Raw genomic sequence first — 70,951 nt, 5'->3', positions numbered from 1 at the left:
ATCGTGATCGTTCGATAGAGGGGGAGGGTGAATATCGATTATGAAAATTTCGATGAGAGTAAGCGCAACGGAAAAATAAAACAATGCTAACACATAACCTTTTTACTTGGTTCGGAGCCTGTGTCGACTCCTACTCCAAGGTCCATACTCGTTGAGTACTTTTGTTGGGCAATCACTATCAGTTCAAAAAATGGAATTACAAATTTAGTACAAGAATTGATAGAAAAGAAAAATACCGACAAAATGAAAAGAATTAAATGGAAGAGAGGCTTTGTCGGAGTGGCCTCGCGGCGTTTGCAGGAGCACAAGAGAGTAGTTCTTCAGTTATGAGTTGTTGTTTTGAGCTCCGCCTTTGACCCTCCTTATATAGGAGGCTCGGGGCGCCCCGGATCCCTTCTGGGCGCCCTGGTGTGACGTGGCAAACCCAACCAGTGAGCTCCACGTGTCTAAGCCACGATCTGGATAATATTTGCCTCCGGGCGCCCAGATCCCTTCCGGGCGCCCGAACCTCCTTTCTCTAGAAAATCCTTCTCCTGCAAGATAAGGTTAGTCCGAGACAAATATATAATGTGTAACCTGCAAAACAGAGTGTTAGCACAGTTTATAAGTTTAACATAAAGAGTATGACTTAGATTCCATCTTTCCGAGACCGGAATCTAGTCACGATCTCGACTTAGATATCCGAAATGGATCTAAGCCGGATCAACGCCTAATGTTCCCTTCCCAGGAACGCGTCCTCACAGTCACTCCCTTCTAGTGACTTACCTTTACTCACCTGCCAGACGTCCGGTCAGCCCTTCGACCCATCTGGACTTCTTGCTAGCTATCCGGTCAGTCTGTCGACCTAGCTGGACTTCGTGCCAAGCGTCTGGTCAGCCCGTCGACCCAGTTGGACTTCGTGCCAAATGTCCGATCAACTCGTCGACCCATTTGGACTTCGTGCCAAGCGTCCGGTCAGCCCGTCGACCCGCTTGGACTTCGTGCCAGACATCCGTTCAGCCCGTCGACCTGTCTAGACTTCGCCTGCACACTCGGTCAGAGTGTTAGATAACGACCAACCTAACTTAACCCAATTTGTCATTCATCGAAACCTGAGTTAGACCGTTAGTGCTAACCGCACTAACAATCTCCCCCTTTTTGATGGAATGACAACCTGGTTAAGTTAGTGAAAAAATATGCAAGTAAAACAAGCATTTAAAGGGTTTTAAAGTTAGTTTGTATTTTCAATTTTTGGTTTAGCTAACTTAACCACCTAACCCTCCCCCTTTGACATTCATCAAATACAATCATGGATCAAGTAATCATAAATACATAAGAAATTTAAAAGATACAAGCATGAGTCAGATTAACTTGCGGGAGTTTGAATGATTAAAAGTTTTTAAAGATATTCTGAACCTTTTCAAAATGGCTAAGTTATAAAAAAATGGCTAATTTTGTAAAATAGCTAAGTTTTGAGAAATAACAAATTTAGCATCATAATTTAGTATATTTTGAGTAATTTTTTAAAGATAGTTTTGAAAAATTAAATAAATTTGCAAACTCAAAGAGAGTTTTTAAAGCTAATATTCAAACATGAGTTTTTAAGTTCCAAATTTCAAGAGATTAAATTTTCAAAATAAGTTTCAACTTGGAACGCTTTACAAACATGAGTTTTTCAAAATTAAAGTATCAAGATCAAGGTGTAGACTTTTCAAAATAAGTTTCAACTTTGAAACGCTTTTCAAATCTGAGTTTTCAAAACCAAAATTTCAAACTTCAAGGTTTAAAATTTCAAAATAAGTTTCAAAAATAAAAAAAAAATCAATATTAAGTTTGAAAAATCTACTTTTCAAAACCAATTAAAACTAAGTTTGCAAAAGATTCAATTTTTTTTTTAAACCTAGTTTATAAAATCCAATGTAAACCCTTAGTTTTGTAAAAGCTAGTTTTTAAAACTAGAGTTAAAAAAAATTCAAACATAAGTTTTTAAAAAATTTCCAACACTAAGTTTGAAAAAATCTACTTTTCAAAACTGATTAGTTTGTAAAAGCTTCAATTTTCAAGACCTTACTGACTATCAAAAGATAACAGCTTTCACTTGGTTAGTCAAGTTAAGTGCATTGTAATCAGTTAGTGTTTGACTACACTGAATAACTTAACTTGATCAATGTCTGTTTTGTATTTAACGCCCAGACTTATGTCGATGCACTGATATAAGCATCTTAAGTCCAGGCAACTGGCCTATGCATCTCACCCCTTTCTATGTTTGTCAATCACAAGCAAGGTGAACCTAGGGTGTTGGTGAGATGCTCAAATGCTAATCCTAGGGGAACATGATTTCTAAGGGACTGGCCTAGTCTAAGGCTAAAAACCTTTTTGAAATTCTACAAATAGCAAAGTTTAAAAAAATAAAACAATTTTAACCTAGGATTTAAAACAATCATTTTTTAAAATAGTTTTGAATTTTGGAAATCCTAATCTATTAAACACATCTCTAATTTTCTACGTAGATTGCTAAATTCACTTTCAGAGAGTGGTTTTATGAATATGTTAGCTAAATTTGACTTGGACTCAATGTATTTGAGTTCAATGTCACATTTAGTGACATGATCCATGATAAAGTGATGCCTAATTTCAATGTGTTTAGTTCGGGAATGATGCACTGGATTTTTTGTTAGGTTAATTGAACTAATATTATCAATTAAAACTTTTACATTTGTAAGGTTTAAGTTAAAATCTTTTAGGGTGTGCATCATCCATAATAATTGTGCAACGCACTCTCTTATAGCTATATATTCTGACTCGGTTGTTGATAGAGCAACACAGTGTTGCTTTCTACTAAACCAGCTGGCAAGTGATGGACCCAGTAGTTGACACCCACCACTTGTACTTTTACGGTCTAATTTGCACCCGGCATAATCAGAGTCAGAATATCCTAACAGTTCAAAGTTATTGATTCTGGGATACCAAATTCCTACATTTGTTGTTCCTTTAAGGTATCTAAAGATTCTTTTGACTTGAGTCAAATGAGATTCTTTAGCACGGGTTTGGTATCTAGCACACATACTAACTGCAAATAATATATATAGTCGACTTGCAGTTAAGTATAGTAGGCTACCTATGGCACTCCTATAGTATTTTAAATCAATTGGTTTTCCATTGGGGTCATCATTCAAGATTGTGTTCACTGCCATATGTGTTTTTATCTCTTTAGTGTTTTCCATTCCAAATTTCTTAAGTAATTCCTTAATGTATTTTTGTTGAAAAATGTAATTTCCTTCATTTGTTTGTTTGATTTGTAATTCTAAAAAATAGGTTAATTTACCTACTAGACTCATTTCAAACTCGTGTTCCATTAGGCTTGTAAATTCATCTAAAAATTTTGAATTTGTTCCACCAAAGATTATATCATCTACGTAGATTTGGGTTATAAAAATGTCTTCTTTTATTAACTTGACAAATAAGGTGGGGTCAATTTGACCTTGGTTGAACCCTTTAGAGATTAGGTAAGAAGTTAGTCTTTCATACCAAGCCCTAGGTGTCTGTTTGAGTCCATATAAAGCCTTTTTTAATTTGTAAACATAGTCAGGGTGTTCTAAATTCTCAAACCCAGGTGGTTGTCCTACGTAGACTTCTTCTTTTATTAGTTCATTTAGGAACGTAGATTTAACGTCCATCTGATATAATCTAAACCCTTTGTGGGCTGCATAGCTAAGTAACATTCTAATGGACTCTAATCTGGCTACCGGGGCATAAGTCTCATCATAGTCAAGTCCTTCTACTTGACTAAACCCTTTAGCAACTAGTCTGGCTTTATTTCTAGTGATTTCCCCAGTTTCACTTAGTTTGTTTCTAAATACCCATTTTGTTTCTATTACTTTCTTGTTTTTGGGTGGTGGTACCAAGTCTCAAACTTCATTACGCTCAAATTGAGCTAGTTCTTCTTGCATAGCTATGACCCAGTCTGGGTCAAGTAGGGATTCAGCTATGGTTTTGGGTTCAATTTTTGAGATTAATGATATTTGGCTTAGATTTCTAAAGGATGACCTAGTTTGAACCCTTAGATCTGGGTCACCAATTATTTGATCAGTTAGATGATTAGGGTTGACTCTTATAGTTCTAGGATATTAATTCTCTTGAGGTTGATTTTCGTATTCATGGTTTAGGGGTTGGTTGGTTCCTTCAGAATTGTTTTCTTGAATAAATTCAATTGGTTGTAGTTGAGTTTGTTCTAGGTTTTCATTGGATTCTTCGAATTTCACATTGGTAGTCTCCTCAATCCTTAGGGTAACCTTATTATAAACTCTGTAGCCCCTACTATTTAGGGAGTAACTTACAAAAATTCCATTTTCTACTTTTGAAGTGAATTTTCCTAAATGGTCTCTTGTGTTTAGGATGAAAACTGGGCACCCAAATACTCTAAAATATTTTATATTAGGTTGTTTGTTATAGTAAATTTCAAAAAGAGTTTTATTGTGTGTTTTATTCAGTGTTGTTCTATTTTGCACATAGCAGGCTGTGCTAACAGCTTCTGCCCAAAAGTATTTAGGTAGATTATATTCATTTAGCATAGTTCTGGAGGCTTCAAGTAGGGTTCTATTTTTCCTTTCTACAATTCCATTTTGTTGGGGGATTTTCGGACACGAAAATTCATGATGATATCCATTTTCGAGACAAAGTTTACTAAAATTGTGGTTTTTAAATTCTCCCCCATTGTCGCTTCTAATTCTTTTAATCTAGATATCTTTTTCATTTTCAATTTATTTACAGAAATTTATAAATATTTCAAAGGTTTCATTTTTATTTTTTAAGAATTTTACCCAAGTAAACCTAGAATAGTCATCTATTATTACTAGACAGTATAAGCTTCAATTTATTGATTTGACTCCATGGGAGTCAAATAGGTCTAAGTGTAACAGTTCTAAGATTGAGTTGGTTTGTGACTGATTAGTTGGTTTGTGGGTAGATTTTGTCTATTTACCTTGTTGACAGGCATTACATATGGTTGAATCTAAGTTAGGTAATTTTGGTAGACCTCTAACTAATCCATTTAGTCTACTTATATTTCTAAAATTTGTGTGTGACATTCTTCTATGTCATAACCAGGTTTCTTCTTTTTGTGTTAAGTAATACTTAATTGAAGAAGTGGTTAAGTTAATTGCATAGATGTTGTCTTTTCTAAACCCTTTTAGGCTTATGTTAGGGTTGTCTAAGTGTTTGATTAAGCATTCTGTAGATAAAAACCTAACCTTATACCTAGTATCACACAATTGACTGATACTCAAAAGATTATACTTGAAATTTTCAACAAGTAAAACATTTGTAATAATAAAGTCAATTTTTAGTTTGATATTACCTATACCAAATACCTTGAGTTTGTCGTTGTTTCCAAAGGCAACCATTCCTAGGCTTTTGTAGGTGAGTTGAGTGAATTTTGTGTGATCTCCAGTTATATGTTTGGAGCACCCACTGTCTAAAATCCACTTAGTGTCCTACAATGGGTAGGAATTGGGGTTAGTCTAAATTTTGGACTTATAGTCATTCTTTAGATTTGATGAAAGTAAGTTGAATAAGATTTAATTTTTAAGTAAAAAATTTAAGTTTTTTTTAATTTAAGTTTAGTTTTAAAAAAAAAATTAAGTTTGATTTTGAAAATCAATTTTTAAGTTTAAACAAAATTTAAGTATTAATTTTAAAAAAATATTTAAGTTTTAATTTAAAAAAAAAAATTAAGTTAAAAAATATTTAAGTTTAATTTTTAAAATAAATTTTTAAGTTAAAAAAATATTTAAGTTTAATTTTAAAAAAAAATTAAGTGAAAAAAAAATTAAGTTTAATTTAATTTAATTTAATTTAATTTAATTTAATTTAATTTAATTTAATTTAATTTTGATTTAATTTTAATTTAATTTAATTTTAATTTAATTTAATTTAATTTAATTTTGATTTAATTTAATTTTAATTTAATTTAATTTTAATTTAATTTAAAGTTAAGTCCTTAGTCATCTCACCCGATCTATGTTTTCAATCAAGGAATCATATAATTTTGTGAGATGAATTAGGTTCAATTTTAGGGTTCGTTTTTAACTTGTGTTAGATTCAGGTTTAGCTTTAGGTTCAACAAATAGGCGTTCTCTGGATAAACTTTTAGGCTATGGTGAGTCACTTGGACATCATTAGAGTAACCATGCCTTCGAAGTTTTCCAAATAGTCCTATCCATTGGACTTAGTACAAAACCTTGGTCTAACTGGTTAGGATCCATAAAGGATAGCTTCGGTCAGTTCCACTTAGCCAAATGCACCAGGTCGAAGTCATATCTTCCTAGACATGCATAGACTAAGCTTCCCTAACGTACTATCATCCAAAACTTCACCAGTACCATTTTTCAAGTTAAACTTGAACCCTTTTTAACTAGTCCTAATTGTCCTGTCGGGTAGGTTGGTTAGGGTTACCCTGCCGGGTAGGTTAGTTTTGGAGGTGCCAGCTATTCTGGAGCCTCCCCCTGAATTAATGGCCATTAATTTAATTTTTAGTTCTAGGTTTATGTCTATTTCTTTTATAATTATATTTTACTTGGTGATAGTTTAAATTTTGGTGAGTTCTAATATATTTAGATTTTAAATTTTTTTGTTTAGGTTTGTGTTCTGGTTTTTGATTTGGTTTATTTGACTTTACGTAATATATTTTATCTTTAGGGATATAATATTGGTTAGGTCCTATTTGCGTGGTTAAACACGCTTTCGGAACCCAGGCTTTATTCGTTGGTTTGAATTGGGTTATTAATGATTTAAAAGTTTTATTTGAGTTCGACTTATATCCGAGTCCGATTTTATTATAACATGCTTTTTGATTATTTAGGATTAAGTCTAAATTTTTTGATCTGGTAGTAAATTTTTCTAACATATTTTTTAAATTATTAATTTCCAATTTTAATGATGAATTCTCCTCCTCAAGTGTTAGATCTTGAGTAGGTTTGTTATTTACAACTTGTTCCTTGAGGATTTGATTTTCCTCGAGGAGCAATTTGTTTTCAGTTTCTAATTTAACTAACTTATTATTTAAGCAAGAAATAATTTTAAAAAACTTTCGGTTTAAGGTTAGGAATACCTCTTCGGAACCTTCGGAAACGAGTACGGACTCGTGGCTCGATTCGGGTTTGGACCCGTCTTCCGATTCATCTTCCGACTCTGCTTTGCAGGCCATCAATGCGAGGTGGCTCTGGTGCTTCTGATCTTCTGCTTCTGATTCGTTCGAGGCGGAGTCGTCCCACGTCGCTTTGAGGGCCTTCTTTTTGGTCGGCTTCGGTTTGTCGATCTTCAGTCTTGGGCACTCGTTCTTATAGTGCCCCTTTTTGTTGCATCTGAAGCATGTCACGTTCCTTGAATTGGCTGGCGAACTGATCTTCTGTCAATCCTTCTTGTTGAAGCTTCTCTTCCTCCTGGTGAACATCTTCCTTACAAGGTTCACCAGGTGTTCTTCATCTTCAGAGCTCTGGTTAGAGTCTTCTTCAGGTTCAGCCTTGTTCTTCTTGGAGGAACCTGCATATAAGACAATACCTTTCTCGGCCCCAGTGTTAGTCTGCTCATGTAATTCCAATTCACAAAACAGTTCATCTAATTTAAGATTAGTTAAATTCTTAGAAATTTTGTAGGCATCCACTATGGATGCCCACAAACTGTTACGTGGAAATGCATTTAACGCATACCTGATTAAGTCTCTATTGTCCATCTGGTGGCCTATTGCGTGGAGCCCGTTGAGGATATCCTTGATCCTCGTGTGCAGATGACTTGCTGTTTCTCCTTCCTGTATTTTTATATTAAATATTTTATTTAATAATAAATCCCTTTTTGTTACCTTAGCGTCGCTAGTTCCTTCGTGCAGCTCGATCAGTTTGTCCCACAGTTCTTTAGCGTTCTGGTGCGGTCCTACCTGGTTCAGTTCTTCCCTTGTTAGTCTGCATTGCAAAGTGTTGATTGCTTTGTTCTCCGTCGATACCTTTTTCTTTATGTCCGGAGTCCACTGTTCCAGATCTAGTGGATTCCCGGAGTTGTCAACTGGAGGTCTGTAGGTTTTTGTGACGGTTAGCCATTGGTCGAAGTCAGTCTTGAGGTACACCTCCATTCACTTTTTTCAGTATGGGAAATCATCCCCGTTGAAAAGAGGAGGTCGCACTGTGCTGAAGCCCTCGATCTGCGACATTTTAATCTGCACACAAGAAAAAAAGCAAATAGAGAGATTCCAAGACTTGGTCTTGGATTAGTAGTGCGGGAAGAATTAAATAAAAATAACTAAATTGGTGTTGCACTAATTTAGATTTAATTACGACGGAAGGAGATTTCCAAAAAGGTAATAATACCAGTTTGGAATTAAACGAAAAATTGAAATCCGAAAGCAAGAAAAAAATCTAAAAAATAGATCACCCCCTTGTCTGATTGGCGATTGCACCAAATCAAAATGGTACCTACTCTGGTACCACTTGTTGGATCGTGATCGTTCGATAGAGGGGGGTGAATATCGATTATGAAAATTTCGATGAGAGTAAGCGCAGCGGAAAAATAAAGTAATGCTAACACAGAACCTTTTTACTTGGTTCAAAGCCTGTGTCGACTCCTACTCTAAGGCCCGTACTCGTTGAGTACTTTCATTGAGCAATCACTATCAGTTCGAAAAATGGAATTACAAATTTAGTACAAGAATTGATAGAAAAGAAAAATACCGACAAAATGAAAAGAATTAAATGGAAGAGACTAGAGAGTGCTTTGTCGGAGTGGCCTCGCGGCGTTTGCAGGAGCACAAGAGAGCAGTTCTTCAGTTCTGAGTTGTTGTTTTGAGCTCCGCCTTTAACACTCCTTATATAGGAGCCTCGGGGCGCTCCGGATCCCTTTCGGGCGCCCTGGTGCGACGTGGCAGACCCAACCAGTGAGCTCCACGTGTCTAAGCCGCGATCTGGATAATATTTGCCTCCGGGCGCTCGGACCTCCTTTCTCCAGAAAATCCTTCTCCTGCAAGACAAGGTTAGTCCGATGCAAATATATAATGTGTAACCTGCAAAACAGAGTGTTAGCACAGTTTATAAGTTTAACATAAAGAGTATGACTTAGATTCCGTCTTTCCGAGATCGGAATCTAGTCACGATCTCAACTTAGATATCCGAAATGGATCTAAGCCGGATCGACGCCTAATGTTCCCTTCCCGGGAATGCGTCCTCACAGTCACTCCCTTCCAGTGACTTACCTTTACTCACCTGCCAGACGTCCGGTCAGCCCTTCGACCCGTCTAGACTTCTCGCCAGCTATCTGGTCAGCCCGTCGACCTAGCTGGACTTCGTGCCAAGCGTCCGGTCAACTCGTCGACTCGCTTGGACTTCGTGTCAAATGTCCGGTCAGTCCGTCGACCCATTTGGACTTCGTGCCAAGCGTCCGGTCAGCCCGTCGATCCGCTTGGACTTCGTGCCAGACATCCGGTCAGCCCGTCGACCTGTCTGGACTTCGCCTGGACACTCGGTCAGAGTGTTAGATAATGACAAACCTAACTTAACCTAATTTGTCATTCATCAAAACCTGAGTTAGACCTTTAGTGTTAACCACACCCACAGACAACCCTAACATAAACTTAAACGGGTTTTGGAAGGACAACATCTATGTAATTAACCTAACCATCTCTTCACTTAAGTGTCACTTGACACAGAAAGAAGAAACTTGGTTATGAAATAGAAGAATGTCCCACATAAACTTGAGAAACCAAACAAAATTAAATAGCTTATCTAGAGGCTCACCAAAATTATCTAATTTAGATTCAACAATCTGTAATGCTTATCTGTAACGCCCGAAAATTCTCAAAATAATTATTAGAAATATCCTAGTATTTTTCTGAAATTTTAGGACATATTTATGAAATTTTTAGAGTAGCGGAAGTAGCAAAAATAAAGGGAGTCGTAAAATAGCCTACGCGGGAATTGAACCCGAGACCTATTGGGTCCTACGACTTATAGCGGACTCTAGTAACCGAGTGAACCCAGCAGGGCCGTGCTGAAAGGAAAGGGAAACAATTAAATTTATATTCAAGTTGGGCCGGAATTACCACTTAATATAAATAGGAAATTATTAAGTGGGGTTTTATTTTTGGATCGGGATTTCTTCTCGTCAAACCCTCACCGACGCCACCTCTCCCTTTTCTTCTTCTCTCGGCGCCAACCACAAGGAAGCTAGGGTTTCATTCCAAGGGACCATAGGAGCACCTTCCGCCGATGACTCCAGCACGAGAACGTTTCCCTCCGCAAGAGGAACACGTAGACGCAAGGAGATCGTCGAAGGGATCTTCTCCACCGGGAAACTAGCGATTAGAATCGTAAGACAATTAGCACAGGAGGTAAGAAACCCCTCACCTGCAGTATAAGTAGTTATTCGTGTGATTTTTATGCATTAGTTTATTCGTATGCAAATTTTAGCACATAGGGTGTGCACTAGCGTACACCAAGTGCTCGGTAGAATGTTTAGCACAGTCAAAATGCAATTTAGGCATTTTATTAGCTTAGGCGAATGCCATAGAAGCATTTTTACAGCTTATATAGTCTTGCTACAGCTTTTATGGACTAGACGTCCAATGGGTGGGCTCCCACAGTCGCCTCTAGGTTCGGACAACCTAGTTCTGGGTTTAGACAACCTAGTAAAAGCAAGACAAGAATTATTAGCTTATGTTCAGTATTTTACTTTCTCAGTGGCACTGTACTGGATTAGATATCCATTGGGTTGGGCTCCCATAGTCGTCCCTAGGTTTAGATAACCTAGTAAACCCTACTAAATTCGGGACTTGCAAACCCAGGTCTAGTCAGGGATGCGCGCATAGCAAGTACAGTTGCCGTGCTCAAACAGCAGATTGATTATTATTTTAATCTACTTATGAATATAGTTTTCAAACATCACAAAATAGTTATGTGAATCAATACAGCTTTAGTATCAATTTAGTATTAGCTTAGCTCAGCTTTTGTATCAGTTTAGTTTCAATTGATACAACATGATAGATTATGATTAGCATTTATTGCCATGATCAGTTTCGATTTCCATGTGTTGTATGCCATGCCATGTTTAGCATATTCAGTATGTTCTTTTCAAATAGCATGTTTTCAAAGCATAAATAGCATTGTATGCATGTTTTTGTGAGGTAGATGGTTTCTTACTAAGCTCTCAAGCTTACAGATACTATTTTCCTTATACTGCAGATAAAGGTAAAGGGAAGATGGACTAGTGGAGGCTGGAGGTCAATGCAGTGATGAAGATGTGTGTGGATGGAACTTGGAACAAAGATCTTAGGTATTTTAGCAAATTTAACTATTAGAACTTTGTTATTTTAGTTTTTGCCGTTCAGTTTGCTTAAATGTTATGAATTAGTGGATTATGCACCATGACATGTGTAGAATGCTAGATAATTGATGTTAGGAAGCATTTCATTTAGTTTGGAATTGATATGATTTTGGCACGAAACAGTGCTGAAATCGGGCTTCTGGTGTCAAATCAGAAACCCCAATCGATCGGCCGATCGATTGGGGCTTCTCAATCGATCAACCGATCGATCAAGAAGTTCGTACCGCGAACAGTAAGCTCCTGAGTCGATCAGCCGATCGATCCGGATGCCTTCTGTCGCGAACAAAAAGCCCTGGGATCGATCACTGGATCGATCGATCCAGAATATTGCCCGGAGCACAGTAGCATGCTGAATCGATCACTGGATCGATCCAACCTAAGTTCCGTATACAGTAGCCACCTGGATCGATCAATGGATCGATCCGCCATTCCCATCGATCCGTGGATCGATTGGAAGGCCTGATATCAGCAAGAAAGTCTTAGTTAAGTTCCTTGACCATTGGGGGATGTAATATATGTCATGAATAGTTTAGATTACATCCCTTAGCACATATAGAACCAGGAAATGATAATAGTTTAGCAAAATTTTAATTAGTACAGCTTCCGCACCTAGATTTGATGATGGTCTTGGAATAGTTAGCACAACATAATGTGACGATCAGTCTTACAGCTTAGTTAGTAGAAGGCGGGTCGTTACAGAGTGGTATCAGAGCAGTTTCCATACTTCCTACACGCACATCAGCATTGAACCTGCAGCTTCCAAGTAAGAACGTCTCTCACTTTCTCTATGTTTCTTGTTTCCATGTTCAGATATAACTAAAGCATGCTTGTTTATGATAGTAGTTAATATGATAACAGTAGTTACTCTATTAAGATTATATTAGTCATATATGCCTCTATGTCTCTAGGATGGCACGAGGACGCCCAGCTAGAAGGGCACCAGCTACTGAGCCCCAGCATGAGGCAGGCAGTTCAGTGCCTACCCCAGACCTTACAGCATTAGTGGCTCAGTTACAGCAGCAGCTAGCTGAACAGCAGCAGGAAATAGCCACCTTAAAGGCTAATCAGCAGAATACTCCCACAGTTACCCCGGAACCAAACTTAGCGACACCAGTAGTCTTAGAGGTTCCACGATCCACTGCGGCACCGTAGCTCGGGAACACGAGAGAAGCCTATCGATCCGGTGGCGAGAGTCAAGCGAGAATTTCTCGGCACCAACGAACCATGGGATGCTCAAGCCTGGTTCAAAAACTGGAAAGTACGATGGAGCTCTGGGTGGCGAGTGTGAAAAGGTGAAGTCGCCTCTTTACGCTTGGGGATGCACGATGGTGGGAGAGAATTAGGCGGCGCCCGATGAAACCGGATGACATGGGCGGACTTGAGAAGGAGTTCCTTGAGGAATTCTTTCACATGCGGGTCATGATACGACGAGTTCACCGAGTTTCGTCGGGGCAACCTATCAGTTGAGGAAGCCGTGAAGAAATTCAACAGTTGGCTCGTTTATGCCCTGAACTAGTCAATACGAAAAAAGAACGAGTTCGGTTGATGCTCAAGATGCTGAGGACGGAAATAGCAATGAACGTGGTGGCGGCATTCTTAGGCCGCAAATCTGAAGAACTAGTTAGCGGTACGATCAGAGCATTACGAGAATAGTATCAGCGTGACAAGTTCTCTCGAATCTAAAGGTCAAGGAGGCTCGGGCACTCGAAACACCGGGCCACGGCTCCGGCTCTAACTAGAAAGGAACTCCGGCAACAAGCGCAAACCAGGGAGCTACCCAAAGGAGGACCAGCTAGCAGCCTAGTTACCCAAAGTGTGCTACTTGTGGGAAATTCCATCGAGTTTGTCGTAAGGGCACATGAGGATGCTTGAATGCGGACGGGAAGGGCATATGGCCAAGCGGTGTCCGAATAAGGCCGCCTTCCTCCACCACAGCCGATCCAGTACCACAGTTGCATCAGATGCAAGCTACTTTAGATGGTCCACACATCAATTAGAAGCCCCTCCAGCTACGACCAATGCGAGGATCTATTCACCGACCGAGAGGGCGTAGCAAATGCCTCGGCGGTTATTACAGTCGATTAGTATTTCTGACAAAGTACAAGCTGTCTTATTCGATCTTGGGCAACCCATTCTTATATATCCGGGGCATTTCTGAGAAGTTAGCAAGACCTCCAGAGGTACTCAGTAGTCGGTTTCGCGACCTTACCTTCAGGAGAAATTATGGCATCCACGCGCTCGAGCGGTGCCGGTCATTATAGCAAATAGAGAGCTCTTTTGCGATCCGATAGTGCTAAATATGACCGACTACGACGTCATATTTGGGATGGACTTCTTGATCAAATACGGTGCCTCAATAGAAAGTTGTATTCCAACCCGAAGCGAAGCACGATTCGAGTTCGTCGGAGAACCAAAGAAAGCCCAAGAAATTTCTCTCAGCTATGAAGGCACAGAGATTAATGGATTCGGGATGTACGGGATTTTTAGCAGTCAATGTCAGTCGGGACGAGGACCAACAGCTAGCAGAGGGTCGAGTCGTATGTGACTACCAGCAGTCTTCCCTGAAGAGTTACGAGCTTAGCACCGAGGAGAGCGGGTCGAGATAGAACTCATTCCCGGTACAAATCCTATCTCCAAAGCGCCTTACCGCATGGCTCCAGCAGAACTGAAGGAACTTCATGAGCAACTACAGGAGCTGCTTGACAAGGGCTTCATACGCCCTAGTCACTCACCATGGGGAGCGCCTGTATTGTTCATGAAGAAGAAGGACGGGAGCATGCGCCTGTGTATAGATTACCGGGCACTAAACCAAGTCACGATCAAGAACAGATATCCTCTTCCCAGAATAGATGACCTGTTCGATCAGCTAAAGGGAGCAGCAGTGTTATCTAAGATAGACCTCAGATTAGGTTATCATCAGGTGAAAGTTAAAGAAGGGGATATACCCAAGACAGCATTCAGGACCAGATACGGACATTACGAGTTCGTAGTCATGCCCTTTGGTGTGGCAAATGCCCCAGCTACTTTCATGGACCTCATGAACAGGATATTCAGAGAATACTTAGATAAGTTCGTTATCGTATTCATCGATGACATTCTTATCTATTCAGGAACTCAGGAAGAACACGCAGAGCACCTGAAAATAGTACTGCAGACCCTTCAGCAGAACCAGTTGTATGCCAAGTTCACAAAATGTAAATTTTGGTTAGATCAGGTGTCCTTCCTGGGTCACATCATCTCAAAGGATGGTATTATGGTAGACCCCAGTAAGATAGAAGCTGTGAGTAACTGGAAAAGACCTAAGAACGCTAGCGAGATCAGAAGCTTTCTGGGACTAGCAAGTTATTACAGAAAGTTTGTAGAGGACTTCTCCAGAATAGCCTCCCCACTGACAGCTCTTACCAGGAAGAACAGGAAATTTCAGTGGACAGAGGACTGTGAGAATATCTTCAGCGAGTTAAAAAGAAGATTGACCAGTGCACCTATTCTAGCTCTACCCGAGAACACAGACAGCTTTGATATTTATAGTGATGCCTCTAAGTTGGGACTAGGAGCAGTGCTGATGCAAGACGGCAAGGTAATCGCCTACGCCTCCAGACAACTCAAGGATTATGAGAAGAACTATCCTACTCATGACCTTGAGCTTGCAGCAGTGGTGTTCGCTCTCAAAATTTGGAGACATTACTTGTATGGAGCTCAGTGCAGAGTGTATACAGATCATCAGAGTCTGAAGTACTTCTTCACTCAGAAGGATTTGAATATGCGACAGTGCAGATGGCTAGAGCTGGTCAAGGACTACGATATAGACATCCTCTACCACCCAGGAAAGGCAAATAGGGTAGCAGATGCACTTAGCAGAAAGTCCAGTGCTGCCCTATTATCTCTAGCAGCCATGTCACAGCCCCTACAGAAAGAGATCACAGACTTCGGTCTTGAACTCATAGTTGGACAGCTCTCTACTATGACGTTAGAGTCTACCTTGCTTGGTGATCTTCAGACAGCTCAGGAACAGGATCCTGAAATTCAGAAGATCAAGCAAGGATCAGCAGAATCAGACAGTGGAGAATTCAGAGTATCTGATAGTGGGGTATTGTACTTTGGTGACAGATTATGTGTTCCAGATCAGGAGGAACTACGCAAGAAGATTCTAGATGAGGCTCACAAGACTCCTTATGCGATGCATCCTGGCTCCACCAAGATGTACCAGGACTTGAAGAAACATTTTTGGTGACCCGGGATGAAAAGAGACATCGCTAGATACGTTAGTACCTGTCTGACTTGCCAGAGAGTCAAGGCAGAACATCAGAGACCAGGAGGAGGTCTGCAGCCTATCCAGATTCCAGAGTGGAAGTGGGAAGACATTTCTATGGATTTCATAGTGGGACTATCCAGAACCATGAATGGTTTTAATACCATCTGGGTAATAGTCGACAGGTTGACTAAATCAGCCCACTTCTTAGCTATCAGGATATCCTACTCCATGGAACATCTAGCACAGTTGTATCTCAAGGAGATCGTTAGACTACATGGAGTCCCACGAACCATTATATCAAACAGAGACAGCAGATTCACCTCTCACTTCTGGGAGTGTGTACAGACAGCATTGGGCACTAAGTTAAAGTTCAGCACAGCTTTCCATCCTCAGACAGATGGTCAGGCAGAGCGAGTAAATCAGGTACTCGAAGATATGCTCCGAGCATGTGCCCTAGAATTCAGGGGAAGTTGGTGCAAATATCTGAGCTTAGCAGAATTTTCATACAACAACAGCTATCAGGCCACCATCGGCATGACACCTTACGAGGCTCTCTATGGGCGGAGGTGTAGATCTCCAATCTGCTGGTATGAGAGTGGCGAACAGAAAGAACTAGAGCTTTAGACAGATCTAGTAGCAGATACCACAGCAGCTATACAGCAGATCCGCCAGAGGATAGAGACAGCTCAGAGTCGCCAGAAAAGCTATGCTGATACACGGCGCAGACCCTTAGAGTTCTCAATTGGGGATTCAGTGTTCCTCAGAGTAGCTCCCATGAAGGGAGTAATGCGTTTTGGGAAGTAGGGCAAACTAAGTCCCAGATATGTGAGACCATACCTTATCAGCAGGAGAGTTGACAAGGTAGCATATGAGCTAGAGCTACCACAGGAGATGTCAGTCATCCATAATGTATTTCATGTCTCTATGCTGAAGAAGCATATCCCAGATGTCACCTAGGTGATTGAGCCCCAGTCGGTGCAAGTCCGCGAAGACCTCAGCTATGACAGTCGACCTATTCAGATAATAGACCGAGCAGTTAAGAAATTACGGAACAAGGAAGTACCATTAGTGAAAGTAATTTGGCAAAGTCACACAGCAGAAGAGACAACCTGGGAGACAGAAACCAGTATGAGACAGAAGTACCCAGAGTTATTCTAAGTTCGAGGATGAACTTTTTATAAGGTATGGGGGATTGTAACGCCCGAAAATTCTCAAAATAATTATTAGAAATATCCTAGTATTTTTCTGGAATTTTAGGACATTTTTATGGAATTTTTAGAGTAGCGGAAGTAGCAAAAATAAAGGGAGTCGTAAAATAGCCTACGCGGGAATTGAACTCGAGACCTATTGGGTCCTACGACTTATAGCGGACTCTAGTAACCGAGTGAACCCAGCAGGGCCGTGCTGAAAGGAAAGGGAAACAATTAAATTTATATTCAAGTTGGGTCGGAATTACCACTTAATATAAATAGGAAATTATTAAGTGGAGTTTTATTTTTGGATCGGGATTTCTTCTCCTCAAACCCTCACCGACGCCACCTCTCCCTTTTCTTCTTCTCTCGGCGCCAACCACAAGGAAGCTAGGGTTTCGTTCCAAGGGACCATAGGAGCACCTTCCGGCGACGACTCCAGCACGAGAATGTTTCCCTCCGCAAGAGGAACACGTAGACGCAAGGAGATCGTCGAAGGGATCTTCTCCACCGGGAAACTAGCGATTAGAATCGTAAGACAATTAGCACACGAGATAAGAAACCCCTCACCTGCAGTATAAGTAGCTATTCGTGTGATTTTTATGCATTAGTTTATTCGTATGCAAATTTTAGCACATAGGGTGTGCACTAGCATACACCAAGTGCTCGGTAGAATGTTTAGCACAGTCAAAATGCAATTTAGGCATTTTATTAGCTTAGACGAATGCCATAGAAGCATTTTTACAGCTTATATAGTCTTGCTACAGCTTTTATGGACTAGACGTCCAATGGGTGGGCTCCCACAGTCGCCTCTAGGTTCAGACAACCTAGTTCTGGGTTTAGACAACCTAGTAAAAGCAAGACAAGAATTATTAGCTTATGTTCAGTATTTTACTTTCTCAGTGGCACTGTACTGGATTAGATATCCATTGGGTTGGGCTCCCATAGTCGTCCCTAGGTTTAGATAACCTAGTAAACCCTACTAAATTCGGGACTTGCAAACCCAGGTCTAGTCAAGGATGCGCGCATAGCAAGTACAGTTGCCGGGCCCAAACAGCAGCTTGATTATTATTTAATCTACTTATGAATATAGTTTTCAAACATCACAAAATAGTTATGTGAATCAATACAGCTTTAGTATCAATTTAGTATTAGCTTAGCTCAGCTTTTGTATCAGTTTAGTTTCAATTGATACAACATGATAGATTATGATTAGCATTTATTGCCATGATCAGTTTCGATTTCCATGTGTTATATGTCATGCCATGTTTAGCATATTCAGTATGTTCTTTTCAAATAGCATGTTTTCAAAGCATAAATAGCATCGTATGCATGTTTTTGTGAGGTAGATGGTTTCTTACTAAGCTCTCAAGCTTACAGATACTATTTTCTTTATACTGCAGATAAAGGTAAAGGGAAGATGGACTAGTAGAGGCTGGAGGTCAATGCAGTGATGAAGATGTGTGTGGATGGAACTTGGAACAAAGATCTTAGGGATTTTAGCAAATTTAACTATTAGAACTTTGTTATTTTAGTTTTTGCCGTTCAGTTTGCTTAAATGTTATGAATTAGTGGATTATGCACCATGACATGTGTAGAATGCTAGATAATTGATGTTAGGAGGCATTTCATTTAGTTTGGAATTGATATGATTTTGGCACGAAACAGTGCTGAAATCGGGCTTCTCGTGTCAAATCAGAAACCTCAATCGATCGGCCGATCGATTGGGGCTTCTCAATCGATCAACCGATCGATCAAGAAGTTCGTACCGCGAACAGTAAGCTCCTGGATCGATCAGCCGATCGATCCAGATGCCTTCTATCGCGAACAGAAAGCCCTGGGATCGATCACTGGATCGATCAGCCGATCGATCCAGAATATTGCCCGGAGCACAGTAGCATGCTGAATCGATCACTAGATCGATCCAACCTAAGTTCCGTATACAGTAGCCACCTGGATCGATCCGGCCATTCCAATCGATCCGTGGATCGATTGGGAGGCCTGATATCAGCAAGAAACTCTTAGTTAAGTTCCTTGACCATTGGGGGATGTAATATATGTCATGAATAGTTTAGATTACACCCCTTAGCACATGTAGAACCAGGAAATGATAATAATTTAGCAAAATTTTAATTAGTACAGCTTCCGCACCTAGATTTGATGATGGTCTTGGAATAGTTAGCACAATATAATGTGACGATCAGTCTTACAGCTTAGTTAGTAGAAGGCAGGTCGTTACATTATCAATAAGGAAAGTAAATCAAATCAACTCACAAATCAACAAATCATACTCAAACAAATTCTATACTAGAATTGTTGCACCTAGACCTATTTGACTCCTATAAAATCAAATCAATAAATGGGAGTCTCTATTGTCTAGTAATAATAGATGATTACTCAAAATTCACCAAGGTGAAATTCTTTAAAAATAAAGATGAAATATTTGAAGTCTTCAGTAATTATTGCAAACAAATTGAAAATGAAAAGGACCAAAAAATTAAATAAATCAGAAGTGATAATGGAGATGAATTTAAGAATCATAATTTTAATATATTTTGCCTAGAAAATGGCTATATCATCATGATTTCTCATGTTATAAAACACTCTAACAAAATAGAATAGTTGAAAGAAAGAATAGAACCTTACTTGAAGCCTCCAGGACAATGCTGAATGAATATCAACTTCCAAAATATTTTTGGGCAGAAGTTGTTAGTACAACATGCTATATACAAAATAGAACTATAATAAATAAAAAGTATAATAAGACTTCATTTGAACTCTATTATGATAAAATATCTAATATCAAATACTTTAAAGTATTTGGATGCCCAGTTTATATATTGAATATAAGAGAATACTTAGGAAAATTTACCTCAAAAGTAGAAAATGAATTTTTGTAGGCTATTCATTAAATAGTAGAGGTTACAGAGTATATAATAAAAACACACTTAGAATCGAAGAAACTATAAATGTAAAATTTGAAGAATCTAACCATAACTTAGATTCAAATAATTGATTTTGTTAGAGGAAGCACTAGTCAAGAAGGAGCAAGTGAAAACCTAAGTCAAGAACATGAAGAAGAACTTCAACCATAAGAAAATGAACAAACTAAAACTATAAGGGTTAACCCAAACCATCCACTTGAACAAATAATTGGTGACCCAGAGCTAAGAGTCCAAACTAGATCAGCTTTTAGAAACCTAAGCCAAATAGCTTTAATCTCTAACATCGAACCAAAAATAATAGAAGACTCATTAAGTGACCCAGATTGGATCTTAGCCATGCAAGAAGAACTGGCCTAATTTGAAGAAATGAAGTGTGGGATCTAGTTCCATTATCAGAACATAAAAAATTAATAGAAACAAAATGGATTTTTAGAAATAAACTAAATGAAAAGAGGGAAGTTGTTAAAAACAAGGCCAAATTAGTAGCAAAAGAATTTAGCCAAATTGAGGTACTTGACTATGATAAAACCTATGCCCTTATCGCCAGACTCAAATCAATTAGAATGTTGTTGAGCTATGCAACCCATAAGGGCTTCAAATTATACCAAATGGACGTAAAGTTGTCCTTTCTCAACCGATTAATTAAAGAAGAGGTATATGTAGATTAAACCCCAGGATTTGAGAACTTAGAATATCCTAACCATGTGTTTAAATTAAAGAAATCCTTTATGGTTTTAAATAGGCTCCTAGAGCTTGGTATGAAAGGTTGATCACATACTTAATATTAAAAAGCTTCAAACAAGGTCAAGTAGACCCAACCCTCTTCATAAAAACAATTGATCAAGATTTCTTTATAGCTCAAGTCTATGTAGATGATATAATATTTGGGTCAACTAATTCAAAACTTCTATAAGAATTTACAACATTGATGGAACAAGAATTTAAATGAGTCTAGTAGGTCAACTAACATTCTTCTTAGGTCTCCAAATCAATCAAACAAATGAAGGAAACTATGTTTATCAACAAAAATATACACTTGAATTACTCAAGAAATTTGGAATGGAAAACTTCAATGGCCACCAATGTAACCCTAGACAATGATCTAAATGGAAAACCTATAAACCTCAAATATTACAGAAGTACCATTGGAAGCCTGTTATACCTAACTGGCAGCCGACCTGATATTTTATTTACAGTTAGTATGTGTGCTAGGTACCAAACTTGCGCCAAGGAATCACACTTGGCTAGTGTTAAAAGAATCTTTAGATACCTAAAAGGCATGCCCAACGTAGGAATGTGGTGCCCTAAAACAGTTAATTTTAAACTTATAGGGTTCTCTGACTCAGATTATGCTGGCTGTAAACTAGACAGGAAAAGTATAAGTGTTGGCTGTCAACTACTTAGATCATCACTTGTTAGCTGGTTTAGTAGAAAGCAATATTGTGTCTCTTTATCTACTACTGAAACAAAATATATAACAATAGGAGAATGCATTGCACAACTACTTCAATCTACACTTTAAAAATATAATAGTATTAATTGATAATATTATTTCAATCAACTTTACAAAAAATATAGTGCATCATTCAAGAACTAAACACATCAAAGTTAAGCATCACTTTATCAGGGATCATCTAACTAAAGGAGATATTGAACTCAATTACATTGAGTCCAAGTCAAACTTAGCTGACATATTTACTAAACCACTTCCTGAAAGTGAATTTAGTAATTTACGTCGACAATTAGGAATGTGTTTCATAGACTATGACCACTATTTTTAAAATATTTTCTTAAAAATGATTTGTAACTTCTAGGAAAAATCTTTACTTATATTTTTCTAAAAATTTCCATTTACTTAGAATTTCAAAATTGATTTTGACCTTAGATTAGAACAAATCCATAGAAAGCATGTTCTTATAGATATAGGGTTTGAGCATCTCACAAACATATTAGGTCTACCTTAATTGTGTATCTAAAAATTTAGAACAACATGAGATGTATATGCCTATTGTCTGGACTTAAGATACTTATATCAGTGCATCACCATGAGTCTGAGTGAGAAATACCAAAATTACAGTGATCAGGTTAAGTAATCTATTTTGGTTAAACACTACTGGAGTCATTTACTTAACCTGACTAACTAAGTAAACATTGCTACCTTCTGATAGTTAGTTAGTAACTAGCAGTTAGATATTTAAGGCCAAATCTTTTAGATGAATATTTTTTATATATATCCGGTCAGGGGGAGGATGAAAATGATTTTCAAAAAATAGTTATTTCCTCTCCTAATACTTGTTTCAAAAGTATTTTCTAAATCACCTTCAAAATTATTTTCAAAATTCTTTTTGAAACATACTTTTAAAATTAATTTTACGATACTTGCTTTCTAAAATCCTTATACTCTTTCAAACTATCTATTTTGAAAAAGGCAAGTTGAAAAATATCTTGAAAGATATTTTTAGAAAACACTTTGAAAATTTTGAAACACATTTTCAAAACTATTTGCAAATATTTCCAAAATCATTATTTTGCTTGGAAAATTTTTGAAACCACTTTCAAGCATAATGTCAATTCTTTTTAAATTTATCTTGACAGCTAATTTGTAAAATTTTAGTTGCAAAATCAATATTCAAAATATTGAAAGTCTTTAGAATTCTTTAAAACTTATTTTGAAACAGTTGTAAAATTATTTTGCAAATATACTTTGCAAACCACTCTTAAATTATTTTAAAAAGTTAGTTATTTGAAAACTACTTTAAAGACTTTAAACTTTAAAATTATTTTGTAAAAGTTAGCTTTTCCAAAACTTCTTTCAAATTGAGTGGACATTTTTTTACTAAACTCCTCCCTCCAATAAACTTGAGAGTTTTGTAATTTTATTGTCAAAGTTTTATTACTTTCCATGCTTACTTTACAAGACTCACTACATTTTCATACTTTGGTTCATTTATCTACGTATTTTTGATGAATATCAAAGGGGGAGGGTTAGAGTTTAAGTAAGAAAATCAATGAAAATCAAAATAACTTAACTTAAAATCAATTAAAATCAAAACAACTTAACCTTAAAATGATAAAGAAAACAAAAATTTATCTGTTTATCTTTATTCTCTTAAAGTCATTTTAGTTTTGCATATCGTTTCCTAACTTTAGCCTAGGTTGTCATTGCATCAAAAAGGGGAGATTGTTGGTGCAATTTACACTAACAGTCTAACTCTAGTTTTGATGAATAACAAGTGAGTTAAGTTAGGTGTTATTGTGATCTAATTGCTTTACCAAGTGTGCAAGAGTTGACAGGTCTAGAGGACTGACACCGGGATGAAATCCAACTAGGCCTGAGGATTCGATAGTTGGTATAAAGCCCAGATAAGTCAAAGGACTGACCTGATATCTGGTGGGAAGTTTGGCTGGGTCTGCGAGGCCTGACAGTTGGCCGAATTCTAGTTGGGTATGCGGGGCCTGACAGTTGGCCGAAGTCTAGTTGGATCTGCGGGCTTGACAACTAGCGGAAAGACCTGGTGGGTCAAGAGGCTGCTAGTTAATCGACTGCGAGTTGGTAAGTGAGGGTAAGTCACTAGAGGAGAGTGACTCGGTGAGGGCACGTCCCAGTTGAGGGACAGTAGGCGTTGGTCCAGTTTAGGTCCATTTTGGATCCCTAAATTGAGACCTTGACTAGTTTCTGATCCTGGAAGGACAGGAACTAAGTATTACTGTACTAACATTGTCTTGCAGGTTATTATTTGGTTTGTTGGACTAACCTAACTTGCAAGGCAAAAGAAGCAAAAAAGACCTCGGGTGAACAATACCAGAGGTGCCTTCAAGTATTGCAAGGCGTCTTCGTACTATTCATGGAAGGCGTCTTCGGTGCTATGGAAGACGCCTTCCAATGGATAGAATCTGACTTCTTCAGCAATAAGGATCAACACTTTTCTAAATCAGATTTTACATGATGGAGGCTCCTTCAACCCTATGGAAGGTGCCTTCCACAGCCTATAAAAGGAGTGCTCGACCAAGATTCCATATACAACTTCCATATGAGCTTCTACGCATTCGATTGAGGTTTCAACTGCTCCAGCTTCCTGCTGCTACCCTGCTACGACTCTGTTATGCCCGACTAATGCTGAGAAGCTGCTCAAACACTGAACTCAAGCTGACCGACTACAAGCAGTGTTGGGTAACAAAAGCTAATTTCTGTACTTTATTTCTACAAACGGGAAGTGTAATGTGTTACACTTCTCTGACTCTTTCTGTACTCGATCCCCTCTTTCGATGGTTCTGAAAAAGGTTTTTAGTGAATTATCCGTCGATAGATCCACGGGACCTGGGTCTTGGAGTAGGAGTCGTCGAAGGCTCCGAACCAAGTAAAACCGCTTACATTCTTGTGCTTTCTTGTTTCTTTCTTTTCCGCTACGCATACTTTGTTCTTAAAAAAATATTTAATAAGAAAAGTTTTTAAAACCATATAATTCACCCCCCCCCCCCTCTCACGTATGACTCGATCCAATAGGTCATGTTTTTAAGCATGCCCAAAACTAGAATACCTTCTAGTGGAGGTCACTATCGTGCCTTTTGGCACGTCCTGCCCCTGCTGCTTACTAGTCTCTAAGCACGACCATGCCTTTGGGGCACGACTGACCTGTGGAGAAATTGGGGTTGGCACATGATCGTGCCAAGGGGCACAACCAGGTTGCTGGTTTTGTTTATGTTTGCTCTAATGTACGTCTTTGTTCCATTTTTGCTCCAATTTATATTCTGTCAATCAAAATATGCAAAGAGCAGATCTTCGAACAAATATAATAGAAGTATGATATAAGAGTGCAGTAAACATAGATTATACTCATGAAATACAAGTAGATGTATGTCAAACAATATCTAAAAATATATATAATCTATGCACATCATCTTGCTATATTTTGTGAAAACTACCTTAGGAATGACTATTATGCTTTATTTTGTGATAGTAGCGTGGAGTTTTGTGGTGATTTTGTTGGATTTTATGGAAACTATCTTAGCTATTATGCTAGATTTTGTGATAGCAATATTAATCTTTTTATTCTATTATTGTGTTATGTGGAAATGACTTTAGGGAAAAGTATTATTCTAGATTTTATGATAGTAGTAATTCTTCTCCCTAGTTTTTTTACCTTTTATTAATACAATTTTTCTTAGCTAGTGTCGTTGATTCAGAATTGGCAAAATATTATATTAACATTCATTTGTATTGAGTTAGTAGGATGCTGAATTTCATTACTCATGATTTAGTTTCGCTGTCTATCCCCAAATTATATTTTAGAAGAATTTGGTATATTCTGACTTGATTTTCTTTCGTATTTGTATATAGTCATTATAGCAGAATTATTAAAATTAATTTTATTTTAAATAATAATAATGAAATATGTTTCAAGTTATTAAGAATAATAAATAAAAAAATTAGTTATAAAAATTATAGAAGTAATTTTGAAGATAAAAGTATAGAAATCTTATAGAAATATTTATTTTAAAGGCAATGTATTTGTTATATGTGTATTTCCAAATCTCTGCCGTCAAATCCATTCCCATTTTATTCCCGCACCCACGAACCAAACGCCACCTAAATTTCAGGGGTGTTTGGTTGATGAGTTTGAGAATGAGGGAATGAAATGATGGTAAAAGATAGTGTTTAGAGTGTGGGTTTGGGAATGATATTTTGGGAATGATTATTAGATTTATGGGAATCAATCAAATCCATATAACTTGATGAGTTTCATTTCCATTCATATTCCCATTCCATCCTACTATCAAACTCATACATAGTTATTCTCATCATTTAACCAAACACCCGAACAAATCGTCGCCGTCGCTGCTTCAACAGCAATTTCATGCCCCCAGGGCGTAGCACAGACGGTGGGCGCATGGTATCTCTGGCGTAATGGCCAGGGGTCGATTCTCAGGAACTGACGACCTGGGGTTTACCCCGCCATGCGCCTATGGCCTGTGTACCTGCATGAACCTCCCTCCATATCCGTGGGGCCGGCACTAGGGGGGCCGCTAAGGTAGCGGATCTACCTTTTTTTTCAACAGCAATTTCATTCTTTTTCCAGAAAATTTGAAGCAAAAAAGCAGTTTTTTTTGAGTTCCGGTACGTCTTTCAGCATGCCCGTTTCGCAAAGATTTGTGCTTGCCACTGTTCTACTCCTTTTCCTGCTCCAATCTCTCCTGCGAGTTTCCGCATCCATTATCGACAACGAAGAAGATGATCTTGAGGGGCTTGAAGAGCTCCTGGCGGTAGATCAGGAGGAAGATCAGGAGAAGGGCGCCGGCGGCGGCATCCAGAACAAGCTTTCGGAGGCCGAAATTCTGCGCCGCGCTCAGAAGATCGTTGTAGAGCTCAGCAATGAGAACGCCGAGAAAGTGGTTCTCTCGAACGCGGCCGTTCTGCTTCTTGGTTATGCCCCTTGGTGCCCCAGGAGCGCCGAGCTGATGCCGAAGTTCGCAGAGGCCGCAACTGCGCTTAGAGAGATGGGAAGCAACCTCGTGGTGGCGAAGCTCGATGCGGAGAGGCACGAGAAGGCTGCGAAGCTTCTTGGAATCAAGGGTTTCCCGACGATACTCCTCTTCATTGATGGGTCGCCGCTGGCTTATAGGGGTGGATTTACCAAGTAAAAGATCTCTTCTTCTTTCCTTGATGATTTCATGCAGTTTCTGGACATATTTTCACGAGATTGAAACATTTTACTAAATGTGGCAGTCTTTGTAAGAGTGTGGTTAGATTCTCTAAAACACAACTTATTTTAGTTTCTATTCACTTTTGCCTTCTTTCTAATACCCTGATAAAGTGTTAAGTCACTGTGTGTTGTGCACATTGCAAGTTGCAACATACATAGGTAAAGGGAGTAACATTTATTTGTCATCTGCTTGTCTTTGTAATTGCTGCTGTTCACATGGTTCCAGCTCTACTATCAGCAACTCTTGTCCGCAAAAATTGTTTATCAAACGATTACTAAAGAGGAATTTCGTCTTCTAAATTCAGGGAGGAGATAGTGATTTGGGTGAAAAAGAAGACTGGTGCTCCTGTTATTCGATTATCTTCTTTAGATGCAGCTGAGGAGTTCCTAAGATGGCATCAGATTTTTATTATGGGCTACTTTGAAAATTATGAAGTATGTAATTAGAATTCCCTTTTAGGATGCACCATCACTTGACTTGATGTTTTCATTTTGTTAACTGTTGACTTCTTCCTGTTATTTCATGTTCTTTGGAAATGGGAATTGGAATGTTGATGCATAAGTCTGTAAGCAACATCTGCAAATTCTGATGGTTTCTGTTAAATTGTTTTGCAGGGACCCGAATATGATGAATTCCTCAAAGCAGCCATCACAGACAATGAAATCCAGTTTGTGGAAACCATTGACAGCACCATAGCTAGACTTCTGTTCCCAGATGTTGAACTGGATAAGAAATTCATAGGACTTGTGAAAAGTGAGCCGGAAAGATTTGAGAAATTCGGTAAGTTGGTGAGTCCAGTTAGTATAGTACAATTTTTTCCTTGGCTTGGAGAACAAATGAGAACTAGAAACTTGACCTGTTTCCAGAAAGAATGACTTTTATGCTCATTAAATGTAGTTTAATGTTAGTCTTCTTTTCTTTGTCGTCTGAAAGTATTTCCAATCTCATTTTGAGTACCAATTTCAGCAGTTAAATTTGCTGAATGTATGTTGTTGTTAAAGCCTGATATGGAAATAGTTTTTACATGTTGCTCCGGCATTTTGTGCCTTCTGAGTTTCCTTGAACAGGTTAGACTCGATATGCATTGGCTCACGCCATATCGAGCATAGAGATACATGCCGGTGTTTCATGAGCTAATTTTTCAGTCATGATGTAGAATCTGATTGCTATTTGTCTGTGCTCAATGCATTGAGTCAAGAGATAAGTGGAAGGAATTTAGATATATTTAGTTTCAAACTTTCTTTTGTTCTTGAATGGGTTTAACTTTTAATGCATCTAACTCAAACTAGGTTTGTTTCATCTGCGACCAGTTTGCCATTTCTACATGAGTTTTACCTGCCATGTTTAGAGGTGGCTCTAAACTATTACAAAGCATAAACTTTGTTGATTTCATATCAATTAAATTACATTTCATTTAGTTAAGCAAGAGTTGCATATTTTATATGTTATATATTGTCAGTCGTATATATGATTAATTAATAATCTAGTTAATTAAGTAGGAGTTATGACTTGCATCCCTTCCCCTTCAACCTTCCAAGTACCTATTCCACCTTCTACCATTCCACGATCTGGCAGGGTATGGTAGCACCAACAATCGGCAGATCAATTTCCTTCATCATCCGCCCTTTCACTATTATCTTCCCTTCACTCCTTCCCTTTTCCTTCCATTTCGGTAACTCAATGTCACTACCATTTTTTATGTCCCTTCTGGCATACCTTTTGCCTCATATGATCTTACAAGAACATTGCTTATGTTTGTCCTTTTAGCATCCCTACTAGCAATCCTTCTTCCTTTCACAATATTCTCAACAGTTCGTTGCTTGCATCCTCCCTTGCCTCCATAGTCCTATATATAATTATTATGGATTATATATTTTGCATTCAATTGCATCATCATTGTACAGTTTTTATCATTATAGATTCTAATATATTTTTTATAATTCTGTCGTTAGAGTTTTTCATGATATGATTTTTTATGTAGTATACTTTATATTTTGCTTTTCTAAAAAGTTAAAAATCATGGAATTCTCCAAATTCCTTGGAAATTAAAAATCCCCAAAACCCGAACCAAAAAAAAAAATGGGTTAAGATCTTTAAAATTTTTGGGCATGGCTCCAGGTATGAAAATTACCCAAATCAAACCAGGTTGGGTCACGTTTTGTAAAAAAATTGCCCTGGCCCCAACATGCCCCATGCTCCATGCCCAACCCTAGTTTGTAGTCCTAAGGTTTCTAATGTTGATGATGTTTTGATTTCTTGGTTCTGTTTAGTTTTTTTTAATAAGATTTGCAACATAAACTGTTGATGTTATATATATATATATATATATATAACCTTTTTTTCTTTGCTTCTGCAGATGACAACTTTGAAGAACATAGGATCTTGCAGTTCATAGAGTACAATAAATTTCCTCTAGTTACTGAATTGACTGAACTAAATTCTGCTAGAGTATATTCCAGTGCCATTAAGCTCCAGGTTGTTGTTGCTCCTTTGTACTTGCATTATTTACGCTCTTATATTTTCTAGAGAAATTCTATGACTCGTAAAATTTAAAATTAGAAAAAGTTAAAGAAAACAATGTCTGAAGAAAGGCAACTGTTTATATCTAGTAGCGAGCTAATTTTTTGTTATCCTTTATAGGCTCTCATTCCTTGGAAGACGATACCTAATTGATATATTGTATCTGATCTCTCTTGACTAACTGTCTATTAATTAGCATGTACCTTGAGATATTAGGATTTCTTGTTTGAGGGGAGAGGAACCCAATTGAGATCAGCCGATTCAATTTAGAATAGAACAATTGTGGAACACGATAATTTCTGACAATTGCACCTTTATGACAATATTAATGTCAGCTCAATTTATTTCTAGGTTTTTATTTTTTCAACTCCTGAGGACTTTGATGGTCTTCGACCACTAATTCAAGATGTTGCAAAGTCTTATAAGAGAAATGTAAGTAAAATAGTACTGCTTCTTAGAGTGCATTTCTTACTTGGATTTCCTGAGGTTTGATTATATTGCTTAACAATGCAGATAATGTTTATATATGTAGACAATGCTCAAGACAACCTTGCAAAACCATTTATGACTCTTTATGGACTTGAATCCGAAGAGCCTATTGTAAGAATTCTATCACTTGATTTTGTTATTTGTAATGCTCATCGTAAAGCTATAAAAACTCATGGTATAATTTGATAATTAAGCTATTTTGCCTCTGTGTGTGTTGTGTGTAATTTTGTTAGTGGTGGGAATTAAACTTTTATCTAGTTTGAAACAAAGATGAGATCTTGATCCAAATTTGCCGTAGAAACTAAATGAGAGGCAAATTTTCCACTCGCTTTTCCCAGACTCAGGATTCTTTCTTTAGATTGTTGTACTATTCTAAAACACCATCTTGATCAAACTGGACAAAGCTTAGACCATGGGAGGTCACATGAATCAAGTATACCAGGCTCAACATAACATATTATTAACCGTAAGAGAATAAGGAGAGGGTTTCAAACTCATGACTTTAGTTCCAATTGTTTGTTTATATTTTGTTAGGTTATAATCAAAACTTTATACTATAAGGGAAGGGCCCTGTCATACTATATGATTTATGGTATTTCACAAACTAGGACTCAGATATAGTAAAATATGTGATAAATTTCACTCCTTATCTTTTTTTTTTTTTTTGAATATCTTTGGAGGCTTCCAGCTTGCATTTGCTAGTAGTTCTTGGTTTTACATTTGATGGGCCATCAAATGCTAAGTTGACTCTATCCAGTTCCTTGATAACAAATTACCTTCTCTAGTTTCAGCGTTTGGTCAACATATTGCATGCTTAAATTCTATTTCACTTATTTGACTTGTTCTTCTCAGTTGACATTGCCTATCTATTTTTTTTTTTCGCTGCCATATTGTTGTTGTTTCCATTTCAATGTTCTAGTAATGTTTTTTTTTAAATATTGTCTTAAGCTTGTTATCATGATCAAAAAAGTTACGAGGTCATTCCTTCGATACACAGGTTACTGCATTTGATAATAGAATTGGTTCCAAGTACTTACTGGAAGCAGATCTTGCACAGAGCACTTTGGAAGTAAGTTGAACCGCTCTGCAAATTTCAACTTTTGACCGAACACTTAAAGGTGGACCCTTCTATATGATTATCTGTTTGGGTCAACTTTACAGGAGTTCTGTAACCGATTTCTTCATGGTACTTTGCTACCATACTTCAAGTCAGAGCCAATTCCTAGTGAAGTACGTATCATATATGCAATTACCAATTTTGTGTACACAATATTCATGTTAAACATCCTGCCATAGCTTCTCAACTCATATATGCGAATACCAATTTTTAATTTTTAAATTTTTTTATTATTTTTTTTCCTGTCACCCCAGGGATAGTTAATGAGGCTAACTGGATTATCAGTTTTTTTAACTGATATTATTCCCTATAAGCAATTTTTTCGAAACACTAAACGTCACATTTTTTTTAATGACTTCAAATGTTTTTTGGTCCTTGAGAAGGAAATTTATTGTTCTGCAAGGATTTTTTTTTTTTAAATCACCCATCAACAGGAACGCATCAACTGTATGATAATAGTATGGCCGCGATCATATAGATTTAATTCTATAGGTAATTAAAAATAAATACCATAATACTTCATTTCCATGGACCATGAGAATCTAAGTATGTAGAATTAAGGTAATTATTAATTTTACATCTGCAAGAGAAATGACTAACTATGATACGTTTACGTCCATTATTCTACTTTAACTCTTCTGTTGATTCTTTTTCTCGTATATGTTTTATTGGTCATGCGAATTTGGAAGCAAAATGCTTCAATACTTGTGTCTTTTGTTGTATTGTTATCGTATCATGTTCTAAGTCAGTCCTTTTTTTTCTCTCATGAATAACACAGAAGGCAATGGTTGAGAAAGTTGTCGGTAAGACATTTAGTGCTTCTGTCTTGGAAAGTGTCGAAAGTGTATTTTTAGAGGTATTCCATTTCGCTTGAGTCAGCAGGACAACAGGAACGCATCAACTGTATGATAATAGTATGGTCGCGATCATATAGATTTAATTCTATAGGTAATTAAAAATAAATACCATAATACTTCATTTCCATGGACCATGAGAATCTAAGTATGTAGAATTAAGGTAATTATTAATTTTACATCTGCAAGAGAAATGACTAACTATGATACGTTTACGTCCATTATTCTACTTTAACTCTTCTGTTGATTCTTTTTCTCGTATATGTTTTATTGGTCATGCGAATTTGGAAGCAAATTGCTTCAATACTTGTGTCTTTTGTTGTATTGTTATCGTATCATGTTCTAAGTCAGTTCTTTTTTTTTCTCTCATGAATAACACAGAAGGCAATGGTTGAGAAAGTTGTCGGTAAGACATTTAGTGCTTCTGTCTTGGAAAGTGTCGAAAGTGTATTTTTAGAGGTATTCCATTTCGCTTGAGTCAGCTTGTAGTTCTTTCATTTTTGAAGGAGTTACTGGCGAAACATTTGTCTGCGTGTTAACAATAAAGGCTTTGTTTTGAGCTATAGGTCTATACTCCATGGTGCATGGATTGTGATGCTACCAGCAAACAAGTACAGAAATTGGCCGAGCACTTTAAAGGACTGGAGGATTTGAAATTTGCCAGAATAGATGCTTCTTTGAATGAACACCCAAAGCTGGAGGTACTGATTCAAGCATCACGAAAACAATAGGGAAACTAGATTGAAATTCTTTATAGTCGCCTTTAGTTTTCCGGTATGCAGATAATTAGCTATCATCTAAAGCTTGAGTAGATTCCAGATTAGTGATTATACGTTATAAATACATTATTGTGCTCCAAATTCAGTCAAAATTGTGTGGAAGGAATATTTGTTAAGAAGAATCATAGGCATTCAGCTTCACTTGTCAAACAAAAAAAAAAGAATTTTGTTCATAGTTCATCGGAACCTCCAAGTCTTAGCATTAAGTATTTACTTCAATATGTAGCATATTCATCTTCTGTTTTAACTTCACTATTTGTATTGCAATTGCAGATAAACAACTACCCGACGCTTCTACTCTATCCGGCTGGAGATAAGTCGAAACCTGTATGTATTGCCCATATCGATACTTTGTCCATTGCAATTGCTTTATGTATTGTAATGAATGTACAGCATTTTTCAGATAAAAGTTTCCAAGAAGTCAAGCTTGAAGGATTTCATTGCTTTCGTAAAAAAACATGCTAAAGCTGATGAAGATAGAGGAATCCTGGATGAAAAGGAGGAAAAGAAACAGGAACTGTGATGAACAAAATGTTACAAGTAGATTCTCATGGATTCGCAGCGAGGTTTATTGTGATCTTTTTTTTGTTTTCGCCTGATGATGAAAGGGAAATGAGGTTTAAGGACTTGCTGCTGAACGCCATCCCCACCTACCCTTTGCTTCCCCATTCTGTCTCCTCGCCTGATCTTGTTTTCAGAGACAGTAGTTCTTCTCTTTGTTTCGGAAGATTGTTCTACTGAATTGTCTTCAGAAGATTGTTCTACTGAATTGTCTTCAGTTTTATGGCGCCTCTTGTTCCCCTTTCTGTTTGCTGATGATTATTGTAGACGAATTGGTCTTTCGAATTGATTAATATAACCTGTCGGTTTGATGTAATGACCTTTTTTTTTCTTTCCCTCTAATTTCATCTTTACCCGTTTTCTTTCGTTTAAATGTTTTGCCCTCCAATCTCAATCAGTGGATGGTTTAAGAGACCCAGATATCAACTGCAACTTGGCGCTTTCTTTGGAAATTATTATCTTCTTGGTACCATTTCGTAAGCAAAATTCTTACTTGCGTTCAAAATATCTCCGTTTGTTGGTAAGACGGTTTCAGCCATCTCTATTCTGTAGGAGCTGATTACTGATAATCTCTCAGCACTTGAATTGTCATTATAACAAATAAATTTGGTTTTCTAGCTTCTTACTTTGAGATATATATATATTTCCTGGAGAAACGTGGTTTTGGTGTCGTTGAAGCTTTGGAAAATGGACTATGAGGACGGCCTGAACAATCTCTTCTTTACTTGGTAAATAATTTGTGTGGGCTGAATTCTTAACAATGAATTGCATGCTAGTTCACATCCAAACTGTATTCTTTAAGGACCATTAATAAGTCTTGAATGGCTAGTTTAGTCTCTTCCTCTTTCTGTTGATTTGATGTAACCTAGAGATATTTTGATTATCTCAGTGATCCGTTTCTTGCCTTTGCAATCTTGACATTTCTTTCATTATCTTTTTGTACTTAAATTCGGATCTTGAGAACTTATCCTAACTATTAATTGTAGATGTCACAAACACCTCTTCATGTGCAACCGGATGTAACAATACCAGTATTGTAAAATACCTGCTCGAGCGGAAAGGTGTTGAGAAAATTGAGTTGGAGGCATAGAACATGGTAGGCTGAGGCAAATAATCCTTTCTTACCAGTGTTAACTTCTGTAAATATATTCTCCTGCATGATAATCTATTAACTGGCATTCCTTGAACCAATTTATTGCAGTATGGTGAGACACCGTTTCATATGGCAGCAAAAAATGGCTGTAGCGAATCTGCAAGACTCCTACTGGCACAGGGTGCTTCACTTGATGCAAAAGTTAACGTAAATCTTCTATAAGATTACTTCACCTTTCTCTTAAAGCTATTGTTGTTAAGTATTTGAATTTCATTGTTTGCAATCTTCTTGGGGAATACATAGCATCTAGTGCTCATGTAGCTCCTTACCACTGTTGCATTTTTCCTTTTTAATGTCTATTGCAGAATGGGATGACTCCACTACATCTGGCAGTTTGGCATGCACTACGGGCAGAAGATTGTAAAACTGTGAGCACATTGCTAGAATACAATGCCAATTGTAGTGCCAAACATAATGTATGCTTTCATTAATTTTGTATCAACAGGTCAACTTAGAAATTTTGAAGGGAGATTTGATATTCTTTGTAGGAGGGCATGACCCCTTTAAATCATCTCTCGGAAAGTGCTAGTAGAGAGAAACTTCGAGGACTCCTTATCAAGCACATGGAAGAGCAAAGGAAATGCAAAGCTATTGAGTCTTGTAGTGAAGCAAAAGCTAAGATGGATGAGTTTAAATCAGCTATTTCAGGTATTATTGGATTGCAAGATCTCAAAATGCAATTGCGCAGATGGGCGAGGGGCATGCTTTTTGATGAGAAGAGAAGAGCATTTGGATTAAATATGCTCCAAGAAGGCCTCCACTTATGGCTTTCCTTGGTTACCCTGGAACAGGTACATGATAATACGTAATGGGCTCTCCTCTTAAGTTGAAAATACAGGATGTATGTTTTTCATTTTGTAAAGAAGTTTGACATGCTACTAGTGCTGCTTATTTAGTCTACACATAGCAAACCAGTCATTTATGCTTTAACTTGGATGCATGGTTTGAGCATGCACAGAATATGGTTGTCTCTATTAGTCGTCTGAAAGGATTTTCCTATTTCTTGTTTCATGAATTTGTTGGTAGTTTGAACAAATTAGAAATATAGGAAAGAAGTACCCATCCAGGTAATATTTCCAAAGTAGTTGCAATCCACATTTTGGGTAATATGAGTTCAAGCAATGCTTTGTTTCTGTTGGACTAACAAATTAGCCACTCAATAAACTGTTAACAATTTTTTTTGTTGAGGTCTGTCGTATAGAAGTGCTCAAATAGGATCAATGATTGATTTCTGTATTTCTTCCTAATCCTAATCTGTTTTTAGTTGCCACCATTGAGTTTGGAACCCTAAAAAGACTCTTGGCGATAAGCTGGATGGCAAATTTTTCGCAATCACATGTTTTGATTCCATGACACAGGTTTCTGATGCGATAGATAGACTTTGATTCCTGCACATGGCTAATTGCATCACCTTTTGACGTTCCATGTGAATAGTTCTCTTACTAGATTTGGAAAACGGAAAAGTAAAGAAAATTAAATAACTGTTTATTTTGTTTTGGTTTTACTAATTGATCCTGTCCGAACAGTGAGTCGATGGACGCTGGGGACGTGGCGCTCTCCGCTGTCTTCGACTGGCTGCACGAATCTCCGGCGAACCTACAAGGAAGTCGAGCCGGGAAGGGGTTCCCGGCGACGACCCTCCGACGCTCAAGTCAGGCAAGAGGAAAACGATGAAGTGACTCCAAAGATCAGAGATCGCGTACCTCTGGCGAAGTCTGAGGGCTCTTATATAGAGCTGTGGGGAGGCTTATGCACACCTATCGAGGCATACACGTGTCGTTTACCATACCTTAGTATGAGCTTACCAGAGGAGCATGTCTGACACCATACTGCTACAGTTCGAGCACCTCTCTGATGTGACAGCAGAACCTTCCGTCGTAGGATTCTGCGTATGACTTGGTCGTCGAACATGCCTGTTGTCAGAAGATGTTCCCCAATGTCCCTTTGTCCTTGTCTTCTTTTTCCCCGAGCCGATCGTCCATCCGCTCGGCAGGCATCGGTCTGACCGGACGTAGGTATTGGTCCGATAGGGTGCTCGGCTGAGAGTGTTCCTTCACAGCATTGATGCTTTACGCCTCGGCCGAGCGGGCTACCCGCTCGGCCCGGCGACCCTGTTCACCATGAGCGTCGGAAACCCAACTCCCCGTCGGGTTGTCTTTGATTCCACCAGGACCCATTCGGCTGGTCGACCCAACCCTTCTCCGATCGCCCGGGCCTCATGCTGACCCTTTTGACTTTTGACCTCCACGTGGCGTTGACTCCCCTCCAGAGGGGGTCCCTCGTCCTTACTGCTGGATCACTTGCCTCCCCTTCAAGTCTAGTCGAAGGAGGCGATTAGTCCGATTGACTGGACCGCCAGTCACGCCGAGCGACATCTCTGTGAAACTATCCTCCGCTCGACCCCCACGGGGGTAGCTATGGCCTTAGTCAACGCCAACATTCCTCGGATCTCTCCAAAATTTGCGCCAATCTTCGACATTAAGGCTGGGCATGCGCTCTGTGCCTCGTGAAGGCGCTCATTAAATGCATTCTAGTGGCCGAATGCCACGTGGCACTGCTGCCGTCATCGTACGGCGGTGGCGTCGCGGGCGACGAGACCGAGGCGGTTTAAAATGGACGGTCCGATGCGTGCTTCGGTTCTCGTGACCTGCATCCGACGGTGGAGACCGCTCGGGCTCAACCCTATAAAGCCTTCTCCTTCTCCCCCTCCTCGCCGCATTTGTGCCTTCTCGTGCTCCGTAACCTCCTTTGGCGCTTCAGTGCTCCGGCAGCTTCGGTTCTTCTTTTTCCGGCGATTCCGTGTTCCTTGTCGATCTTCATTCTTCTCTGTAAGGTTCTTCTTCTTTTCTATCTTTGGTTCTTGTGTTTTCTTTGCGTTTCTTTCTCGAGTTTTGGTCCTCTGGGCAATGTTTCGTTTGTCATCTTCTTCCTTCTATCATCTGCCTTTCTTCGCCTTTTGTGGTTTCGCCCGTTCGGACAATGGCCAGTTCCTCTCAGCCTCAAGACCTAGCCCTCGGCCCATGGTATACTACCATGGAGTCGTGCTTCAATCGGCGCGACACCGATATTCTGATGGACAATTTTGACATCCCCTCTGACTTTGAACTTATCTTACCCTCCCCCTCCGCTCGGTCGCACAAACCGCCACGCGGAGCTTTCTGTGTTTTCCGCAACCAGTTCATAGCCGGTCTGCGCTTTCCAATCCATCCCTTTATCGTAGAAGTTTGTAATTTTTTCGGCATTCCGCTCGGAAGCTTAGTCCCTAACACCTTCCGCCTTCTATGTGGCGTTGTTGTCTTGTTTAAAATCCACAACATTCCCCTCCGACCGGAGGTTTTCTACTATTTTTATTATCCTAAACAGTCCGAGCTGGGTACTTACATGTTCCAGGCTCGGCCCGGTTTAGTCTTCTTTAATAAACTGCCCTCTTCCAATAAACATTGGAAAGAGTACTACTTCTATCTTCGTCTTCCCGAACGGGCCTCCTTCCGAACCCAGTGGCAGATCGGACCGCCAACCTCCCCTGAGCTAAAGAGGTTCAAGACCCGACCGGACTATCTTCACGCTGCCAACATGCTAGCCGGTCTGAAGTTCGACATCAACAAATTCCTACCCGAAGGGGTGATGTACATATTTGGTCTGAGTCCGATCCGGACTCCCCTCCCGAGCGGCTTCGGTAAGAATTTTACTTGTGCATTCGCCTTGATTGCTAACTAATTTTCTCCTTTTTCCTTTGCAGCGGACATTGTCATGGAGTCCGTGATGGCCGGGATTTTGAAGAGGAAAGCGGCGGCGCTTGAGGCCGCAGCTGCCAAGGAGATGGAGCAACTGGGCATCACCCCGGTCGGCTCTAACGAAGGGGAGAGCGAGACCCACGAGGAGTCGGCCGCTCAGGCTTCTCTCCCGGAGCTGGTGGTTGGCATAACTTCTAGCCGAGGGCCTTCCGTCCGGGAGGAAGGCTCCGCTCAGGAGGAAGAGCGCCCTCTCCGACAAAAGAGGCACCGAACGGAGACACCACTTCGATCGGCCACTTCCGCGGTCCAGTCGTCCGAACGGACCACCGCCGTTTCTCGAGGCAAAGCCTCAGCGGTTGAGGCGATCTCGTCCGATCGGACCCCCTCCCAACTTGACGCGTCCGCGGACCCCCTCGAGGCCATACCTGTCAGCGCCCTTCCACCCTCTTCGATCCTCCCCCAGCTTCCGCTCAGACGACTCCCGGTCGGCACCGTACCATCAGGGTCTCCCTGCATCTCCCCACCGAAGAGTTGATGCCCGAGTCCGATCGGCCAACCGCGCCTGAGCACATGATCACCATGAAGGGGCCCCTAGTCGAGATGTGGGCCGACGCTCGGGCACGTGTCGCGATGATTCCACTCGGCAATCTGGCCAACAGCCATATGCAGCAGGCCACTGGGGTAAGTGTGTTTTCTTCCAAAGTTTTTTATGCCATAATTCCGATCGGCTATTAACATTCCTATTTATGCCAGAGATGGGAAGAGGAGATCGCTGTCTCCAATCGTCTGGCCATGGTGGACGAAGAGTTAAAGAGGCTGAAGGCTTCGGGCGGCCCGTCCGGCTCCCAGGCCCCTCATATGCCGAGCTGCAGAAAGAGTTCAAGAAGACCCACTGGGGTAAGTGTGTTTTCTTCCGAAGTTTTTTATGCCATAATTCCGATCGGCTATTAACATTCCTATTTATGCCAGAGATGGGTAGAGAAGATCGCTGTCTCCAATCGTTTTGCCATGGTGGACGAAGAGTTAAAGAGCCTGAAGGCTTCGGGCAGCCCGTCCAGCTCCCAAGGCCCCTCATATGCCGAGCTGCAGAAAGAGCTCAAGAAGACCCAAGATCTGTTGGCGGCTGAGCAAAAGAAGACGGCCGGCCAGGCCCATACTCTGGCCGAACTCGAACGACAGGTCAAATCACTGGATCGGAAAATAAGCCTGGCAACCGATCGAAAGAAAACGGCTATCGCCGATCTGGATAAGAAAAATGTCGAGGCGAGGGGCCTGGAGCAACGAGTCAAAGAGCTGATAGAGCAGCTGGACGGCGAGAAGGCGAGCCGCTCGGCCGAGGCGATTAAACATAAGGATGAACTGAAGACTTTCCAGGAGTCTCTCGAAGCTTCTCAAGCTGCCTTCAAGGAATATCAAGAGGCGGAACCTGGCCGAGTCGCAGCCCTGAGGCTGAAGCACATCCGCTCGACCAAATTTTCAGAAAAAGTGTGCGAGCGGATGTATACCGCCTTTGAGCTGGCCATCACCGCCACAACGGACTATCTGAAGTCCAAGGGTCAGCTCCCTAACTCCGCCAGCATCCCGGCCCAAGATTATGCGGCGCTCCTTAGCACCATCCCTAAGGACCTTTATGATTTTCTGGAATAGAAGTCTTTTATGTAATTCGGTCGTTCGGCCAAAAACTTCCCTTTTGTAATTCGGCTGCTCGGTCTTGATTTCTCTAATTTCAATGAAAAATGTATCTTTGTGCAACTTCATTTTTACTTTGCATGCTTGTGGGTGATTGATCGGGGCCTATGACACACAACTCGGCCGACTAAGCCTCCCGAGCGGGCGTAGGTGGCTTGCGACTTATCACTACATTCCCTTGCCGCTTATCTTCAAGCGTCTTTCGTTCCGGTCGGAGGGTTTATAGTCTCCGGTTCGACTCTTCGATATTTAACGTCGGAGCTCAACGGTCTTCCGGTCGGAGGGTTTATAGTCGCCGGTCTGACTCTCGATATTTAACGTCGGAGCTCGACGGTCTTCCGGCCGGAGGGTTTATAGTCGCCGGTCCGACTTTCGATATTTAACGTCGGAGCTCGACGGTCTTCCGGCCGGAGGGTTTATAGTCGTCGGTCCGACTCTTGATATTTAGCGTCGGAGCTCGACGGTCTTCCAGCCGGAGGGTTTATAGTCGCCGGTCCGACTTTCGATATTTAACGTCGGAGCTCGACGGTCTTCCGGCCGGAGGGTTTATAGTCGCCGATCCGACTCTCGATATTTAACGTCGGAGCTCGACGGTCTTCCGGCCGGAGGGTTTATAATCGCCGGTTCGACTCGTCAGAGCTTGACAGTCTTCCGGCCGGAGGGTTTATAGTCGCCGGTCCGACTCTCGATGCCCTATACTCACGATAATTTTCCGATTTTTCACTTCCTGCATTTCAAGTATACAGCCGAACGGAAAGTATACAACATATATTACATTGGCGCACCTTTCACTCTGCCCGGTAAGGCTGGAGGTGGTTCGCGCTCCATGGTCGATCCAGTTGCCGTCCGTCTTCATCCTCCAGATAATAGGCACCCGAGCGGAGCTTTTCGATGACTTTAAAGGGGCCCGCCCAAGGAGCCTCCAGCTTGCCAACGTCCCCGACCGGCTTTACTTTCTTCCACACTAGGTCGCCGACCTGGAATGCTCTAGGGATCACGCGCCGATTGTAGTTCTGCTTCATTCTCTGCCGGTACGCCATCAGCCGGACGGACGCCTTGGCTCGCTCTTCGTCGATCAAGTCCAACTCCATGTTCCTCCGGTCGGCATTGTCATCATCATAGTTCTGGATCCGGACGGACGCTACGCCGACTTCAATTGGGATAACTGCTTCGCCTCCGTACACTAAATGGAATGGCGTGACGCTTGTTCCTTCCTTTGGGGTCGTGCGGATAGCGCATAGGACGCCCGGCAGCTTGTCCACCCAGCTTCCTCTCATATGGTCGAGCCGAGCCCGAAGAATGCGAAGGATCTCCCGGTTGGCTACTTCGGCTTGACCATTGCTTTGGGGATACGCCACGGATGTGAAGTGCTGTTCGATGCCATAACTTTTGCACCATTCTTCGAGCTGCTTCTCGACGAACTATCCCCCGTTATCAGATATGAGCCGACGAGGAATGCCGAACCGATAGATTATATGTTGCCAGATAAACCTTTTGACCATCTGCTCGGTGATCTTGGCCAGTGGCTCGGCCTCCACCCATTTGGAAAAGTAGTCGACCGCCACTAGTAGAAACTTCCGCTGACCGTTCGCCATAGGGAACGGACCTACGATATCCATTCCCCACTGATCGAACGGACAGGATACTGTAGATGCTTTCATCTCCTCCGCCGGTCGGTGGGAGACATTGTGGTACTTCTGGCAGGAGAGGCACGTCGCGACAGTCAGAGCGGCGTCTGCTTGCAGGGTTGGCCAGAAGTACCCGGCCAGCAGGATCTTCTTGGCCAGCGATCGTCCGCCCGGATGACCTCCGCAAGATCCTTGGTGCACCTCCTGTAGGATGTACTTCGCGTCCTCTGAGCTTACACATTTCAAAAGTGGGCGGGAGAAAGCCTTCTTGTAGAGTTGGTCTCCAACGAGCGTGAACCGGCCGACTCTCCTTCTCAATAGCTGGGCTTCCTCCCGATCGGACGATGTCGCACCTAAGCGCAGAAACTCCATAATGGCTGTCCTCCAATCGCTCGGGAATGTGAGGCCCTCCATCCGGTCAATGTACGCCACCAAGGATACTTGCTCAATTGGCTACTGGATGACGACTAGTGATATTGAACTTGCGAGCTTGGCTAACTCATTTGCCGCCTGGTTCTCTGCTCGGGGTATCTTCTGGATAATGACTTCTCTAAAGTGGGTCTTGAGCTTTTCGAAGGCCTCAGCGTAGAGCTTGAGTCAAGCGTTGTTAATCTTAAAAGTGTCCGAGAGCTGCTGAGCGGCCAGCTGAGAGTCTAAATGGATTGTCACCCGACCGGCTCCTACATGCCGAGCTGCCTGCAAGCCGGCTATGAGGGCCTCATACTCCGCTTCATTATTTGTGGCTCTGTAGTTCAACCGGACGGATAGGTGCATCCGTTCTTCTTGGGGAGAGAGTAATAGCACACCAATTCCGCTCCCGAGCCGAGTGGACGATCCATCCACAAATATTTTCCACATAGCTTCGGGCTCGGGATTTTGCACTTCGGTAACAAAATCTGCTAAGGACTGCGCCTTTATTGCTGAACGGGGTTGATACTGAATGTCAAATTCACTTAACTCTGTTGTCCATTTGATGAGCCGTCCGGACGCTTCTGGGTTCAGCAATACTCTTCCCAATGGGCTATTTGTCCGGACGATGATTGTATGTGCTAGGAAATAAGGACGAAGTCTCCGAGCGGCGAGGACCAAAGCAAAAGCCAGCTTCTCGAGCCCAGTGTAGCGAGACTCAGCATCTTTTAGAATATGACTCAAGAAGTACACGGGTTGTTCTTCACCGCTCGTCCTCACTAATGCCGAGCCCACTGCCTGCTCGGTTGAAGATAAATAAATACAGAGCGGCTCACCTACAGCTGGCTTGACTAGCACGGGCAAGGAATTCAAGTATGTCTTCAGCTCCTCAAACGCCCGATCGCATTTCTCGTCCCAATGAAACTTGGTAGCTTTGCGTAGGATCTTGAAAAAAAGGAGACTCCGGTCGACAGTCTTAGAGATGAATCTTGACAATGCAGATATCTGCCCGGTCAGACGCTGTACTTCCCTCAGGTTTCTTGGGGGCAGCATATCTTACAACGCTTTTACCTTGCTAGGATTTGCCTCTATGCCCCGCTCGATCACTATATAGCCCAAGAAACGCCCGCCTTTTGCTCCGAACAAACATTTCTGAGGGTTTAGCTTGACTCCATATTTCCTCAGCGTTCGGAAGGTCTCCTCTATGTCCGTAAAAAGATCAGCCGCTCGGACGGACTTGATGAGAATATCATCCACGTACACTTTTAAATTACGTCCAATCTGCTCCTTGAATACTTTGTTCATCAAGCGTTGGTAGGTTGCTCCCGCGTTCTTCAGTCCGAACGGCATTACATTGTAACAGTAAGTGCCGTTGACTGTGACGAAGCTGACCTTCTCTTGATCTTCTCGGGCGAGCGGTACTTGATGGTAACCCTGATAGGCGTCTAGCATGCATATCATCTCGCACCCGGCTGTGGAGTCCACCAATTGATCAATCCGGGGCAGAGGGTAGAAATCCTTTGGGTATGCTTTGTTGAGATCCCAGAAATCGATGCAAACCCTCCACTTGTTGCCCGGCTTGGAGACTAGCACTACATTTGCGAGCCAGCTCGGGAACTGTACCTCCCTTATGTGGCTGGCCTCCAGGAGCTTCTCGACCTCCGCTCGGATAATGGCGTTTTGTTTGGCGCTAAAGTCCCTCTTCCTTTGCTTCAGCGCCCAAGCGTCCGATCGGACGTGAAGCTCATGCTGTGCTATACTTGGCGAAATTCCCGGCAACTCATGCGTCGACCAAACGAAGACGTCGCAATTTCTCTGGAGACATTTTATCACCTCCTTTTTCTGGCTTGCCTCCAGATCGGCCGCAATGAATGTGGTGGCCTCCGATCGGGTCGGGTGGATCTGTACCTCTTCTTTTTCTTCATAAACCAAAGAGGGTGATTTTTCGGTTATGGCGTTCACCTCGATCCGTGGCATCTTCCTCGCGGAATTAGCTTCGGCTCGGACCATTTCGACGTAGCATCGCCGAGCCGCCAGCTGGTCTCCTCGTACTTCTCCAACTTTATCTTCAACCGGAAACTTAATTTTCTGGTAGAAAGTAGAGACGGCCGCTCGGAACTCACTGAGCGCCGGTCGCCCCAGGATAACATTGTATGCTGAGGGAGAGTCGACCACGACGAAGTTGGCAGTCCGCGTCCTTCTGAGCGGCTCTTCTCCCAGCGAAATAGCCAGTCGGACTTGTCCGACCGGTAGAACTTCATTGCCCGTAAACCCGTAGAGGGGGGTTGCCATGGCAGCAACTCGGCTCGATCAATTTGCAGTTGGTCGAAAGCCTTTTTAAATATAATGTTGACCGAGCTGCTTGTATCGATGAAAATGCGGTGAATAGTATAGTTAGCTATTACCGCTTTGATGATGAGGGCGTCGTCATGTGGCACTTCGACTCCCTCAAGGTCCCTGGGCCCGAAGCTGATTTCGGGCCCGCTCGCCCGTTCTTGACTGCAGCCGATCGCATGGATCTCGAGCTGCCTGACACTCGCCTTCCTTGCTCTGTTGGAGTCACCTCCGGTCGGTCCGCCAGAGATGATGTTGATTTCGCCCTGAGACGTGTTGCTTCTATTTTCTTCCTCCCGTGCGGAAGGCCTAGGCCACTCCTTAGATACCCGGGGATTGTCCTCGTGCCCTTGAGGATGATACCGCTCAGGAGACTTTCTGAATATCCGCCGATCGGCTTCATGGTGTCGCTGTCGCCTGTCGGATGGTGGCGATTGACGACGACCACTCCGGGGAGCGGGGTGGGCGATCAGGGGAAGACTTCGGCAATCTCGTGTGTTATGCGTGTCGGTCCGATGGAACGAGCAAAACATGGGGGTCCATACCTTCTTTTTTGGTTTGGGCCGCTCGGCAGCTACATCTTGGATGGCGTGGGGCCTTGCGTGGTGAGGGCGGACTGCTTCGGTGTGCGGTCCTCTGGGCGGCTGGTGGCCAGTGAGCGGCTTCCGCTCGGCATGGGCTAGCCGCTCAGTTGGAGCTTCTTTTCTTCGGACCGCCTGTGCTTCCTCCACATTAATGTACTCATTGGCCCGGTGTAACATATGATCATAGTCTCGGGGCGGCTTTCGAATAAGTGAACGGAAGAAGTCACCGTCCACGAGGCCTTGCGTGAACGCATTCATCATTGTTTCTGAGGTGGCCATTGGAATATCCATGGCCACCCGGTTGAATCGTTGGATATAAGCTCGGAGCGGCTCCCTGGGCTCTTGCTTGATGGCAAATAGACTAACACTGGTCTTCTGGTAACGCCGACTGCTCACAAAATGATGGAGAAAAGCGATGCGGAACTCTTTAAAGCTGGTGATGGATCCGTCCGGCAGCCTCCGGAACCACCGTTGCGCCGATCCCGAGAGGGTGGTAAGGAACACCCGGCATTTCACTCCATCTGTGTATTGATGTAGTGTAGCGGTGTTGTCGAACTTTCCTAGATGGTCGTCCGGGTCGGTGGTTCCGTTGTATTCCCCGATCGCCGGGAGCACATAATGCTTGGGCAGAGGGTCCCGCAGGATAGCCTCTGAAAACTGCCGGTTGATCCGCTCGGGGGAGGCGTCCGTTCGGGGAGCCTTGCCTTTTCTGTAATCTCGCCTAGGCGCCTCGTCGGATGAAGATCCTCGATCAAGGTTAGCTGGTGCGGCTTCAGGAGGCGTACGGAATAGGGCCCGATGAAATGGAACCGGGGCAGGCGGTGCTTTCACTCGGCCTCCTGACGCTGACGTCGCTTGTTGCTCCATTCGCTCGGCTTGCGCCTTCTGTTTCTATTGCTCCACGAGCTTAGCTGCTCTTGCCTCGATTAGAGCGTCGAGCTCCTCCTGGGAGAGCATCACGGTGTGCGGTCATCCAGCTTCGTCCATCTCTTCCGCTCGGATGCAGGTGCATTCCCACAAACAGCGCCAATTTGATCCTGTCCGAACGGTGAGTCTATGGACGCTGGGGACGTGGCGCTCTCCGCTGTCTTCGACTGGCTGCACGAATCTCCGGCGAACCTGCAAGGAAGTCGAGCCGGGAAGGGGTTCCCGGCGACGACCCTCCGACGCTCAAGTCAGGCAAGAGGAAAACGATGAAGTGGCTCCAAAGATCAGAGATCGCGTACCTCCGGCGAAGTCTGAGAGCTCTTATATAGAGCTGTGGGGAGGCTTATGCACATCTATCGAGGCGTACACATGTCCTTTACCATACCTTAGTATGGGCTTACCAGAGGAGCATGTCTGACACCATACTGCTACAGTCCGAGCACCTCTCTGATGTGACAGCAGAACCTTCCGTCGTAGGATTCTGCGTATAGCTTGGTCGTCGAACATGCCTGTTGTCAGAAGATGTTTCCCAATGTCCCTTTGTCCTTGTCTTCTTTTTCCCCGAGCCGATCGTCCATCCGCTCGGCAGGCATCGGTCCGACCGGGCGTAGGTATCGGTCCGACAAGGTGCTCGGCTGAGAGTGTTCCTTCACAGCATTGATGCTTTACGCGTCGGCCGAGCGAGCTACCCGCTCGGCCCGGCGACCCTGTTCACCATGAGTGTCGGAAACCCGACTCCCCGTCGGGTTGTCTTTGATTCCGCCCGGACCCATTCGACTGGTCGACCCAACCCTTCTCCGATCGGCCGGGCCTCATGCTGACCCTTTTGACTTTTGATCTCCACGTGACATTGACTCCCCTCCAGAGGGGTCCCCCGTCCTTACTGCCGGATCACTAATAATATAGTCTAACATAGTGCTCAATGCCAAGAACTAGTCCTTGTAGTCCATCACAAATAGTTGGGACACAGATTGTCATTATTGTCTAAATCCTTATTGAGTTTGTAATATGATATAAATGTTCTCTCCCATTTTCTTGCTGCTTCTATGATAGTGTTGGAATGGTTATTTTGTTTGACACGTAAGACAATGGTTGCTCGCGTTCTTGGTAAACTCCTCCATATATATATAGTCGTTATTATCCTGATATCATGGGTTTCCTTGTTTACCTTTGTTTAGATGCACTAGACGTCAGTATCGCACCTTGAAGCATTCTTAATTTCTCACAACATTGCTTCTAGTATCTTGTTAATTTCTTAGTATGGAAAACTTCAACAAACTTTAGAGATCTCTATAGTTAAATTATGATCTTGTAATTTTGTAGATCTGTGAAATCTTCATACTGTTAGACTAAAGATCCTGATGCTACATCAAACAATTTCCCCAGATAAGTGAAGCAAAGGGAGGAATTCTTTTTGTAGATGAAGCTTAAAGATTGATTCCAATGCAAAAAGCAGACGATAAGGACTATGGCTTGGAGGCACTAGAAGAAATTATGTCTAATGGATAGTGGTAAAGTGGTGGTGATTTTTGCTGGGTACTCAGTGCCAATGAAACGCGTGATTGAATCAAAAAAAGGTTTTTGTAGAAGGGTGACTAAGTTCTTTCACTTCGACAACTTCCGTTCAACCGAACTCGCTCAAATCCTTCATCTCAAAATGAATAACCAGGACCAGAACAGTTTCCTCTACGGATTCAAGCTCCACTCGCCCTGTAGCATCACGGCCATTGCAGAGCTGATCAATAGTGAGACGACTGAGAAACAGAGGAGAGAGATGAATGGAGGACTAATAGATCCATTACGTGCAAATGCTCGTGAAAGTTTGGATCTTCGACTTTATTTTGATTGCACCGACACTGACGAGGTAGTGACAATAACAATGGAGGATCTCAAACTTGGTCTTCAGCTGCTCACTCATTGATGATTCTTCTAGGCTTCTTAGAACATTTTACTTCTTGTAGCCAGAGCACATACCAGGCATCAAATGCTAAGTGTCGATAAGCTCGATTATTTTGTTAATATAATTTTTGGAATGGCCTACTTTTTTTTTTCATTTCAGAGGAAGAATATTTGGCGATGGATTAAGGAATGTTTCAGTGTTTGAAACCTATAATGTAATTTGTAGATTGGATTTGATTCTATAATGGCATTATTAAATGAGATTTCACATATTCAGAAGAAGGAAAAGACTGATTGTTCGATTTTATAAGAATCAAATTTTGTTAAATCACCCCTCTCTTGATCCACCTTAGTAAACGGAGCATTAGTGTTCTAAAAAAAGATAAATAAATAAAAGCATTGTGAGAAGGGTGTCTTGTTTTTCAAATCAGGTCGTCTTATTTTGTTTTTTTTTAATTAAAAAAATGTCGTATTGTATTGTTCAGCCGTAAATAATTATTCAATTACTTTCTAATATTGTTTAGAGGACTGTTACCTTTTTTTTTTAATCAGTTCGTTATAGCGTAAACAGATGATAACCCTTATCTTGGACCTCTAAGAGTCTCCCATGCAATCGAAATATAGCGACCCTTTCCGCGAGGTAAAATGACTAGTGATGTATTTTTCGCACGTTATAAATTTAACCTGATCTATTGTAATAATACCATATATATATATAAATACCAAATGTGCCAGCTCCTTGGGGCAATAAGTACGATTTTGTAGCCCTTACATCATCGTAATATTTGATTTATTCAGTATTAGTAGGAAATAAGAATTTACGGTGTAACAACTACGATTTTATAACTGATACAACATAGATTTGACTTGCTCGACTTTGATAGGAATTCATATTATAACAACTATAGTTTCATAACTAATAAAATATAAATTCGACTTACTCACCAAATTTATATTGTAACAATTATAATTTCATAGTTGTTATAAATCTATTTAAAAATTAAGTGAGAAATAATAATACCAAATTCCTTTTCATAATTGTTATAACATGCTCTTCATTTTATTATTTTATTAAGAATTTATCCTCTTTATTAACTATTTTTGGTGAAATTCAAAATAAAATTATGTTAATGTCCTTTTTTTTTTCTTTTCACATCGAAAAAATTCAAGGTTTATTGATAATTCCCACAAACACATGAATCAGAGATCTAGAGTTTAAGACTCAGTTGTGCGTGTATTATTAGAAAATTTTCTCATTAATCAAACTCAGTTACGATATATTATTAAAAAAATTTCTCATTAATCAATTAGGAATCTAGAGTTCGAAACTCAGCTGCGGTATATTATTGAAAATTTTTCTCATTAATAAATTAGAAATATAAAATTATCTTTAGTTCCACATCTTAAAATTAAAAACCTACGAGCAAAAACTTTTATAAATATATCTCGAGTTAGTAATACTTAAAAAGCATACTTTTCTCGATTCTTTAATTAAGATCCAGTATGATATTAAATTAATCTAATTTATGGATGATATTTTAGTTAAGATTAAATATATTATTTGTTCTTGTTAATTTAATATTTGATATAAAAAATTAAAATTATAAAAATATTATAGTCTTACCCACTAAAAAAAATAAACATAAGAATAATACTTAAAAATTAAAATTATTTCTATATGCCAATTTTTGTATCTCTCTACATTGCATCGCTAGTATTTAGAAAAGCAAACAAAAAAAAAAACTCTTGTGCTTTTGCCCACACATTTTATCCGTCGCGTGAATATAACATGGAAAGTCTAGTTCACTTGTCTGTCGAAAGAAACACGTGTCTGCCATTATCGGAATCGGACGGATCCAGGCGAGCCGTGAAAAGTTGCGCGGGAAATCGCTATTAAGAACCGACCGAAGGGAAGACGGAGAACGAAGGCTGAGAAAGAACGGGAGGAGCGAAATGGGAGAAGAGGACACGAATCCGCGGCCGCGTCGCGACTTCCCGGCCTTCCCTTTCGAGCCCTATCCCATCCAAACCGAGTTCATGAGCTTTCTCTACAGCTTCCTCGACAAAGGCGGCGGCGTCGCTATGCTCGAGAGCCCCACCGGTACTTCTCTTCGTTCTATTTCTTTTATCCGTCTTAATCCTTCCTTATGTCTCCTCGCCAATCTATTCTTCAATTCTTCGTGGTTCCTTTGTTCACTGGTCTGGGATTTTGAGTCAGGAACCGGTAAAACCCTAAGCCTCATTTGTAGCGCTATGCAATGGGTCGTCGACCATAAGGAAAAGAAACAGCTACTGAAGTCTATGAAGACGGATGCGAAACTGGGCGAAGCCAACGATGATGGAAATTGCGACGAGCCCCAGTGGATGAGGGACTTTGATATCACAGATGTAGAAAAGAAAGAGGTTCCCAGAAAAAGAAGTGAGTTTGGGGTTGGAGATTTTGACAAGAAGCGCTCTGGAGCAAAATCAGCAAATGTGGAAAAGATGGGTGTGCAGTCATTGGACGACGAAGAGGATTTTTTGTTGGAGGAATATATAAGTGAAGATGAAAGCACGGAGGGCGGCTTTGAAAAATCAAAGAGGAAGAGGGATGCTGATTCTAATTGGAGCAGCAGCAGTGATGAGGAGGAAGATGAGGAAGTGACACCTAAGGTATATTTTTGTAGCAGGACACATTCACAGCTGTCACAGTTTGTGGATGAATTCAGAAGGACGAGGTTTGCTTTGGCTCTCAAAGTTACATGTTTAGGTTCAAGGAAGAACTTATGTATTAATTCAGGTAAATTGGCTTCATATTCATTGAAAAACTTGGTAGCCATCCTGTATCAATTTATCACTTGTATTCTTTTTTTATTTTAATCAGATGTTTTAAAGCTTAGGAACCCAAGCCGGATTAATGAGAGATGCTTGGAGCTGCAAAAGAATCAGAAGGATGCGAAACTCAAGGTTTGTGAGATTGTTCAGGTTTATTTATTTGTTCCAGTCTTGTCCTAATTTATCTAACTTTCTTGTTTATTTCTTTGTTCCATTCTTGTCCCAGCCTTTCCAATTTTCTTCTACTAGTAAAATAGTATTGGAATTACTTGCATTCTTATTTTCATGAATGATTTTTTTTTTTTGGCTTGAACATATGCGTACAGCAAGACAGTTTCATGACGCTCCTCCAAATTCCTTGACAAGGCCACTAACATATGTGGCAAAAAGGCAAAATCGCTCGCCCCCGTCGCACCCGACCCCAGGCCATCACGAGGGAGGTAAATCACGGCAGCCGAGAGGGCAAGTGGTGGTGGGGTGAGTTGCACAGGGTCCAGGGATTTACGCCCCGACAGTCCTACGGTTCGACCCCGCGACCTCATGTGGCAAGCATGCCACCACTTACCATCTCGGATGACCCGTGGGGTCGACAAGGCCACTAACATATGATACTATAATTAGTTGCTGTTGTTCTGGGTTTGCTAACATTTGTACTATGATAATGGGTTCCTGTAAGGCACCAGAACATGATCACATAATTTTATTTTATTTTTGTATAATTGTAATTTCTCTTTGTTTGCTGCCATTTATGGAATGATGCTATGGCAAAATGTCAATTTTTGTGTGTGTAATATTACTGGCAAGTTTCAACTTATGAACTGGATATTGTTTTGAAGGTTTTGGATGACAAGGGGAAGATGCGACGTTCAAAGGGCACATCTGGTTGTCCAATGTTACGGCAACAGAAGTTGCAAAAACTATTCAAGAATGAAGTGTGGAGCACAGATGCAATGGACATTGAGGATCTTGTTCAGCTAGGAAGTAAAATTGGTACATGCCCTTACTATGGTGCCCGCAACATGGTTCCTTCATCTGACATAATTGTGCTTCCTTACCAATCCTTATTTTTGAGGTCGGCACGTGAGTCATTAAGTATAAATTTGAAGAAAAGTATAATAATTATTGATGAAGCCCACAACTTAGCAGATTCTCTAACCAACATGTACAATGCAAAGATCAGTGAGACACAGGTAATTTGTTGGACATACAATATTTCCATTGGCATAAACAAAATGTTGTAAGAACATATACGTAATCATATACTCTTTGATTAACTTTACTGGGGTAGTTACTGGTATGATATCTTGTGATTTAGGAATGGTACACTTCTTCGTATTAGATCTGTTATGCAGAAAAGAACCTTATCGTTGACATGAATGATGGTTTATCTGACTTGATAGAAAATTTGATTTGCTTTTCTTGACTTCTTAACTGCTGATTCAACTAATTAATGCAATTACCTTTATGATGTTGAGCAATTAGAAAAGCAAGATTTTTAATTGTCTGTTACAGTTGAAGCGAATACTAGACGTCCTCGAGTTTTATATCAACAAATTTCGTAGTTGCCTGGGTCCAGGAAATCGCCGTTACATCCAGACCCTTATAGTGTTAATCCAGTCCTTTCTTCAAAAGTTGCATGAATTCCTTGGCACCAGTTCTTACAGAGATGAGCAAGGGATTAAAGGGTCACTTGCTGACACTTCCATGACTATAAATGATTTCTTATTTTCACTTAACATTGACAACCTCAACTTAGTGAAACTCCACAGGTACATCAAAGACAGCAAAATAATTCACAAGGTATCACATTGATGGAATTTATCTCCTGTGGAGTTTCTTCCTACCTGATAACTATTGCTTTTTTAGATAAGTGGCTATGGAACTAAACTGGCAAGCTTGCAAAGTCACAATTCCATTTGTTCTGATAGCCAGAATAATAGTGAGGAAGGAAGCATCTTATCTGGCTTTCAGACATTAGATAATATCATTATTTCACTGGTTCACAATGATAGAGATGGAAGAATATTACTCTCAAGACCAAAATTATCTGGTCAGAAAGAGGAAGGATACATTAAATTTATGATGCTGTCTGGACACACAATCTTTTCTGAGGTCTGTTGCCCCATGGATTCAACCATTCTCAAGAACAACGATGATTTGGACAGTGGTACTTACCTCAAACTTTTTTTCTGCAGGTCTTGGATCAAGCATATGGTGTTGTTCTGGCTGGGGGAACACTTCAACCCATTGAAGAGACAAGAGTACGCCTCTTCCCTAATTTGTCACGGGATGAAGTACATTTCTACACATGCAACCATATTGTCCCTCCAGAGAGCATTTTGCCTATTGTAGTTTCGCATGGCCCATCAGGCGTTGACTTTGATTTCAGTTATAATTCAAGAAATTCTTTGAACATGGTTTGTACATTACCTTTAACGTTTTTCAATGCTAGAATATTTTTTGATATGCTTCAGTGGATTTCATTAAGCAGTAGAAGCCCTGTACTAATATACTAAATATCTAACATGCAAAGCAAATGTTTTACTTAAAAAGACAAATATGATCTTCAATAGCAGGATTTTAATGATCTCTAGAGTGTGCAAGTTATATGATGGAAACATTCTTGTTGTGTTTTCAGATGACTATTGTTGTACTCATTTTCTGCACTTTATACGAAATATAGCCTAGATAATATATATCTTCTAGAGAAATAAGGATACAATATTAAATTCTATGCCAAGTTATTTGCCCGATGTCTAGTATTACCATCACTGGAGGTATCCAAAAAACTACTACACAAGCATGAGATGCAAATTAAATGTTCACAGAGAATTGCCATTTCAAATTGGTGTTGCATTTGCTGAAATTAAACTGAACCCTGTTGCCTCATATATTATCCAAATTTTTACTACCTCTGTATAGTAGTTGAGTCTTCTGCTCTAGGTTTATATCTTTTAGTGCAACAAACATTCCAGAACGTTTTATTAACTAGTATTTAGCTTACATGGTACATTAATGGCAGATAGCCTTAGAGGTGTTCATAATTGGTTGTAGATGAGCTAACTGAACTTTAAGTTTTTTCTGGGTTCTATTTTTGTAAAGTGCCTTTTGGTTTAGTTTAGTTTGCAGTAAGCTCAAATATATTCGGATCTATTTAGTTTAGTAATCACATATATATAATTGACTTGGAAATCTAACTCTTTGTATTTGAATAGCAATTTCTTGGAGATTTATTACTTTTATATCTCATTTTCATTCAAAAATATAAAATTTAGTCAATTGATATCATACTCAAATTATTTGCTTCAACTTGAATAACAAACTGAGCTACTGAAAAAGTTCAGTTAGCTTGATTCTGTTTGATCTCAATTGAAGGGATTGAAATGCTAGATAGTTCAAATATGCAGTCTCATGATCAGAATGGCTGATTTTAACTAATTAGGACACCCTGATTTATTGCTGACATTTGTTATTATCCACTTCATATCTTCTTTTGTTAATAAATTGGTGGTATACTTTCACTATTTGATGGCTAAGTTATGTGATTGCCACCTGTATATGTGACATGGAACATCATATTTTCCTAGTTTTTTTTATCTTCTCTTTACACAAGTTGTATTTGATGTGGTTTGCTATGAATGATGATGACCTTTCTATCAGGATGTAACTAAGTTGGAACAATAGGCTGCTATGTTCTGTTTAATTATGAAGTATATTTCTAAAAGTTATATGGTGCCTTTGGATAGTTAGCACGGATTCATTAGCATGCTATGCAACTTTCCTTTTTATTTTTATTTATTTAATTTTGAAAAGGAGTAGAGTGAACAGTATGTTCACTGAAAACTTTTTTAAATAAGAATTTGAGACATAAGAGAACATAGAACAGTTGCATGATAAACACATCATCACATGAAGCTATAAAGATTATATAGTAATGAAATGAAAAAGAGTTTGGAGAGATGACCAAGCCTTCCAACTGCATCCTCCCATCTAAAGAAGATAACAGTATATGTTAAAGTTAATTGGCTATCCACTTATCTCAAAAGTTTGACTTATTAGGAAACAAATAATTTTAATCCCCACACGTACATGTGGGCCCAATGAGCATGGAGCCTCTTAGCTTTAACACACCCTTTCATGCCAATCATGGCTCACATGTGTGAACTTTTATTTATTTCACATAGGGTGGATTCAAACCCTATGCCTCCTACTAAAGTTAATTGGCTAACCACTTATTTCAAAATTTTGAACTATTAGGAAAGGGACCAATTTTATCTAATAGTTTCCATGTAGGACCAATGAGTGTAGAGCCTCCTAGCTTTAACAATATCCATGCCTAAATAATGGCTTGATCGCTAGGTGCATGCAAAAGACTGATGTAGGCCCTTCCTGTTGAATATAGAACACATGAACTCTAAAGTTAAGTTTGATACCTTAGGAGTGAAACAAAGCAACCAAGTTCTTTTGATAGATAGTCAAAACAATAGAGATAATGCCATCTATAAAGGAGAGTACCAAGCCATTTATAGAGTACCAAGCTAGAGAGCAAAGGTACACATGAACTAGGGTCGTCACCTAGAAAGAAAATTTGCAACCTCCAACAAGCTTGTGGAGTAGAAGCAGAGTCTCCAAACCATATAGGTCATGTTTTTGTTTATTTAATTTCTGCTATGGTGATTCTCTTGACATTATCAACCAAACACACAAGCACACTCGTGTTACTAACATTATTGTTTGTCTTTGTTGTGTGCGAGAATTTTAAATTGAGGTCACTATCTATCACTTCCACCATAGAGCCATCCTGCTGTTAAGATTGTCATGCAAAACCAACCAAATGAGCACTTTCACCTTAGACAATGAAAAGAGGGCCAAATGAACTAATGTTGTGGGTCCTCTGAGCCTCTATGCAACAACATTCTATAGGCCGAACCAATGTAACAGTGGCCATCATAATCTCCAAATCACATCAGGATCACTAGAGCCTTCTTGAATGGCCACAATTTGTGAAAGTCCTAGGTGGGCCCCTTGAAGTAACTAGTCTAGTGAAATGAAGGTTGATTGATTGAAAAAAGTCTAGTTGTCAAAAAGTGACATCCTGATGCGGAAATAAAAGAACAATTTTTATTTTTTTTAATTTTTACCGAGTTTGGTATTTAGGGTATTTTTGATCATTTATGTCTTTTGTATTTTTTTATTTTGAGTCTGTTTATGATATTTTAGATTTTTAGTATGTTTAGAATTTTTTTCCTTTTGTCAGGATTACTTTCCTTTCTTTGTGCCTTAAGATTTGGAGTCTGTATAAACAATTGTTTGGGTTGATGTAAGGGAGTTTTTGATTTAATAATAGTTTCAGCCGCACCGTTCTGTTTTACCCAAACGACAAGTTTGGTTGTCTTTTTTCGGGTATTCGGTTGAATCAACGAGGATTAGAAGATCATTTCTGGTATTCGCGCGCGAATCAATGAAACTGATAGTTTTCCACAGCATCAGTTGATATTAAAGCGAGGTTGATCTTGTGGAGTTAGTCGCTGTCTCATTCTTTAGGAATGATGAGTTTTGCTTTTCTATTTCCTGGTATTTGTGCGCGAATTAATAGGGTTTAGAAGATTGCTTCCGATATTCGTGCATGAATCAACAGATTCAATAACTTTCTGCTGCATCACACCAAGAAGACCGCAACGCATCAACAACGCTTCTGATGAAGATATGACCAACAATTCGAGGGTGAATTTTCTCCACCATGGGAAGAATGATGCGGGAACAAAAGGACAATTTTAATCTTTTTATTATTTTTATCGAGTTTGATATTTAGGGTATTTTTGATAATTTCTATCTTTTATATTTTTGGATTTTGAATCCATTTAGGATATTTTGGATTTTTAGTATGTTTAGCATTTTTCCTTTTTGTCAGAATTTCTTTTCTTTCTTTGTCTTTTAGTGTTTGGAGTTTATATAAACAATTGTTTAGGTTGATGTAAGAGAGTTTTTGATTTAATAATAGTTTCAGGCGTGCCTTTCTCTTTACCCAAACGACGAGTTTGGTTGTCTTTTTTTTGGTATTCTATTGAATCAACAGGAATTAAAAGATCGATTCTGATATTCGTGCACGAATCAACGGAACTAAGAGTTTTCCACTGCGTCACATCCTAATTGCCATAGTGGGAGAAACACGACGTCCACTTAGTAGCACCTTCTCACACTACCTACTATGATATAAGGTTACATCTATAGATCTGCAAACATTAAGAGAATACTGACAGAATATGAATCATGAAAATATCTCATAATCTTCTGAGTATAGGCGAATGGTGATCCGTCACCGCCAGTTCCCAAGATCTAGAAGAGAAATATGCTCTAGATACAACACATTGCCATTATGTGCCCTACTCAATGAGGATAACCATCACTAGTGACAAAGTAATGCCAAATTATACTGCCTCAAGTTTGGAATAGGAAGACCACCCAATAAAATTGACTATTAGACAACATTCCATGCAGCAAGATTTCGGACCAGAGAGGTTATCTATAGCTGATTCCAAAAGATGTGTCCTTAAATGACTTCAATTTTCCAATATCTAAGGTAGGAGTTAGTAAATCAAACAAGGATATACCATTGTAGAGGAAAACACACTACTAACCCTTATAAGCCAACTACTCATCAAGAAAAAACCTTGTTGTCAGGGCTCCCTTGGTCAGCAGTCCATCCCACTAGTCTCTGCTAGGCTTGTAGGTTCCCAACTGAAAACCAAGGTATTGAATTGGAAGCTACTGTAAGGAACATTAGGATATGTTTTCCAATAGAAGGCCCTAGTTGCTAGAATAACCAATATATATAAGCATGGTGTTAACATCTTTAACCAGATGCTTGTTCTGGATAATCCTTCTGCTGCTCTCTTTCCAGATGACTTAAATTTGGTCGAGAATTTTGTTATGTACCTATAGCAGTTCGTAGTGTTTTTAAATGTTGTCATGCTAGTATTCTTGAGGTAATAAATGCTGATTTCTACTCATTGCAACTTGGTCATTTTTTGTTGATCAAACAGATTGGAGAGCTAGGGCGCCTACTTTGCAACCTCGTGGCAATTGTTCCAGAAGGATTTGTAGTGTTTTTCTCTTCCTTTGACTACGAAGGACGGGTTTATGATGCATGGAAAGCTTCGGGAGTTCTTTCAAAAATTTCAAAGAAAAAAATTGTGTACAGGGAACCTAAAAGTAGTAATGACGTTGAGCATGTACTCAAGAAGTACAAGGAAACCATTGCAAGTTGTGATACAATATTGAAAGATACTGGAATCAATGGAGCTGTTCTGTTAGCAGTGGTTGGGGGAAAGATCTCTGAAGGTATAAATCTTAGCGACGGCATGGGTCGTTGCATTCTAATGGTTGGTCTTCCATATCCAAGTCCTGATATAGAACTGATTGAAAGAGTACAACATATAGAAGGACTAGGACAAGCCATACCACAGAGGTGCAACAAGCCCTTTAGGAATTCATCTAATGATGGACACGAGGCTGAGTCTGGTTTTGGCTTCTTACGAAGGTGCAAGCAAAGAGGAAAAGAGTATTATGAGAACTTGTGCATGAAGGCCGTAAATCAATCAATTGGTAGGTTCTCTGTTTAAGATTTAGCCAATCATGCTGAAGTCTTTTTCATCAAAATCTTTCTACTGCAGGTCGAGCGATCAGGCACGTAAATGACTATGCTGCAGTTTTGTTAGTTGACTCACGTTATGCTTGCAGCCAATTAAGCCAAAACATGTCACACCCGACGAACAAACTACCACTCTGGATAAAGCAGCGGCTTGTCTCATCTACTCAAAACTATGGTGAAGTCCATCGGTTGCTGCATAAGTTTTTCCAATTTAATCGACAAAAGCGGCATACAGGAGGAGCAGAAGCACAGATAGGACTCGGATATTCATGATAGGAAAACAGTTTTTATCAGCCAAACCCACTTCTATGGACAAAATACGACTCTGCGGGTTCAAGTTCTGCATGCAGGTACATTTCTGCCACTTCCATCTGATATAAGAACAATTTTTTTGTTCACAAGTTAAGGACCGTTTAGTTCATTCAATATTCCATTTTGTGTCTCGTGTAACTAATGACTTTGTACCATGCTAGATTTATTCTAAATTTTTCTTAGCATTGTTTATTTGGTGCCTCATCTATTGAAGTTTACAATATTTTGTGTAGGTTAAAATGTGATATATCATGGAAGAATATTGTTTCGACAAGCTGAACACTAGGGCTTTAGGACACGGTTGTATAAACATTGGAGGAGAATATGTTAAAAGTGTGATCAAAGACTATAATGTTTCAACTAGATTTAAGTTTTTCATTCTATTGAGAATAATTCAATTTTTTTAATGGGCTATAAGTCATCACTGTGAACTTATCTCTGGTTCTTCAAACTGAGGGTTGATCGGTTTGGTCTTATTAAAATTTTTCATCGGCTAAGAAATTTTAATGAAGATCTATCTAAACGGCCAACACTCTTAGGGTGCGTTTGGTTCGAGATTATTCTTGATAACCTTGGTTATCCATCCAAGGTTATCAACAAAAACCTTGTTTGGTTTAGGTATTTAAAAAAATAAAAAAATAAAAAAATATACCATAAAAAGAAAAGTAAAAAACATTAAAAATAAATAATAATAATAATAATAATAATAATAATAATAATATTATGTATAGTTAGTTTTGTAACTGAGGGTAATACGATCGTAGTTGAGATTTATATTTCTAGATTTTGCCCACTACAAATAAACTATTATTTACCATATGTGCTATGTCTGGGGCATCTTGTGTCACTGTTGAAGCATCTACGTGCTGTTATTTTCTCTTTCGTCTTTTTGTCAGCCGACATCGTTGTTTCCATGGACCATGCATCCACTTGATTGAATTACTCTCATCGTCCTCTCTCTCTTGTTTCTCACACCTTTGACATTGATCCAAAGTCAAGCTGGGGAATCCAAGGAACAGGCAAGCATTCTTGTGCTCCTTCCCAGAAACCAACCCGGATCCTGTTTTGAGTGGTTTTGCACTTTTGTTTTGACGAATCCAAAGGATCCAATGCTCGTCGGCTGCAGCCAACGTCAAAAACTTCGCTGTTACTAGTGCCACTCCTCCCACTAGATCTGTTTAAATGTCAACTCCACTATCTCTTGCCTTATCCTCCATCCCTGCCCTTACGAAAAGTCAGCGCCCCATTCCTGTCGCCGTTCCATTACTTCTGTTGTCAACGCCAGCGACCGTTGGGTGGAGGATGTTCACGGCGGCGGCGGAGATGGACGGAGACAACTGGGACCTCGGCGCAGTGGTGCGGAGCTGTCGCCCGTCGGGGTCGTCGGCAGCGAGGGACGCCGTGTGGGCGTTCCCGCCGCTTCCAGAGCCCTTTCAGGCGGTGGAGGGCGGCCAAGGCGGCGTCTTTGTCTCCAGATCCTCTCGCTCCGCCGCTTTTTTGGGGTCGAATCTACTTCCGCTTCCTCGGGAGGCGGATCGGCTGAGTTGTCAAACTCCCCGCTCTAGGCGAAGGTAATTAAGCTTCGTTCCTTTGGACAATTTTTCACTTAGAAAATTACCAAAAGAGAAGAGTTTTGGTGGTAAAAATTGCATCTTTGGTGGTGTTCCCAGGAAGAGCCGCCAGCAGCAACAGCTGAAGAAGGTCGTGCGTCATGTCGCCGCCGACGATCTCTCCTCGGACATCTGCGCATGGCGGAAGTATGGCCAGAAACCGATAAAAGGATCGCCGTATCCTCGGTAATTAAGCCGTTTCTTGGCCGCCTCTGTTCTTATGTTGCTAAGCTAAAAGGGACTAACTTTGATGGAGGAAACAGGGGATACTACAAGTGTAGCAGCTCAAAAGGCTGCCCGGCCCGGAAGCAGGTGGAACGGAGCCAGGCGGATTCGGCACTGCTCATCATCACCTACACCGGCGAGCACAGCCACTCCATGCCGACGAACTACAACTCCCTGGACGGAAGCACCAGCTACGAGTTTCCCAGGTCGCCCTCCGGCAGCAACCAAGAAGCCAGTCCTCTATATTCCGCCGCCGCCGCACCTGAGCTCTCCCCCACCACGCCGCTCTCCGCCTCCATCCTCAGGCGGACAAAGAAACGGGAAGGCAGCGTGGATGAGGCGGAGGTTGAAGAAGCAAAAGACAACGACGAGGGGGGATTGCTGGTGGAGGACATGGAAATAATAAGCGAGGACGATTTGCTCTTCCTGGGCGGCGTCACCTCGCCCACGGTGGCGGACATGACCACGACATCTGACGGCGACTCCATCTTTCCTCTCTTGTGACTGTCAACCGTACCGAGACATTCTCAGCTTCGCAGCGTAGGAACACCATGGACCAGCATTAAAGCATGCGATCCAATCTAAGTAATTATTGTTTGTTAATTCCGATAAAGATGAAGGAAAAAAATCTATTGATTTGCATGATCCGATCTCCCATCATCTCTTCTTTAGCAAAGTCTGCAATCAATTTCGTCAGGAATTTTCTTCTCTACTTCGCCGTACGTCTCATACCCTATTCAATCCTTACTCCATTGCCGTTGACTTTTTTTCAAGTTGCACCATTATATGAAAGTCAATGCGTTAGGTTTGGGAAGTCACAGGTCAACTAAAAGACAGCACTCCACGAACAATGCAGTTGACCATTTTCACGATATGCTTTCGATCGTTGACTTCGACCCTCTCATTGACTATGTCCATTTTACCAAGCTTTGACAAAATTCGGATACGAATTTGTATGCTGTTCAACTTAAAAATCAAGTTATTTTGTTTATTTACTTCTCTACTATTGTCAAGAGGATGCATAACAAGGCGGGAACAAGGAACAGATAGTCTAGCAGTTGACATTTGAAGCTTCTCCATTTGTACTCTCATTTTCTGCAGCAACTGCTGCAGCTGATGCTGCCTCATTCAAGCCCCTGCTCTCCAGTTCTTTCCGAAAAGTTTCAACATCAGCTTCGCTTATTCTGTATGGCGTATAAGCTGCGCTCGGAAACGAACCACTTTCGACTTCTTCCCTGTATTTCGATAGGGCTTTGTTTATGGCATCCCCCACTTGCTCATATTGTTTACAGAACTTCCGAGTGACCTATCAGAAGAGTTGATCGTCCATGGATGTATGAAGGTTGGTGCAGAGAAAAATTAAATAAAGAAAGAACACAAAATTACCTTGGCATGATGAGGATGTTGCAACATGGCCAACAAACATTCGATGTGAAACTTGCAGAAATCACTGGGAAACATTCTTTTAGGTACGAAATCGAGAGCATCCGTTGCGAGTGAACAAGTAAACATAAAATTTTATCGCTTCATAACACGTTTTGAAGGAAAGACAGTGCAAGTCTACTCTTTGTGGCTATCTAATTATACTGTCAAGTTGAAGGAAGAAATTAAGGAGCCATAGCCAAATTGATCGATAAGAATTACACAAAACAGGTCGTGTAACCAGTTGCCTCTTGGTTCAACGTAAAACTGATCCTTTAGACAGTAGTAATCCATTTTAGAAGAGAAAGTAGATGCTCCTTACCAGTGATTAAGAAAAAATTAAAAGAACATGATTAGCTTGCGTGAGTAGTTAGATCCACTAATTATCTAACTCTACGAAAGTGTTAAGCATGTAAACCTGATTGTAAACTCTATGATGCACATTGGAATTAGTTGGAACCAAATTCCTAATTGATAGATACATAAAAACGATGTTGCTTTAACACAACCATTCGTCATGCATGATTGTCTAGATCGTCAGGTGTCTTCCAACCCAATGAAGGTAATCAACCAGGCAAAGGTGGCATCGAGGGATGGCCGGATAGGTAATTCCTCCGAGTACAAGTGAATTTCTCTCATGCTAATTATAAATAGCCCATGAATATCCGGTGGTGAAGCCACAAGGTTGATAAGTGGGGAAGTCTACTCGTTGGATCTTGATCCACAATCTATCGGAGGAACAGTATTTAATTATTTGTCAAGATGACTTGAGCTGATAATCTCAAACTGTCGACTTAGTTGAATATGTCAATCACCAATGTCATCTGGAGCTAACCAAATCTGTGTTGGAGAGGGAAGTTGTCAAGACGGCAAGTGCTTCGAGTGTTGAATCAAGGAAGCTAATGCCGAAGGCTCGAGACGGACGCCGAACAAACTCAGAGCCTGAGTCGGTGTCCAAGTTGCACGAGGGGCGTCGCCTCAGGAACAAAGAAGCCGAGTTTGAGGCAGTCTCCTTAAAATAGGTTCGTCCCCTCCGGCAGTGCTAAGAAGTCAAGCTTGGACGTTTGTTTTCAGGATAAAACGACGAGACCACGATACAACTTAGCACAGGTTGACATAGCAAACTAAGCGTATACCTGAACATTATTATAGATATCTACAAAATGAAATATTGTTCGACAGAAAGATGAGATAGAATTGGGGGATTGAACGAGAAGAGCACTTTTGTTTTTCCTCCTTTTCTTCTCTACATGAACAAGAGCTTCAAATAAAGCTATTCAAGCTTATGCTTTGCTCACTGCTTGCTTCTCCTTGTAAAGACTAAGTTGAGCAAGCTTGTGAGACATATACACTTGTGCATGCATAACACTTGTTTTTTGTACATGCATGCAATACTTGTCTGCGACACAAGTGTCGTTCATGCATATCAACATAATGCATGTGGCAAGCCATGTGGCGTACACACGCCGAGCAAGTAAAAGAGACTCATGGTAATTTTGATTGATTCATATGGACACATTATGTCTTGATCATGGTCCATTATATACAGTAGCGTTCACGGAAGAATTCTTGGATTTGTGCAATCTGGACCCTGAATTCATACCCTCTTATACACTATTAAGTAGCCATAATATCAATTAATCGATGTGGGAAAGATAATCATCCTACAAATACTTGCGAATATGGGGTGTCTTGTCAAAGTGTTGGTTCTTGATCCGAAGAGGATTAAGATAGGGCCAAAGACTTGATTTCATATTTCTTGGATATGCACATAACAGTGTTTATAAATTCCTTCTGTTTGAATCTCAAATATCAGCGATACATAAGAACTCGATTACTGAATCGAAAAATGCCTCGTTCTTCAAACATGTGTTTCTGTATAAGACCCAAGAGGAAGTTAGCTCCTCAAAACACACATATGAAACACAATAAAAGAAGAAGTTGATGAACCTGTTGAAGTTGAGCTCAGACGAAGCAAAAGAGCACAGGTGGAAAAATCCTTCAGAATGGATTTTATCATTTTCATGTTGGAAAGTGATCCCCAAAGTTATTCAGAAGCATTAAGTTGTTCTGAGGGACCTCAATGGAAAGAGACAATTGCATATGAAATTGACTATTTTACAAAACCACACTTGGGAACTTGTGGTTCTTCCTCCGAGAAAAAAATAACTTGGTTGCAAGTGGACTTTCAGAAGAAAAGAAAATCAGATGACATGATTGATAAATACAAGACTAGATTGGTAATTAAAGGTTACCGACAATAAGAAAGTCTTGATTACTTTGATATGTATTCTTCGGTATCAAGAATAATCTCCATTAGAGTATTGTTAGCTATCGCCGCTCTATGAAATTTGGAAATACATCAAATAGATGTAAAGATCGCTTTTCTAAATGGAAATTTACATGGAGCAACCTGAAGGATTTTCTACGCCAGGGTAGACAAATAAGGTTTGTAGATAAGTCATCATTATACGACTTGAAACAAGTTCTAAAGCAAGGACATGAAAAGTTTGACATTGTCATGAAGGAAAGTGGATTTCAGATCAATGAATGTAATAAATGCATCTACATGAAAACTACAGAACATAAGTTTGTGATGTTATATCTATATATAGATGGCATCCTTATCATTTGGAGTAATCATAAGATAATCAAATCCACTATAGGTATATTGAACTAATTTTTTTAAGTCGATATCATTATGTGGACAAGATTCTTGAAAAATTCAACAAAAGTGATACTGCGTTAGCATGGACTCCGATAGATATGAGCAGCATCTATCGAAAAATCAGGCTACGAGTATTTCTCGGGGTGATTGGCAGCATGATGTATTTAATGAGTTATACATGACCAGACTTAATCTATGCAGTAAGCAAGCTTAGTAAATACACGAGTAATCGCGGTGTTGAGAACTGAAAAGGGATAATAAGAGTACTGAGGTACTTGCGGCATACTCATAATTATGAACTTTACTACACGAAATATCTGTTGGTGCAACCTTAGGTCAACGACACAAATTGAATATCAGACATGAAAGATTCTAAGTTCACAATGAATATGTATTCATTTTGGAAAGTGCAGCCATTTCATGAAATCTTTTAAGCAAATCAAAATAACTAGATCCACAATGGAATCTGAGTTTATATCTCTTGACAAATGTGGTGAAGATGTTGAATGATTACGACAATTCTTAGAAAATGTTCTTGGATGGTTGAAACATGTGCCTACAATTTATATACATTGTGATAGTCAATCTATAATTGATCGAGCATACAACCATCTGTATAATGGTAAGTCTCGACACATATGTCATCGACACAATACCATTACGCAACTACTCTTAATAGGAGTTATTATGTACAGTCAAAGAATAACCTAGCGGATCTGCTAACCAAAGAGTTAAATAGACAGTTAGTTGCTAGCTCATCGTGAGGAATGAGCTTGATGTAAGTGCTAATGCCACTTGTAGGTGTAAAGGAAACTGAATCTATGTTAACTAGAGATCCCAAGAACTAGATTCAAAGGGACGACCTAACTGCACTGAAAGACAATCACTTGGGGGAATGACTCGAAGACTCAGTGACTAGAAGAAGGGTAAGCATTCTTACTTTTAATGATCACAGTGGAGTAATGGAAAAATACTCTCGAGAGATCATTTATGTGAGAAAGAAGTTGGACCACTTTGAAAAGAATTAGAGACACAATTTTTAGTGCTTTTCACAAAACCAAACATGTTCATAGCCAGGAACCAACATACTCATGAGACCTTAGCCATATCAGGGAGAGTCTTGGGTGAGATCTGTCTATGCTTACACAAATGACATAACAGTTAAAAGACATCGCGTCTATTGATTAGTTAGTGAGCAAACAAATTTTCACAAGGAAAAGTTCAAAAGGTAACACCTACCTATCCTTTACACAACTCAACTGCCAAAGACTATCACATACCTTATTTTTAAGGATTCTTATGTGAACGCTACTGCACATAACGGACTATAGTCGGGACATAATGTGTCCATGTGAATCAGTCAAAATTGTCATGAGTCTCTTTTACCTGCTCATCCTGTGTACACCACATGGCTTGCCACGTGCATGACATGCATTATCTTGATATGCATAAACGACACTTGTGTTGCATGCAAGTATTACATGCATGTACAAAGAAAAAGTGTTATGCATGCACAAACGTATATGTCTCACAAGCAACTTAGTCTTTATAAGGAGAACCAAGTAGTGAGCAAAGAAGAAGCTTGAATAGTTTTCTTCGAAACTCTTCTTCGTGTAGAGAAGCAAAGGAGAAAAAGTAAGAGTACTCTTCTTTTTGCAATCCTTCAGTTCTATCTCATCTTTATGTCGAGCAATTTTTCGTTCAGTAGATATTAATGATAATATTCAGGTATACACTCGGTTTGCCACGTCAATCTATACTACGTTGTGTCATGGTCTCGTCGTTTTATCCTAAAAAATAGACGTTCAAGCGTGACTTCTTAACACCGTCGGGGAGACGAATTTGTTTTGCTAAGACTACCTCACCGCAGGACTCAGCGTTTTTGTTCCTCGGGTGACGCCACTCGAACTCAAGCTCTGAGTTTATTCGGCGTCCATCTTGAGCCTTCGACATCAGCTTCCTTAATTCAACACTCAGAGCACTCGCCGTCTTGATAACTTTCCTCTCCGACACAGAATTGGATAGCTCCAAATGACATTAGCGATCGGCCTATTCAGCCAAGCCAACAGTTTGAGATTATCAACTCAAACCATCTTGACAGATAAGTAAGTATTGTCCCTCCGAAAGATTGTGGATAAAGATCCAATAATCTTAAAAAAAAATCGTTCTGTTGAGAAGGCGGTAGAAGATGTTGAGATGTAACAGACTCGACATGTGTCAACCTCCTGTGCTTTGATTGGAAATATACCAATCACACATGGGGAAAAGTCAGAGAAGTTCACCGGTTTGATCTTCAAGTGGTGGCAGCAGAAGATGTTCTTCTACCTAACCACGCTGAATCTGGCATGGATCTTAACTAAGGAACCTCCCAAGTTTATTGAGGGTACAAATGATGTGAAAATCATCACTGCAAATGACAAATGGAACGAGTTTGATTTCCTATGTCAAAACTACATCCTTAATAGTCTTGCCGACTCACTGTACGTTGTGTACTGTAAGACGAAAATGGCAAAGAAGATGTGGGAGTCCCTAGATAAGAAATACAAATCGGAAGATGCTGGGGTTAAAAAGTTCATTGTTGGCCACTTCCTAGACTATAAGATGGTTGACTCCAAGTCAGTGATCAGCCAAGTATAGAAGTTTCAGGTGATTTTGCAAGAGATTCATTCAGAAGACATGATGCTGAGTGAAATCTTTTAGGTGACAACAATCATTGAGAAGTTGCTTTCTGGCTGGAAGGACTTCAAGAATTATCTGAAACATAAACAAAAGTTGATAAATATAGAATAACTCATTGTAAGAATTCGAATAGAGAAAAACTATTCACTCAGGCTTTTATAAAAGTCAACATGGTCGAGCATGGTCAAAGCTCGAATCGGAAGCACCCCAAACCTTCCAAGATGGCACCCAGAGGAGACAGTTTCAAGAAAAAATTCTCTGGAAAATGCCACAACTGTAATCAAGTTAGTCACAAAGCTTCGGAGTGTAAAAAATCAAAGAAGTAAGAGGCCAACCTGAATGAGGAACTAGATCTCTGAAGTGAACCTGATAGGTTCCAACCTGTGACAATAGTGGATCGATACCGGTGCCACCAAACATGTCTGCTACAATAAGGAACTGCATCACAACTTTGAAGAAATCAAAGATGGGGACAAGCTGTTCGTGGGCAATTCAGCAACCTTGGACATTATGAGGAAAGTAGTGTTGAAGATGACCTCGAGCAAGGAGCTGACTCTGAACAAGGTGTTGTATGTTCTAGAGATTCAAAATAATCTAGTCTCCAGATCACTTCTCTGCAAGCATGGATTCTAGATTTTGTTTGAATCAGATAGGGTTGTACTGTCCAAACATGGAATGTTTCTAAGAAGAGGCTATGTAAATGATTGGGCTCTTTAAGCTGAATGTAATAACCATTCGACTTAAAATAAATAAAGCTGAAAGCTCTTCTGTGTATATGTTTGAGTTTTCTAGTTTGCGGCATGATAGACTAAGACATGTGAACTACGATGTATTACGTAGATTAAGTAACATACAAAGCATACCTATATTCCACGTTAACCCGGAACATAAGTGTGAAACTTGTGTTGAAGCAAAAATGACAAGGTCATCCTTTCAACATGTTGAAAGAAGTACTGAACCACCCGGTATAATTCACACCGAGATGTGTGACCTTAAAAGAATACTGACATGTGGTGGGAATAAGTATTTCATTATTTTTGTAAATGATCACACAAAATACAGTTATATGTATCTTCTCCAAAGTAAGAATGAAGTTATAAAGAAATTTATTCTCTATATGAGTGAGGTTGAAAATCAACTTCATAGGCAAAATCAAGGTGGTTCAAAGTGATCAAGGCGGTGAATATGTATCACCGTTCGCTGAGTTGTGTGCTGAATATGGGATCAGACACGAAACAACAGCTCCCTATTCTCCATAGTCAGATGGTGTTGTTGAGCGAAATAATCGTACTTTGAAAGAGATGATAAATGCTTTTCTATTGAGTTCTGACTGCTAGAGCAAATGTGGGGGGAAGTTGTGCTCGCGGCTAATCCGGACCCTAAATTCACACTCCTTTATGCACTATCGATTAGTCATAATGTCACTTAATTGATGTGAGACTAATAACCCACAAGTCGTGTTTCCATTCATATTTTTCCAACACTACCTTCCATGACAAATCATTCGGTAATTACAAAGGGGCATGACAACAACAAATAAGAATCCTTAGTTTTGCACATAGGACAAGTGAGGTTGGCATCAATCTTTCTCTAGTAGAGGAAGTCTTTGTTATGAAGTCGATTTTTAGGAGGAAGGTAAAGAAGTCCAAAGATGTTCATACATAAATTCATAGGTACCAATGAGGGGCAATAAGAGGAAGTGTAGGGTCATCTTATGTTATGAAGGTATGAGGAAGATTTATGCTCAATTTACTCTAAAGGATGGATCATTGAAGAGGCAGATTGCAAGAGAGTCAAAACACTTAGCTTTCCTTTGTTTACTAGACGTAGAATAAGAAAAAAAATTGAATTTACATTTTCAAAGGATTTATCTATCCACAGATTGATTTTTAGCCACATCTTATCCACCCAAAATTAGGTGGAAAAAATATTTCCTTCCACCTTATCTCAATGCCACTATCTCTAAGCATGTTTTGTGTCGTTGTCGTAATCCCAACAATGAGCTTGCGGTGACCACCTGGTCATGAATTCGCGGGGGCTGCTTGGCCGCAAGCTCACAATCTCCTTGTGAACTTGCCGATCGCCTAGCCTTGTGAGAACATCAAGGTTGGAGTTTACATAAGACCCAGCGGCCTTTGATGATAGACAAATGTTGTAGTCTAATCCAGACCAAAGAAAGGTGTGCAATCTTGTGAGGGACCCATTGAGTGGTCATCTGGATACTCAAGTACCAGATGATCTAAAATTTTCTGATTTGCAATTTGGATATTCAGGTACTATACCATCTAAGTGTTCTGATTACAAGTATTTCTCTATTGAAAACTTCCGTCAGATAGAACAAACTTCAAATAATAGTAAGCATTTCAATTGGAAAGGAGGAAACCAATTTTTCAACGCATGCTAGAGTTGTCCATGAATCCTAAACTAAGAACAGTTTTGTTCATTATCTTTGTGTTGCTTGCTTATAATGAAACATTTGAAACCCACTAAATGAACTATAGATAGGAAACTATAATCTCTCTATCACTACAAAAAGAATTTTATTTTCATCTAGTCTTGGTTAGTAATGATAAAATAAGATAAAATTTATTTACATATAGATAATGATATAGTAAAGAATCAAATCCAATGACATAGGAAGATACAAATGTAGGATTTAATATCTATTTGGTGGCTAGCATTTGACTAACAACACATAACAATTATATCATTAAGGATCTAAACCCCAATTAAGTGATCTAATGCATTAAGCATAAAGGGGAGTTTATATTATTAGATATAGATTCAATGTGTAGATCTATTAAATCGGCTCATTAACATTAATGGACTGATAATGAGGAATGAGTTTTTATATGGATGGTATGGATGGGCCAAGGTATATAAGCGAAGAAGTTCAATGATTAGGGTATCTTGAATCTTGGATTCAATAGAGCTTCTTCATCTTCCTCCTCTCTTCCCTATTGAGAAGGACTATGAATTGATGCTCACTTTTGTCATTTCGCGCTTGTAGGAACTCCGGTGACAAGTAAGAGATACAATGACATTAGCTATGGACTCAGATCAGCATTCAATTTGTCGTTGCATCAATTTCAGTTTTTAATATTGCCTTAAAGATAGATGATACCCAGATCTTATGATTGATGTATCATATGGATTGTTTTCGATGTATCGCTATTGCTTTCAACATATAGTCAATCTTGGTTAGCAAAGATAATGAATGATACAGTAGGGGATCTAAGTTTAATTATATAGAAGGATCTATATAGTCTACCCCATAAAATAGGATAAAGGTTTGATTATTCTTGTTGTATCGTAGCCTTGCAAACAATAAACAGTGAAACCTCCATTTTGGGGCAAAAGACAATCTAAGCTGGCCACTACAAAAAGGTCCAGCATCAATGCCAATGGTGGGTATCTGCAGAGCGGAAGTTGCCGCAGTGGCTACCGGTGCCGACACACACTCTAAAACAACTGAGAAGCAACCTGCATCTTGTAAAGCAAGGGCAGTCTCCACGACCTGCACATTGCTAGCAATGTTCACCAATAAAATCAGATATATTGTGTAGGTTCAAAAAGTCACCTTGACGGCGCTAGCCACAGCCTTCCCCTGCGGCCGGAACCCGCCGAGAATGCTAATAGCCTGCGGAGTCAATCCAACATGCCCCATGACCGCAATCCCTGCCTCAACGATCGCCTTGGCGGCACCGATCCGGGACGGCGCGCCGCCTTCAAGTTTGATCACATCCATTCCTCCTTCTTTCAGCATCCTCACCGCTGAATCCATGACCTATCACCCCCAAGACAAGAAATAGATCGAGAAGATGAAAGACGAGTTCTTTGAGGTCGAAAAGGACGGTCGTTGTACATGGGAGGCGGAGGACTCGTAGGATCCGAATGGAAGATTGTCGACGAGGAGGGGGCGTGAGGCGCCTCGGGTGGCGGCGCGACAGTGGAGGAGCATGTCATCGAGGGTGATGGGAAGCGTGGTATCGTGGTCGTGGACAACCATGGCGGCGGAGTCGCCCATGAGGAGGACATCTATGTCAGTGGAGTCCACGTGGGCCGCGGACGGTTAGTTGTAGGCAGTGACGACGGTGATGGGATGGTCGCGGCGGTGCTTCTACCGGAGTTGGGAGAGAGTGACGCCCTGTGCAGGCGATTGGAGCTTCAACCCATCGTACACCGTGCTCTCCGTCACGTTGCTCATCAGCCGCCTCGCCAGCCGCTGAAACATCCTTCCTCCCCTCTCTTCGCTCCTCCTCTATCCTCTAATCTGAGGCGGCCAGAGCAAGGGAGTGACGCCGTTGCGACGAGCAGATGGATGGGAACGAGATTGAGATAAAAAGACGGAAACTTGAAAGCGACATGGCTGGATCGCATTTTAGTGGGTTGATTCCGTGTGGAAGGATGTTCGAATTTGGTATCGTATTTTGGATTCTGTCCGTTTATTAAAAATTCTAAACCC

General features: G+C 40.4%; 4 protein-coding genes and 1 pseudogene across 10 annotated transcripts; 4 read left to right on the top strand and 1 right to left on the bottom strand.

The window, feature by feature from the left end:
• The first annotated feature begins 25,821 nt into the window (after positions 1-25,821).
• LOC122022758 (protein disulfide isomerase-like 1-5) lies at positions 25,822-33,065 on the top strand. Of its 2 annotated transcripts, none has more exons than XM_042580863.1 (12): positions 25,822-26,362; positions 26,734-26,863; positions 27,044-27,209; positions 28,786-28,904; positions 29,301-29,381; positions 29,463-29,549; positions 30,436-30,507; positions 30,600-30,668; positions 31,791-31,868; positions 31,976-32,110; positions 32,462-32,515; positions 32,592-33,065. In XM_042580863.1, the coding sequence occupies exons 1-12, from the start codon at positions 25,857-25,859 to the stop codon at positions 32,709-32,711; spliced, it is 1,617 nt and encodes a 538-aa protein (XP_042436797.1). In that variant the 5' UTR covers positions 25,822-25,856; the 3' UTR covers positions 32,712-33,065. The 2 variants fall into 2 exon arrangements, with proteins under 2 accessions (XP_042436797.1, XP_042436795.1); XM_042580861.1 differs by lacking the exon at positions 31,791-31,868 and adding an exon at positions 31,334-31,411.
• Positions 33,066-33,225: 160 nt separating this feature from the next.
• Positions 33,226-47,359, top strand: LOC122022760 (protein phosphatase 1 regulatory subunit 16A-like). 3 transcript variants are annotated; one of them, XM_042580867.1, is made up of 6 exons: positions 33,226-33,477; positions 33,736-33,845; positions 33,951-34,049; positions 34,208-34,270; positions 34,391-34,693; positions 46,593-47,359. In XM_042580867.1, the coding sequence occupies exons 2-6, from the start codon at positions 33,843-33,845 to the stop codon at positions 46,635-46,637; spliced, it is 513 nt and encodes a 170-aa protein (XP_042436801.1). In that variant the 5' UTR covers positions 33,226-33,477; positions 33,736-33,842; the 3' UTR covers positions 46,638-47,359. The 3 variants fall into 3 exon arrangements, with proteins under 3 accessions (XP_042436801.1, XP_042436799.1, XP_042436800.1); XM_042580865.1 differs by having other exon boundaries at positions 34,208-34,318; XM_042580866.1 differs by having other exon boundaries at positions 34,208-34,318; positions 46,530-47,359.
• A 1,584-nt stretch (positions 47,360-48,943) lies between these two features.
• Positions 48,944-59,002, top strand: LOC122022757 (ATP-dependent DNA helicase DDX11). 4 transcript variants are annotated; one of them, XM_042580858.1, is made up of 10 exons: positions 48,944-49,206; positions 49,324-49,884; positions 49,969-50,051; positions 50,756-51,109; positions 51,432-51,719; positions 51,786-52,031; positions 52,115-52,336; positions 56,963-57,524; positions 57,593-57,920; positions 58,877-59,002. In XM_042580858.1, the coding sequence occupies exons 1-9, from the start codon at positions 49,059-49,061 to the stop codon at positions 57,841-57,843; spliced, it is 2,715 nt and encodes a 904-aa protein (XP_042436792.1). In that variant the 5' UTR covers positions 48,944-49,058; the 3' UTR covers positions 57,844-57,920; positions 58,877-59,002. The 4 variants fall into 4 exon arrangements, with proteins under 4 accessions (XP_042436792.1, XP_042436793.1, XP_042436791.1 ...); XM_042580859.1 differs by having other exon boundaries at positions 58,779-58,914; XM_042580857.1 differs by lacking the exon at positions 58,877-59,002 and adding an exon at positions 58,116-58,317.
• Positions 59,003-59,040: 38 nt separating this feature from the next.
• On the top strand, positions 59,041-60,362 carry LOC122022759 (probable WRKY transcription factor 27). Its single transcript, XM_042580864.1, has 3 exons — positions 59,041-59,453; positions 59,553-59,678; positions 59,756-60,362. Exons 1-3 carry the CDS (start codon positions 59,065-59,067, stop codon positions 60,219-60,221), a joined length of 981 nt encoding a protein of 326 aa, XP_042436798.1. The 5' UTR covers positions 59,041-59,064; the 3' UTR covers positions 60,222-60,362.
• A 406-nt stretch (positions 60,363-60,768) lies between these two features.
• Positions 60,769-70,720, bottom strand: LOC122023257 (annotated as a pseudogene).
• Positions 70,721-70,951: the final 231 nt, after the last annotated feature.

This window comes from Zingiber officinale, chromosome 9B, assembly GCF_018446385.1.
Source record: "Zingiber officinale cultivar Zhangliang chromosome 9B, Zo_v1.1, whole genome shotgun sequence".
NCBI classification, from domain to species: domain Eukaryota; kingdom Viridiplantae; phylum Streptophyta; class Magnoliopsida; order Zingiberales; family Zingiberaceae; genus Zingiber; species Zingiber officinale.
The sequence above is the reverse complement of the archived record's forward strand: the minus strand, read 5'-3'. Positions and strand labels throughout refer to the sequence as shown.

Coding starts and splice junctions, on each gene's coding strand:
- LOC122022757 (XM_042580858.1), top strand. CDS start 49,059: ATGGGAGAAGAGGACACGAATCCGCGGCCGCGTCGCGACTTCCCGGCC. Junction 50,052..50,755: donor AGAAGGATGCGAAACTCAAG/GTTTGTGAGATT, acceptor ATTGTTTTGAAG/GTTTTGGATGACAAGGGGAA. Junction 52,337..56,962: donor CAAGAAATTCTTTGAACATG/GTTTGTACATTA, acceptor TTGATCAAACAG/ATTGGAGAGCTAGGGCGCCT.
- LOC122022759 (XM_042580864.1), top strand. CDS start 59,065: ATGTCAACTCCACTATCTCTTGCCTTATCCTCCATCCCTGCCCTTACG. Junction 59,454..59,552: donor ACTCCCCGCTCTAGGCGAAG/GTAATTAAGCTT, acceptor TGGTGTTCCCAG/GAAGAGCCGCCAGCAGCAAC. Junction 59,679..59,755: donor AAAGGATCGCCGTATCCTCG/GTAATTAAGCCG, acceptor TGGAGGAAACAG/GGGATACTACAAGTGTAGCA.
- LOC122022758 (XM_042580863.1), top strand. CDS start 25,857: ATGCCCGTTTCGCAAAGATTTGTGCTTGCCACTGTTCTACTCCTTTTC. Junction 26,864..27,043: donor GCTACTTTGAAAATTATGAA/GTATGTAATTAG, acceptor ATTGTTTTGCAG/GGACCCGAATATGATGAATT. Junction 30,669..31,790: donor CAGAGCCAATTCCTAGTGAA/GTACGTATCATA, acceptor TGAATAACACAG/AAGGCAATGGTTGAGAAAGT.
- LOC122022760 (XM_042580865.1), top strand. Junction 34,050..34,207: donor CACTTGATGCAAAAGTTAAC/GTAAATCTTCTA, acceptor TGTCTATTGCAG/AATGGGATGACTCCACTACA. Junction 34,694..46,592: donor CCTTGGTTACCCTGGAACAG/GTACATGATAAT, acceptor CAATTTCCCCAG/ATAAGTGAAGCAAAGGGAGG.